General features: G+C 35.9%; 1 long non-coding RNA gene across 1 annotated transcript; it reads right to left on the bottom strand.

The window, feature by feature from the left end:
* Positions 1 to 40,688: 40,688 nt before the first annotated feature.
* Positions 40,689 to 71,151, bottom strand: LOC101690494. The gene is made up of 3 exons (XR_006606383.1): positions 70,204 to 71,151; positions 61,543 to 61,665; positions 40,689 to 41,077 (listed from the first exon to the last, which is right to left on the bottom strand). It is a non-coding gene; the product is annotated as an uncharacterized LOC101690494 (long non-coding RNA).
* Positions 71,152 to 72,089: the final 938 nt, after the last annotated feature.

Genomic DNA, 72,089 nt, shown 5'->3' with positions numbered 1-72,089 from the left:
TTCTCTTTAGGTACATTTAAAAATAATTATAATTGTAGCTCTTCCATAGAGTAGGTATCACGGGATAATATTTTAGTTGATAAAAAATCCCTATTGAAGGTTTAAGAACCAATATAATAGACAACTAAGTTGAGAATAAAGACAACAGAAGGTATTCTAATTCAGATTCTGCCATTATAAATTTTCTCTCTTCAACAAATTTTCTATTTTTCTTATTTCTTAACTCATTACTTATATATTACCCACTTCTGAAAAGTATTTAAGGTGATGCACATACAAGAGATCTAGGAAAGCGATATGAAGAAGAAAAAAAGCAATAAAAGAAAACATATGAACACATTTGATGATACTCACACCAGAAAACATAAACTGTGCAGTGACTGCTCACTCACGATGGACTTGCTAGTGAGGCATGTGTGGAGAGACCTGGAATGATTAGACCTGGGCTTTAGCACTGCAGGACTGAATTTTTGAATAGGGGGCCAACAATATTAACACAACTCTGAAGAAACAAGGTTAACTTAGTTTGGCATTTGTTCTAATTTAGAAGCAAGAAAGTCTGCAAGATTTTGTGGAAATTGTTGATGCTGTGACAGGCAATGGAAATTAATGTTGCAAGTGGTCCATATGCGCTTGAACAGAACATTATCTTATAAAGTTAGAGTATGAAGGGCAAGTTCTATTCCCACAGACAGTTGTAAGTGGCAAGAATAAGTAAAAGTTTCTGTCCTGAAAAAGTGTAAAACAGTATAATCACGAAGTGATTTATGGGATTGAAGATAACTAGGAAGGAAGGCAAAGAGGAGTGGAGCTTGGTGAGCGTACAGTATCTTAGACTAATTCAAGGCATCTAAAACCCCAAGACCAGTAACAAAATAGTTTATGGATACTTTGGGGTTATAAGAGCACTGTTTTGCGTCTTTTGCAGAGAAGTACATGTATTACAAAAAGGAATTGTTTATTTTCTTGCAGTAAAGCATCTGACATCTTTAATATTACAAGTGGTCTGAAGTCCTTGGACATAGTACTAATCAGAGAATACCTGAACGGAGATGAATGTCAAATTAAATTGTAATTTTGCTCAGAGTGATTCACACTGGACTTAGTTAACAATCACTTGATAAGACCATCTTGAGACTGTCAGAATCATGTTGTTGGGCAATGTCTGTGTGTATGTAAGCACATTCAGTTATGTGTAAAGATTTAGTTCTACTACGATGGCAGAATATCAAGTACTATAAAATATGAATTATTAAGAAAATGGATCCTATATGTGTCTTTGGGCTAATTAGAATTGAGAAAACTCAGGTTACATTAAAATAGCTTTTGAAAATTTCATTGATAGCTTTGCTCATTCTATATGTCTATCATACATCTATCTATCATCTATCTAGATATTTTCAGCTGCAAATAACAATACCTAATGAAAAGAGGCTTAAGGAAATGGGTTTACTTTTCCTTTTTTGATAAAGTTTGGAGATTAGAATTTCCTAACATGCAAAATTGGTTCAGTGGTTCTTCATCAGTAATGACGCTATAAACCAGATAATCTTATCCCCCTCAAAATTTATATGTTGAAACCTTTTTCCCAATGTGATGATACTTGGAGGTAGGGCCTTTGGATAGTGATGAGGAATTATGCTCTTATAAAAGAGACCCCACGGGCTGCCCGGGTGACTGTGAGTTAAGTCTCTGAGTCTTGATTTCAGCTCAGATCACGATCTCGGGATTATGAGATCAAGGCCTGTGTCAGGCTGTGTTCTGGGTGTGAAGCCTGCTTAAGATTCTCTGTCTCCTTCTTTTTCTGACTCTTTCCATCCCCCCTCTCTAAAAAGTAAATTAATTAAAATTAAAATAAATGGACCCCAAATGCTCCTTCACCCTATCTGCTGTGTGAGGACACAATGAGAATATGGCCATCTATGAACCAGGAAACAGATTCTCACCAGACCCTAAATTTGCCAGTGCCTTACTCTTTGAATTCCCAGTCTCCAAAACTATGAGGAATTCTCTGTTGTTTTTAAGTCACTCAATTTATGATATTTCTGTTATAGCAGCCCAAATAGACTAAGACAGATGCCGTTGATATCTTGTGGATTTTCTTGCCTTTCTCATCGTATTTGTAAGATTCTCCAAACATTGTATCCATACCTTGCATACAAATGTTCAAAATGGCATGAATTTAAGAAAAAGAACCTTAAAAGTCTGTCTCTCATCAAGAAGAGAAAAAAAAAAATTCTCCAAAGAACCACATCTCTTTTCAGGAAACTGTTCTAAAATCTGTCAACTGCCAGGCAGCCTCATGTAGAACTCTAGGCGGGGGACTAGGTCTCCATTTTCTGGAATAAAGTAATCTCAGCTAATACTTGGAGAACACCAACGTTTTCAATCAAAGATGGAGACGTTAATAAAGTGAGAGTCGTCACACTATCTGCCCCATGAAAATATGTATCTGTCTCATGAGACATTTGAAGAAAATTTTTTAAAAACTCAGTGTATAAACATAGTTTGCCGATTTGTATTTCATGAGGCACTGGTAGGAACCATACAGTTCACGATGTCAGACGTGCTCTAATCTTTCTTCTTCACTGAAGCAAAACCAGAATTCCTCAGAAAAAATGTTTATAGTTCCTTAGAAATATCTTTAGCCTCAAAAGTGTATCTACTTCCAGATGGTAGAGAAATGGACAGTCATTTTCTGGGACCCACTGATTGTTCTGGGCAAATTCCTAGAGACTCCTCCACAGTATTCACTGGCTGGGAGTTTGTATGACACCATTTCTGACTCATCAAGGGCCATCACAGTATGAATTTTACAGCATACCCTGTGGGGTGCTGACCATCCACCCAGAGATTTTTTCCACTTCATTAGTGGCTCTCTCAAACATTAGCCTCCAGACGCAATTCATCTTGAGTCTGGAGACTTCAGCTGTCATTTCCGCAGAGCCCCAAAGCTGGCATTTTTCTTTGTGTCTCAGGCAATATCTAAGATTTGAGACCTACCCGGATCATTCCTCGGCTGACTTTCCCAGCTAAACCTCTTAATTCTCTGAAATATATCCCACCATTGGAGTCTTCAGCTCTCTAACATCCAAAAGAGAAGCAGTGTGTCCCCATATGGGTCATGCCCCCCTTGCCCTGTTGCCTAGTCCTTAGAGTTCACAGAACCACCCTTGCACTAGCCCGCGCTTCTCCGCGGAGTGCCTCTGAGATGCCACATTGCAGGAGGACCTGATGTGGGCGTGTTCACTCCTTTCTCTGCTTATATCCTGGCTCTGCTGTCCCAAGGGAACAAAGAGAGCTGATGTCACTGATTTGTTTAATATAAGCTCTTGTTTGTTGAAAGGCACCATGTAGCTCACTCTGGTATTTCCTGGGGTCCTCTGAGGCAGTTCTTAGCGTCAAAACACTAGAGACTGTTTTTCCTTCCTCTGACATATTGCAAAAAATGGGCATTCTTATGCATCCTGTAACTATTGAGAATGTTCCTGCTCCCAAAGTGTTGTGCTGTCTACTTCAGGAGCACATTTTTCTCCCCCGTGTAGGACTGGGATGACTTTGCGGTTGCTATTCATCAATGTCATGGCTTTGATATTGTCCTGGTCATTTTGCCAGTGTTTCTTGACTGAGGCCAAGGTTTTTCTGAGCACCAGGTAGTTACATCTGACTGGCTTTTGCTTATCTAATTCATGCCGGTAGCAAAATTGTACATACGGATTCCTAAAACATCCCTATGTTGTTGTTGTTTTTCTTTTCTTTGAGATTTTCAGCCTGGGGAGGCCCCTGGAAACCTCTGTTTCAGAATTCTTCAGAGATATCATTCTGTCTTTGAATTACCGAACCAGAGTCAAAGCAAACAATTAAAAGCTCCTTAGGTATCTTCCTCTCCAGCAGACTCACCCTCCATCCACTTTTCTTCTATAGTTATCCTGCCAACATCAGAATTGGGAATATTTCTGTGGAAACACGTGGACTCTGAGCTTCTTTAGTACTGCTGAGGTCTATGTCATTGAATCCACTGCAGATGATTCAGACCCTACATCCTTTCCTGCTGGGTCTTATTCAATAATTTTACTGACATGGAAGATTTTTTCCCTCTTAGCTATGACAGGGATACAAAAGCTATCAGGGGGAGCCATGCCTATTGAAGTGATGTTAAGTTGTCAGACACAGGCCCAGAGCATAAGGTACTTTGTGATCATAGATCTTAATGTAGAGCCCTAGGGAATTTAATATAATGTTCTATCTCCTCCGAGCCATAGATTAACCGAAACTCATATACTTCTCTCAAGTGTTAGCTCAATATGCTCTGAAGGCACCCACAGCTTTTGCTATGTGCGACTTCAGTTACGGACTTTAGAACTTATTTCATCACCTATCATAATAGTAGTTAGCTTTAAACTTTTTAAATAAACTTACTTGTGAGATAATTTTCAATTTATAGAATACTTAGAAAGATAGTACAAAAATTCCTATATAACTTTCACTGCCTTCCCCTAATGTTAACATCTTTTGGGACCATAGTATATTTGTCAAAATTAAGAAATTAACACTAATATCGTATGTTAACTAAACTACAAACTCTATTCCAATTCTACCAGTTTTTCTACTCATGTCCTCCTCCGGTTCTCGGGTCCAGTCCAGGCTACCACATTGCATGTAGTTATGTCTTCTTTATCCTCCTCTGATCTGTGACAGTTCCTCAGACTTTTCTTGTTTTTGAAGACCTTCCAGCTTTGGCAAGTACTGGGCAGGTATTTTTAAGAATGTCCTTGGGGTGCCTGGATGGCTCAGTCAGTTAAGCGTCTACCTTTGGCTCAGGTCATGATCTCAGGGTCATGGATTGAGCCTGGCACTCTTCCTGTTCAGTGAGGAGTCTGCTTCTCCCTCCCCATCTGCCCTTCCTCCCCACTCCAGAGTGCTTTTGCACGCTCTCTCTCTCTCCTTTAAGTAAGTAAATAAAATCTTAAAAAAGTAATGTCCTTAATTTTGGGTTTGTCTGATGTTTTATCATGATTAGACTGAGGTTATGACTTTTGTAAAGAATGCCACAGAGTTGATATTTCTCATTGTATCATATTGTGGAGGATATAATAGCAACATGATCTGTCACTGATGGTATTAATTTTAATAATTTAAATTGTTTGCCACATTCTTGATTGTAAAGTTACCTTCTTTTGCATTTTCCGTACAGTGTTTTGGAAACAAGTCCACCTCATACTCAAGAGTATTAAACTCCACTTTCCAAAGGGGAGTTGTCTCCTTTCTTCTTTTTTTCTTTTTTCTTTTCTTTCCTTTCCTTATCCTTTTTTCTTTTATCTGTCTATTTTATCTGTCTATGTTATCTGTCTATGTTATCTGTCTATTTACCATTTGTCATTTGGAATTATTTTTTCCTGTTTATATCGTGCTGTCAGACACCCTAATACTTGTATGAAAATACAGTGATGCTACCATCTTTCCTTTTTCTTCAGTTTGTATTAAAAAAAAATTGGCACAAACTGTATCAGTATACACCTATATCACACAGCACAATTCAGGTACTAATTTTATGGTTGGAATGAGGATACATTTCTGGTTATTTTCCATTTGTGATTACTCTATAGTGCAGATGCACCCTGTTGTCTCCACAATCTTTGATAGGATGCCAAAAATGTCAGTGCTGATCCACTAGGTTAGGAATTAGGTAAGTGCAGTTAAAACCACAGTGAGATACTATAATGTATCCACCAGGCCTGAAGAAGTTATAAAATCTGAGCAGATGTTGGGGAAATATGGAGCAACTGGAACTCTTATATAATGCAATATATAATCAGAACAACCGCATTGGGAGAAGATTGGACAATATCTAATAGAGCAAAAGAGAAACAACCTATGATTCAACAATCCCATGCTTAGGTGTATATTCCACAGAAATGGAAGTTTATGTGTATCCAAACACATGCACAGGGTTGGGGTACCTTGGGTGGCTCAGTTGGTTAAGCATCTTACTCTTGATTTCAGCTCAGGTCATGATCTCAGTGCATTGAAATCGATCCCCTTTGCATTGGGCTTTGCACTGGGTGTGGGACCTGCTTAAGATTCTCTCTCTCTGCCTTTCCCTCTGCCCTCACTCCCCACCCACTCATGCTCCTGCACTCACCTACACTCTCTCTCCCTCAAAACAAAACGAAACAAAACAAAACAAAAAAACCCCACCAAACAAAAAATGCACAGAGCTGATGAAAGCATTGTTTGTAACACATAAAATCTGTAAATAAGACAAATGTCCATTGAGTGTTATCAACAAATCATGAGCTATTAATATTATGAAGTATACAGTAGTGAAAGTAAAAGAATTGTGTAAACAAACAAAAACCTGGAAAAATGTTAAGGACATGTTGTTAAGAGAAAGACACAATAGAATATATGTATTTTGATTCCATTTAAACAAAATCCAAACTTTGTGTGGGTACTAGCACACAATGAAAAAAGGAAAAACTAATGGGGTAAATGTTACCATGTAGGATAAGTGACTGCTGCTTAGAGGATAAAGGAGGTTATGATCAGGAAGTGTCACGTGAAGCCTTCTGAAATACTTTCTTTTTTAACCTATTTGAAAATTATAGACAAATCCACTTCATAATGATTTATATTTTATGCAGTTTTCTCTGTCGTATTTCACAATAAAAATGCTTTTAGAAAGCATTTTATAAAATATTGTGGTTAGATGCAAGCTCATTAACTAAATAATATAAATATGGACATGCGTATATTACGTGACATTCTACATTGTATCATTATAGCTTATTTTCATATTTTTTTATCTTCATTTTAGGAAATATGTAGGTATATTTATTCAGTTTTAGTCATGTATTTTAAACATTTAAAATATAGATTCAAAAGGAATGGGATGGAATAGTTTGTAATTCTTCATTATGTCAAGTTACTGGGTATAAAATATGTTTTGTTTTTCATTGTGTTCTGCTGACAGGGAGTTTAAGAATATGTAAAATTCTAGGGAAAAGAAGGAATACTTTTAAGCTGCCTAACCTGGTGTGTTAAAACCATTTATCACCAAAATTCACTGAATAGATTTGGCCCTATTAATATATTCTTAAATCAACCAGGAGGCCTGAGTTCATTGAAACATGGAATATTTCCAATTCTTCAAGAGCCTCTCTAAATTCTACACAAGTTTTCGTTATAATTTATGTTTTTTAAGCTTACACTCTGTCAACTACTGGGATTCAGAAATATCTCAGTATGTGAGAAAAAATGGTTGGGTCTCTAACCAAGACTCTGTTGGGATGAGAAACTGGTTGCTTATTGAGAAAGAATGTGCTCTGGTGAAAACATACAGTGAGTACTATGAGAAAAGTACCATAAATTAACGATCAAGAGTCCAGGTTCTAAATCAAAAGCAACTTTAAACTTGTCTCCTCCATTTCTGTTTTTCATGACTTAGAGCATGTTATTTACTATTTGGGGGCCATATTTCCCTCATATATAATATGACACATTGATAGTGTCTAAAACAATTATTAAATGAGTATTAAATAAGATAATGTATTACAAAGATTGCTAAATGTCAGGTATATAGCAAACTCTCATTAAGTTATGGCTATATCTCTAATGTTTAATTTAAGACCGACTCACATAATAGTTTCTCAGTGTTCAGAGGGTCAACCCAACGAAAAAGAATAGAGTGTGTCTGTGGCTAATTGACCACAACAATGCCTCATCCACATTTAGGTTCAAGTGTCTAAGCTATGAGGCAGAGTCCAATGGGTAGCAGGTGAGTTTTTAGTTATCAGAAGCCTTGGAAGAGACACTGAAGGACAGTATGAATGAGAGGACTTGAATATTGGAGATTATTTGGTCTTTGTCATATTTTTGCAAAAAAAAAGATACATTAATGTTAGAAATAATTGGAAACAACGTTAAGGGGACTAGAACTGTGAAGTAAGTGGCAACATGCCCTATTAGGATACATGCACTACGTACACATAAAATGTATAACACAAAAAGCAGATGGTGATATATTAGAAACTAAAGATGATAAAAAGGAAAGAAACTAAAGATGATAAAATATCTAATATCCAAACTGAGATTCCAGAAATAAAATAATACTTAGTTTGTTATTTTTTTCATAGTAAAGATGAAGGTAGTCTGTAAGAAAAATAACCTCTGTCTTAGATGGCCAGTATATGAAATGTCTTATGACCAGCATGACTCTAGACTGGCACTTAGCCCTACATCCTTTCCAAAACTACTGATCAATTCCAATATTATGAAGTTATAATAGTATGAAAATATGGGTTCTTTGGGACTTAGAGAAGTCAAATTTTTGAGAAGTCGCTAATCATGGTAGGTTTAAAATATGGAATTCTTGCTTAATAGCATCAATAATTTATAATATGGTATAGTTGTCAAGACTGGCTAGATTATGCTAGTCATAACAAATGACTCCAAAATGTGATTTATTTACAACAGTCTTCTCACTTGTACTGTATGACCAGCTACAACTCTAATTCATATTCCTTTTTCTCCAAGATCTTAGCTGAAAGCAACCTCTATGTATACACATACACATAATGACATGTACATATATACTAAAATATATATGTGTTTTTAAAATAGGTATATCTTTAAATAAAGAAAGCACCCTTTCTTTAGGTTAAATCTAATTTTTGTCAGTCTTTTTCTCTTCTTTATGTTTAAAGTAATACAGTAGAGAATTCAGCACACCAAACTACCTAGATATTAGTCAAATGATTATTATGCTGCTCTTCTACTCTTTAACCAAAATAATACTGTATTGCATGAAGATATTAATATACTGTTTTCTGCCTTCTATTACATACTTTAATCCTTTTCCTGTATCTGTGGTAATTGGATACCTTAACCTATTTACTCCAATTTTGTCATCTGCTTCAAAAGAGGAAAGCAATATACCCCTTTTTTATGGTAACCAATCTTAAGGTAGACATAATGGGAAATAATGATAACCAGTCCTTACTCTCTAACTTTATTGTAAGCAGTTCTTTAGCACAAGAATTAAATAGCAAGCCAGAAACCTGCTGAAGCAGAAAGTTTTCATGGGAACTTTTTGCACATTTCATGCTCTGTTTATTGGAATAATGTAAACAATATGTTTTTACAAAAGGGGAACATAGTTACTCGACTTATTCAATAACCATAGTAGATAGTCACAGTTTCTTTCGATCTTCATTTCTTCTTCAGGAAAACAAGAAAATGAGTCTTTAAATGTATGGTCAGTTTTAAAGGAGTTTCATGATGCTGAAGCAGAATTTGAATAAAGGCCTCTTGGAACAATGATTTAAATACTTTATTTTTCACTTGTGTACATGGGATTAGTCAGTAATGACTTTGATTGCTAACTGATTTCTACAAGAGTGTAAAATCTATGATTCAAGAGCTTTTAGGCTGTTCACTGTTTCATGGAAACACAATATTTCAGAACATGAAGAAGAAACTTCGTTGTCCACTGAAAAGCATCATAAGACTACCTTCTGGACAGGGATTCAAAGATGTAATGTTTGAGATAAGATTTTCCCTGACCTTTGGATGTAGAAAACTTTTCACAGGTGAATTCTAATTTCCCATCCTAAATTCCAGATTCCAAAACTTCCTTGCCATAGCTTCAAACTCTCAAAATCCACTATTTGAATAGTGGATATAAGAGAAGCAAAATTCAAGCTTGATGATAGTACATGAATTAACTTGATACCATTGTATAAAAATAAAACTAAAAACTCTAGCAGTTATGCAGTGCAGAAAACCCATCTGCTACCAAATTTGCTTGTAGCAAACAACAGTGGAACATTGCCAATTGATGAGTCATACTGTAAAAAATGGGAATAATCACTGAAAGTCCTTTAGAAATATTTCATAGCAAATATAAAGGCAGTAGGTGCTTCTAACAGTGCATGTAATATACTTTCTGTATTTCTGAAAATGTTAGTAGTAATACTACAAATATGATTCACTTTACTAAAACACATTTTTTTGAAACCAGTGACTTCTTAAGTTTGTAGGTAATAAACTTTAGCTTACAAGCCATTATTGAAAACAAAGATGTATCTGAAAATAATAGACTATTAAAATATAAGATAATGATTTAGTAATTTTTTCTTCCTGTCAACCCCACCCCAATACTACAAAATAAAATAGCCTGAACAATGAAAATTACTATTTTCTAACTCAATAATCTTTTCAGGACAAGGAAATATATTTTTAAGGTCTATATAAAATTGTGTGTGCAAAAGTGAGGGGACATGTTCTTTTCTTTGTAACTGCCTTCTCAATTCTTTACTAACACCCATTGTCATTGTCATAAGTTACCACAGATTGAGTGGCTTGAACAACAGAAATTTATTTGTCACAGTTCTGGAAGCTGGAAATCCAAGATCACAACAGATTTGGCCTGTCTCCTTGGCTGCCAGACGTCCTCTTTCTCACTGGGCTTTCACATTGTTTTTTCTCTGGGTACCTGTGGAGAGAAAGAAGGAAGTGTCTGGTGTTTTTTCCTCTTCTTCAGTCCTGTTGGAGTAGGGTGCTGCCCTTATGACCTGATTTAACCTTAATTACCCCCTCAGGGGCCCTACCTCTAAATACAGTTACATTGGCCTTTAGAACTTCAACATATGACTGGGGGGAACAATTTAGTCTATAACACATATTATTCAATAGGAAAAGTTCTTCAGTAGAATAAGCCTTAATGTTGATGACCCATAAAGCTTACCAATCAGCAAGAGTCAACCAACATGACACATGATTAAGTTTTGTCAGCAAATCAATTTTCAAACTTACAATAACATCGGCCTCATTTTAAAGTAAGAGTTTTTACATGATTTTTAATCTCTTTGCTAAACCAACCAACTAATCAAAAACAAGATGAAACAAAATAAGCCTCCCTCTTAAATATTAAATTTTTCAGTATGACTTGATTTTTTATCACAACAAATAAGAATAATTATAATCTGATCATGCTTTTATTCAAACATCATTGCTACCTTCAGCAATGCTTTTATTAAGACCCAGATGAGGACTGTATTTAAAGCTGTTAGAATGCCACAGGTATAAACATAAATAATTAATATGGAGAAAAACACTGATGTTAGCCATCAATTTATTTTTTTAGACTAAAAATTCAGCATAGAGGAGTGAAAGAGAATAGAATTTGAATGTAGAATAATTGAATATAAACATATCATGAACTAGGGAAAGTGTTCATAAAATAGGAAAATATTAAAATAATGTCATGACTGTGTAGTTTTGAAGTGTAAATAACAGAGCACATTATATGGAATATTATTCAGCCATAAAAAGAATGAAATTTTTCCATTTACAACAACATGGGTGGAGTTAGAGAATATAATGCTAAGTGAAATAAGTCAGTCATAGAAAGACAAATACTATATGATTTCACTCATATATGGGATTTAAGAAATAAATGAGCAAAAGGAAAAGAGAGAGAAACGAAAAATCAGATCCTGAACTATGGTGAACAAACTGATAGCTATAAGCGGGGAGGTCTGTGGGGTGATGGGTGAAATAGGAAACGGGGATTAAAGAGTACTTATCCATGGGGCGCCTGGGTGGCCCAGTGGGTTAAAGCCTCTACCTTCGGCTCGGGTTATGATCTCAGGGTCCTGGGATCGAGTCCCACATCAGGCTCCCTGCTCAGTGGGGAGCCTGCTTCCTCCTCTCTCTCTCTCTACCTGCCTGCTTGTGATCTCTGTCAAATAAATACATTGAAAAAAAAAAAGAAAGAAAAAAAAAAGAGTATACTTATCCTGATTAAAAAGTTAATAAAAATGTTTTTAAATGATAAAAACTGCATATACAAAATTAAGATAATTTTATTTTATTGTGTTAGCTTTAAAAAGATAAAAATTATGAGATGATTAAGAATTTATCTAAGACCAAAAGTTAATATAGTCTAGACTGGAGATTGCAATTAGAAAGGAAGACAGTAACCCTAAATATTTATGCATCTAATAATATGGATTCGGAATATTTAATTGAAAGCTGACATAATTCAAAAACAAATGAACAAATTCGTGATCACATATGGAGGTTTTAATTAATCTTTCTCAGGCATTGATAAAATAATCAAATATTAGCAAATATACAGAATATTTCAGACAACAGAGAGAAAAACTGCTCTTATTTCCCTATGTGGACAGTAATGTCTAGAAAGAAAAAAACCACATGCTTATCAAGTATATATTGAGCAATTACTAAAATAAAAATATCTTGGGCTATGAAGCAAGTATCAAAGAGTTTCAAAGAATGCATTCATACAAATAATTTTTTCTGACCATAGTGGAACCTAGGTCGATAGGAATTTATGAAAGATAAGAAAATCTCCAAATATCTGAAAATCGAGCATTATATTTCTAAATAACCAATTTGGCATAATAATATTATAGTGGAAATAGGAAATATTTTGAATTGTATACAAATGAAAATATGACATATCAACACTTCTGGAATACAGAATTTAGTATTGAATTAACGTATTAGAAAAACAGGCTATAACTCATTATATAAGCATTGACCTCAAGAATCTACATAAGGAACACTATACTACACTCAGAGAAAATAGAAGAAATAAAATAAAGAGCAGAATCAATAGGTTTAAAAAGAACAATGAAATTTGGCCAAACTGTGTTACTTCTTTGGAAAGATTAATGAAATCGATAAGCCATACGTGAACACTATGTCTAGCATAGTATAATCTAATCTAATCACTAAAAAATGTGAGAGAGAGACTGAGAGACAACAAATTACCCGTGATGCTAGAAATTAAAAGAAGAACCATCAATATAGATACTATGGATATTTTTCAAAAAGAAAAAAAAATAATGTATTGTCAGCACATAATACCTAATAAACCTGAAAACAGATTCAATGACCTAAAATCAATTTAACAAAACATCAAAGAGTGAATAAGAAGTTTCAGTAGCTTTGTATCTAATAAATAAACTTAATCAGTAATAAAAACTTACCTAATGGGAAAATCTCCAACTCAGTTGCCTTCCCAAGCAAATTCTTTCAAATATGGGAGTAGTAATATCAAGCTTACTCAAAAATTTCAAATAACACAAAAAGAAGAAACATTTTAAACTATGCCATAAGCCCAGCTTAATCTTGATAACATAACCCAATATTGCAAAAAGTAAAATTAAAGGACTTTCTATCATCACTGTAGATGAAAAACCCCTAAATAAAATATTAGCAAATCAGTGATGTGTAAAATGGATACTTTATAATGATCAAATTAGCTTTATTCCAATTATACAAGTTCATTTACTATTCAAAATTTAGTTAATATTAGTTACTATCATATCAGAATAAATCACATGATCTCTTTAATTTATATAGAAATATTAACAAAACTGAGATCTATTTCTGATTTTTCAAAAAAAATCTTAGCAAATATAGAAGTGTGGTAAATATTTCATTCTGATCATGGGTATTTACAAAAAATTTACAGCAAATGATATATAATAGTAAAATTTTTTTAAAGATTTTATTTATTTATTTGACAGGGAGAGAGAGAGAGTGAGAGAGGGAACACAAGCAGGGGGAGTGGTGGAGGGAGAGGCAGGCTTCTCGCTGAGCAGGGAGCCTGGTGTCTCGGGGCTCCATTCCAGGGCTTTGGGACCATGACCTAAGCTGAAGGCAGACGCTTAATGACTGAGCCACTTTCTATCAGGGATCCTATCTGGTATAATAAGTTCCCTCAATCAAAAAACGCTGTAATAATTGAAAGGAAAAAAGTCCTTGTGCTAAGATATATTTGCAAGAAGAAATAAACAAAATTTATAAACTATAAATATGTAATATACATATAAATTATATATAAATAAATTATATATGAATAAAATTGAAAAATTGATAAACTATAGAGATAATAAGTAAATTTAGCAAGATCACAGAATATATGAAATCAATATAGAGCAAGCCTTTACTTTTAAAAACAAGCCATAAATATAAATATAGCATTTAACATAAATATATAACATAAATATAAATATAACATTTAAGAAATAACAGTATCATTTTGTTAGGAATCCAGAATTTTGTGAAAAATTACAAGATGATTTTAAACTTTTATCGAAATGCTAGGATGTAAAATAGCCAAGATTACCTTAAAGAAAAATAAGTTGAAAACCTGAAGAATAAGAACTCTGGTTTTCCATAATATTACACTAAGTAAGAGGGTGTGGTAATGGCAAGAAATTTACAAGGATAGACAATGACAACAATAGAAAAGAGCCCATTTAAACTCACACACATGTGGTCACTTGGTTCAAGATAAGGCCACCAGTGTAATCTAGCGGGAAGAGGATGGCTTTTGAAAAATGACACCATGTCAGTTTACATCCTCATGTGGAAAACCCTACCTAACACTACACAAAAATTAACTCAAGATGAATCATACGCATATATGTGAAGGGTAAAACAATAAATCTCCTGGAAGAAAACACGAGACCGTCTTCATGACTACAAGGTAGAAAAATATTTCTTTAAAATAACACAAGGAGTTAATCATAAAAAGAAAAATTTATGAATTGGACTTTATTAAAATCAATAATTTCTGCTCATCAGCACACATCAATGGGAGAATAAAAGGTGAATTCCAGTCTGCAATGTACACAAAGAACTTCTAAAAATCCATAGAATATGTACCAAGATTTGAACTGAGACTTCATGAAGGAAAATATCCAAATGTCCCTAGACATGTACTCATGTGCTCAGCCTCCTTAAACAAGAAAATGCAAGTTAAATCCACAGTAAATTTATGTAACACCCACTGGAATGGCTAAAGTGAATTTTTTCAGAAGAACCGTCCCATACCCAACGTAAACAGGGAGGTAGAGCCACGGAAACTCGCTTGCATGGCTGCTCGAAGAAAATAGTGGCTTACATACTGCTGAAAGCTGTTTTGCAGTGTTCTCTGAAGCCGAACACAAGCATCTCCTATGACGCAGGAATTTCCTTCTGAGGTATCTGCCTGAGGTAAAGAGTGCTTATGAGATTTTAAAGATATGTACAGAATTTCTTTATTATTTTTTAAAACTTTAACTTTCTCCTTGGGGAATAGTTGGCCTACATGAGGTTCAGATGTACCACATAGTGATTAGATACTTGTATCCGTCGCAAAATGATGCCTCCTCGTCTTGGTAACATCTGTCACCACGTAGATTTACAGACCTTTTTTCTTATGACGGGAACTCTACTGTTCACTCTCAATAGCGACTTTCAGTCTGCAGGACAGCATCATTAACTGTTGTCACCAAGCTGTACATCCTATGACTTGCAAAGCTTGTAACTGGAAGGAAACTTCTTGGCTACCTTCACCCACTTAGCCCAGCCCCACCCCTGCCTTTGGCAAACACCGGTCTGTTCTCTGTATCTGTGAGCTTGAGGCATTTTCCTGTCAAGTCTGGACACTTTTCAAAGGGCTTCTCGACGGGGGGCAGGTAGGTCTTAGAACAAGGCCTTTCAACAGCCGTGCCTCAGTTTGCCACTGTCCACAGGAGCTGCGCATACACGACTGGTCTTCAGCTTTCGGGTCTTGTCTCTCGGGTAGAGACTTGGAAAATGGAGTCCGGGATGTAGGGTCTAAACCCTGCTCAGGCAGATTCCCAGTTTGTGGATTCCCTTCCTACTGTGAGTCACAAGGTTGGGGTGGGGTTTATGGCAAGATTGGCTTGGCCTTTCCTACCCGCTTCCCTGTGGGATCCCTCTTATTTGCCGGCTGGGCTGAGCCAGTTTTCAGAGAAAATCATCACATACAGGGCTGTAGATTCAGGGAGTCTGTGAGAGTGAAGAATTAGGATCTTCCTAGGATCCTATCTAAAGCCGGAACCTATACAGATTTGTTAAGAGTGTTTTTTCTCTAATAGACAAATATTGGAGAAACCTAATTGTTCATTTACATGTGAATGATACGCGCGTTGAGGTATACGCATGTAATCGATCTAGCAGTGGAAAGGAGCACGCGACCAAATGGGTAAATCTCCAGACCTTATAAAGAGCCCAAGAAACCGGGAACAAAAAGAGTGCATACTGTATGATTCCATTTATATGAATGTAAAATATATATACATAATATAAGGTGGCAGAAATTAAAATAGGGTCACAGAATATTGATTTACTATTAAGGTACATGGGGGAACTTACTGGGTTCCAGAAAAGTTCTTTATCTTGATGTCTGTGTTGGCTGCATTAAATATATACCTACTTAATATTTCAACAAGCGGTACATTTAACATTAGTGCACTTTGTGTGTGATAGACTTCAAAAAATTAAAAATAAAACTATTATTTTTCTGTATGTTAGCAATGAGCAACAAGAATTTAAAATTTCAAAAAATATTATTTAGAAATATCAAAATTTTAAAATGCCTAGGAACATATCTCATAAGAGAATGTATAAGACATCTGCATAGAAAACTATAATGCAATATTGTACAAGCATAAGTAGAATTTAATAAAGGGATACATTATGGCCTTGGGTTGGAAGCATTAACGTCATGGAGTTGTAAATTATTTTCAAATTAACCTATAAATGACTCAATACAATTGCAGTTCTAATCCTAGCAGGCATTTTCTGTGTGTATATTCCTGCCTGTGAGTGTGTGAGTACATGGCAATTTACTAGCTGATTCCAAAAAGGAAATATGGAGATTTAAATGGCCAAAAATAGACAAGATAGTGCTGAAGATGAATCAGAATAAGATAATTGTTTTCAAACCCTCAAATCAAATGAAGTTTAATAAATTCATTTATTTCTCACTCGGTAATAGGCAAGGAATCCCCCGGTCTGTGGTCTTTGCATCTTGTGGCTTTGTCATTCCTTGGAGCCCCAGAATCTGCCAGTACCTCTCCCTCAACTGAGAGATGGAGAAGATAGAGACAGAACCAACCTGTAATTTTTTTCTTTCTTTCTTTCTTTTTTTTTTTTTTTAATGATCCAGGCTTTTGTATTGTATACATTATTTCAGCTTACCCTGTATCAGTCAGAAATAGGTCAAGGGCCTCATCTAATTGTGAACAAGACTGGAAAAGTTATTTTATTTCAACTCTTGAATAGAAGGTGAACACACATACTAGAAATCACCAGCATTTGAATTTATAGCAATTGATGCCTTTGTAATGATAATTTTTTTTTTCTAGGAGAAATGTTGCCTCAGTTAAATCTAACATCTCTTCAGGTTTTTGTCACTACAATTTCCTAAAAATTTCAAAAGCCTGATGCTTTAAAACGGAATAGATTTGGTTTGCTGATTTATCAGTTATTATGTAAAATTTCTAAGAACATTGCTATTGCTTGAATACTAATTATGAAATTCAATTTCAGTGTGAGCGCTTTTTTTTTTTTTTTTTTTTTTTTTTTTTTGTCTACTGTTCAGGAGATCAGAAGAAAAAAGTGAGAAATTTGACAAAGTACTAATAAGACAAACTTTGTCGAAAATGAAGTAGAAGTCTCAAGAAGAGAAATGTTAATGCAAGTGAGCCAAGATTTATTCCAAGTCCTTCAGCAATTAAAATATTTTGCATATGAAAGCCTTCAGAATATTTGCTCTCCTTATTGTAAGCCTCAAATGCATCAGCTTTCATTTTCTAAACTGTTAAAAGGAAACAAACAAATGAACCAGCTCCACTGTGTTTCATACAGATGTGTCGAGATGCTTAGACGCTGTGTTCTATTTTCCCAAACCAGATGCTTAGGGATATGCCATGAGTGGCTGATTTCTTTTTTATCAAGATGTTGTTTCATACACAGCCTGTTTCTTTATGGACCATGGTATAAAGTAATGGAGAGCCATGTGTAATACACAGGAAAGATAGTCAAAGAAAAAAATTATAATAACATAAAGAGATACTTCTAATACCTTTTACTTTTCAGCAATTAAAGTAACAAAGACACAAAAAATTACAAAAAAAAAAAAAAAGAGAGAGAGAGAGAGAAATGTAATCTTAGTTAAACCAGAGCTGAGCTTATGTAGACAAGTGTTAACTGCATTTTGATGTTAAGTTCTTGGACCTTTTGAGTTATGGAGTTTTCTTTCTTGTGATTACACAATGTAGTATTTGTGTTTAATTTAATTTCCGGAAAATATTTTAAAAAAATGGATTCAGAGGAATTTTGCCTTTCAATAACCCAGTGAAAAAATATTTAACAGAACAGAGTATGAAAATACAGGCCTCGGAATTATGATAGACATTATCACAACCTATAAAGCCTAAAAGACCTCAAAACTGTATTCTGTTGTAGCCTTACTTATTTCCATGCTCATTAAATTGCACGATATTCTTAGTTACATTCAGTGATTTTTTTAAATTTTCCTCAATTAGGCAACAAATGTAATGGTTGTGTAGTGTGTATCAGGAAAAAAGATACGTGTTTGGGCATCCCCCAGCCAACTGCTAGTGGACTTCTGCTATTGCTTGCAAATGTGTCTCAACCATAGCCCGATACCATTTTCCTGTTTCACGAAGAAAAGGCATTAACAAATGAACTCTCAGTGCAACAAATGTTTATTTTCTCTTTTTATGACTGCATTGAGAAAACCTACATTAATATGTTTGTCAAGAATCTATTATCTAATTGACATTTCCCAGCAATCATTATTTAATATGATGATGAAAATAACTGAAATCTTAAATCAGTTGAAAAATTCTAGGCTTTATAGTTCTTGATTTTAAATTTCCAATGATTTTTTTTTTAACTCGAACATGATCATAGAATTTAAGAACCAACTATCCATTAATGGAGAATACAATTAAGTAAAATATAAAGCATTTGTAATTTTTTTAATAAAATAGAGATTTTAGAAAGTTAATTAGGCATATAAATTGACCCATAAGACATTGAGACTTGAAAAGAATAAGAGAGCATATATCTTGTTTTGGATATTCCTAGTACTTTTTCTACCCCATTTTTCTGAAACGCAATTTTTTTTTTTTCTTTTAGCAACTCAGAATAATTTGGTTCTTCAGGGAGTAGCCAGACATAGTTTCTTGACATCAACAAAAGTCCTGGATGTTTAACAAAGGCTGAACTAATTAGAATGCTTTCCTGCTAATAAGTATATACAGAGTTAAGGGAATAGTGTCTTTTCTTTTATCATAGAGACAGTTTGGTGGATGTGAGACACTGTAGTCCTAAGACAGGGAGACACCGAGAAGGAGTATGATGCCTGGTGCTTGAGGGCACCATAATTTTTATCTTGGTTATCACAGAAGTGAAGAAGTGTGCAGTGCTAAAGAGCAGAGTGGCTCGGTGGCGGGAAACAGTTCTCAAACCTAGATGGGAAAGAAGAGGACTTTTTGTGATCCGTTTAGGGAAGTTTTATATAAGATCCAGATTTCAGACCAATTTAAGCTATGGACAAAAAAATCCAAAGCATTAAACACAATTTACTATAATTAGTGTTGACTCATGGAGAAGAATTTTAGGAATAGGAAATAAAATTTTGATATATGAAAATGAGTTATGAGAAGTTAAATTGCTTTTAATTACAAGGGAATCTTGCTTGGTTTAGGCCTTATGACTGAATGCCAAATACTCACACATCCATTTGAGTAGATTTTCAGATGAAGGACCATTAATACTGGGAAATTTGGTTTTTGTTTTTGGAGTTTGCATTTTGTTGCTGGGGTTGTTGATTTCAAATGATTTTATTAAGGAATGTTTCAAACACACACAAAAGTAAGTAAAATAGTATAATGAGCCTCAGGTATCCATCAACTAGGTTCAGTGATTATGACGACTTTGTGTTAAACTCTTCCAACTTCCTCTTCTCAATTGTATTATTTTGAAGCAAATCTCAGAATATTCTATAATTTATCTGTAACTTGTTCAGTGTTTGTCTGAAGCAATGCCTATGAGTGATAACATTTCAGTACCAGTGAAGAAGCCTAGTACCCATATATTGATTTCTAAATACAATTTTCCATTTAAATACAAGGCAATCTAGGACACCTTGGGGAAGTCATTGATTCTGGGGTTGGGGTAGAGCCTAAAAATCCATTTTCTATAAAGTAACTGCTAAAACAAAACAAAAACAAAATAACAAGAGAAAGAAAACCCAAAAGAGTCCAAGACAATCTCCACTGGCCAAATTTAGGATATTTAAATGATAGCAATAGCTTTGCATCATGATATTAAAAAAAGAATCCGTAAAGCCACATTGGTAATATTAATAATCCATACACACATGTAAAGTAAGAGCTCTTTCTTACTGGATGCTCACTCTTTAATATAACAGGAATTTTAAGAATAGAAAATCACCCCTTTCTTATCATCCTTGCAATAATTAATTCAAGTAAGAATTATCAATGGATGCCATCACTAAATAAGCAAAAGGAGATTTATATGCATTCAAAATATCTCTTTCACATCCAGAGTTATATTAATAAAATTTCAGAACATTGGTAACAATGACAAGATTTTAATATGTATTTGAAAGACAGAGAGGGATATAATCCGCAAGGAAGTACAAAATTCGAATGATTGCTGGACACTAGGGATTGAAGAAAAGGAGGCAGCAGTATTTTCAAAGCTCTCTTAGGGATCAGTACCTTTACCAGCATCAGTTTTAATAACATCCAGGGAAATTCTAAAAGTAAAAGGTCTTCACATCAGGTGATTTTGGTGACATTACTAGGTAGTGGTTAAGAGCATGGGCTCCAGAGAGATCGCATAGGTTGAAATCCTGTCTCAACTGTTAACTAAGCTTTGTCTTAGCAATTAATAACAGCTTTGACTCAATTGTCTGGTCTATAAAACCGGATGGGGCGCCTGGGTGGCTCAGTGCGTTAACCCCCTGCCTTTGGCTCAGATCATGATCTCAGGATCCTGGGATCAACCCCTGTATTGGGCTTTCTGCTCAGCAGAGGGCCTGCTTCCCTGCCCCCCACCCCCGCCTCCCCGCCCCATCCCTCTGCCTGCCTCTCTACTTATGATCTCTCTCTCTCTCTCTCTCTGTCAAATAAATAAATAAATAAATAGTGGAGAATTTAATTAAATAGTGATACAGTAAAATGGCAACGTTTTGCAGCGATTAAAATGGCAAAATGATGATATATGCTGTTTTTTAAGAAGAGAAATTACACATAAGGAATTCTTAGGAATATGGGATGTGTTAAAATCTTTGTATAATTTATTTCTCGATTTTGTTAGGGATGATATTATTTTCTTCATGCATCATGCAAATTTCAAATTTCCTATAATTTTATATACACACAGAGGCATATAAGTTCTAAGAACTGTATCTCTCCTGCCCGTGAGTGTTTAATGGAAATACAATTATAGGCTCATCCATGAACCACTACCAAGCACACGCTTTTCAACATTTAAAAATTTCTGTGCAATTAATTTAAAGAAAGTTATATGCTAATGTATTGGATAATTATATGCTTATATGCAGTGAAGGTGTTAAAGTCATCTAAGTTTTTTGGATTAAACTAAGTTGAGAACAACCATAGTTATAAATGGTTGATTTATTATTTATATTCCATCCTGATATTTCTGTTGAACATTAGTATTAGGACTCAAAGGGAAGCTTCAATTTTGTCTTTATACTAAATGGATGTCAGATATTTACATGATATGTTTCAGGTAGAACCAAATAATTTTGATTGATCATTAACCTACATCCCTTGAAACAAACTTGTATTTTAAGTTGATAAGTTGCTTACATGAAGAGGATTACATGTCAGATACAATAGACAACCAATCTCTGTAAAGGTGCACTCCTACAAGATTAATCAATTTTGTAAATAAGTGATTCCCTCAAATTCGAAGTTATCTTTCTTTAAAAGAAATCCATTTCCATTATACGGTTCACTTTTCTAAGCACCTTTTAGGGCATGCAGGAATAAATGGTGGTGGTGCTGACATTTCTGTTGTTGTAGTTAATAGAAGTGATTTATATATTTTTTACTCTAAAAACAGTAGCTTTGTTCAAATTTGCAATAAAAAATTATCCATTAGAATTATAGTGAAGTAAAAAAAATAAAAATCTCAGAAGAGGCATATGTTTCCCTGAGACTCACAAACAGTCTTTATGTCATTATCCATTTATTAAATTGGCCTGTAAGTACACTCTCAAAGTTCAGACAAATGATCTGCTTGCAGTATTAATCCCCCTGAATATGTTTAGACCAAAGCTTTATGACCTCTATTTATTATGGCAGACAATGCTACCAGAAAATATCCACTTTTAAAATCTTATTACTGTCAAATTCTTTATCTAGACCAGTGACTTGACATTCTCGCTTAAGTGAGCATTAAAGCTTTTGCCTTTTTAACCTCATGATCCTAGAGCATAAATCATTTATAACAGATTCAATTCTCTGTGTCTTTTCAGTGTTATTGGAGTCTTATCTTTCATTCTGGTCTAGGTTTTCAATTTAATGTAGGCCACGTACAGTCTTTCTCTCTCATTTCCTTCCTTCCTTCATTCGTCCTTCCTTTCCTCTCTCTCTCATAAATATATATATACACACATATGGATATATATGTATAAAAACATATGTGCATGTGTATATATGTGTAAAATATTACAAGGTAAAGAAGATAGATATAACCATTTATAACTGTTTTTAAACAAAGAAGAGGGCATTAACCTTTGTGATAACATAAATCATGTGCAATATTTTTATTTCTTTATTATATAATTTGAATTTCAGACATTTTGGCAAGTGACTGTATACTGAGTTAGTGTTCATGATTCTTTTGTGTCATAGCACTTGTGTTATCCTGGGAAAAATGAATGAAAATCTTTATTTTGCTTTGGTGCCATAAAAAAAATTCCCTGCATTTAAGGAAATAGATACCCCTACGCTTGAGAAAATAGACAACCTTACACAAAAGAAAATGTAGAACAAGGATGAGCCATTCTATTTCTTAAATTCAGCGGCTCATTCTTCAGTGGGACTGACATCTTGTAAAAAATAGGTTTTGCCAAAGACAATGACTATATTTGGGTGACTTAAATATAATCACTAGAAAGTATGTATATTGAGAGACTCTGCATTCTATGTCTTTTTTTAATATAAAAATACCCTAAAGTGTGCTATACTAAAAGCATAAAGAAGGAAATATAATTATGCCAAACAAACCCTATTATATATTATTATCACATATTAGTCTACTTCATATTATATATTATTAAGTTCTACCCTGCTTTATTATAGCATAGTAAAAATGAATTTATTTTCTGACACTTGACTAATATGTGATACACATTGTTGAAAATAATAACCATCTCAGTTGTCCAAATAAGTCCACGTTTTTTCCTTCTCAATTTTTTCCCCATACAATCTATCAGAAGACAGAGATGTGTTGTTTCTTTATCTTACTTTTCCATCTTGTCCACTATTATCATGTTATTTCTTGTCTAGAGATGCATTTTTACAGTGTTTCTCCTGCAGACAGGCTCAAGAGCAGGACATTCATTTCACAAAAATAAGAGTTTTAGATAATGATTTTTCATGAAGTTATTATAGGATATATGTGCCCTAGTTTTATTTTAAGGTGGGGCTAGGAATACAGAAAAGAGTGGTATAGTAACTGAAATCTTCCTTTTAAACATTTCTCAAAGGATCTGTAGAAAACTCTTCTTTTCTCATAATTAGGTGTGAATGAAACTCTTCAAAGAAATGTAATGTTTCCTATGATCAAAATTTCTCAATAGTTTTGTGCTGGGTGAGAAACACTATATATTTCATCAATATTGTGGGTATTTGATATCATAACCAAATTTGAAAAATATGATTTAAAGAAGCAAATAAACTCTAAGTGCTTATCTCAGACCATTTTGATGTTGTTCATATAAGATAAATAAGATGCAATACTGTCTAATGAAGAAATTGAAATTAGTCCAGGTTTTACTTGTTAAGAGAAAGACTCTTCACTCTGTATTAATGAATTAAAAATGCATTTTTCTGGGTCAAAATTTGTCTTAATATTCTTATGTCTACAGGATGGATACATTTGTGGTTGGTTTTTTGTTTGTTTGTTTGTTTGTTTGTTTGTTTCATTAAATTCAATGTAATGCTGTTGATATATCAGTTTATTTATTACTCATTACTTAGTGAATAATTACCTATGAGGAAGACATTATTCAGGCCATCTGGCAAGTAATAACTACATCACTCTCAGGGCGCTCTTGATGCTTAAAATCATGTGGACTATACAACTGTCTGCAACAAAAAGGAAGTGAATGAGACTGGCCCTGTTGATACAATTGAAAAGGCAGAGGTTTGACCTAAAGCTGAAGTTGTCATTAAGGATATTTAACTGGTTTTTATATTCCCTTGGTTTTGAGTATTAATTTCCTTCTGTGACTTTTTGTATCTATTTTTTGTTTAAGATTTTATTTATTTATTCGACAGAGACACAGTGTGAGAGGGAGCACAAGCAGGGGAGCAGGAGAGCAGGGAGCCCGATGTGGGCTATATAAATAGATCTTAGAGATTTTTCCACATGAGCATCTATAGAAATGGAAGCTGCATTGTTTTTCATTGTAGGGTGTGCTACAAAAACATACCTTTCTTCCACGCATTATTTTGATATTTTTGTTACTACTGGAAACAGAAAAACAAACAACATTGTGTATATATTTATAAATACAAATGGAAATATATACATTGAATAAATTACTAACAGTAAAATTGCCAGATTATCCTATAAAATGTTTCATTAGGTTCTGCAGCAACATGGGGATACCACTCTCTAAATTCTCACAAGCAGGAGCATTATTAAGCTTTTAAATTTGCAACTATATAGTCAATACAAAATAGAACTTTGTTATTATTTGCACTTTGAAATTTGTTAATTAAAAAACAGAGTTGAGTATTCAAATGTTTCACGGCTTTTCTACTATTTTTTTTTTTTTCCTGCAAGCTATCTACTTATAAAATTTACCTTTTAGGGGTGCCTGGGTGGCTCAGTCGTTACTCATCTGCCTTCGCACAGGACCCTGGGATCAAGCCCTGTATCTAGCCCTGCATTGAGCTCCCTGCTCGGCAGGAAGCCTGTTTCTCCTCCTGCTCCCCTGCCTCTGTTCCCTCTCTCGCTGTCTCTCTCTGTCTGTCAAATGAATAAATATAATCTTTTTAAAAAGTTAAAAAAAATTACCTTTTAAAGTGATTCTTTGGGCGCCTGGGTGGCTCAGTGGGTTAGGCCGCTGCCTTCGGCTCAGGTCATGATCTCAGGGTCCTGGGATCGAGGCCCGCATCGGGCTCTCTGCTCAGCAGGGAGCCTGCTTCCTCCTCTCTCTCTGCCTGCCTCTCTGCCTGCTTGTGCTCTCTCTCTGTCAAATAAATAAATAAAATCTTTAAAAAAAAAAAATAAAGTGATTCTTTTTTCCAGAGAAAGTATGAGGAAAAATATATATTTCATACCCCTGCCTAATTATTTCTGTTATCCTTTATTCGAAACATAATAGATATTGAAAGAAATATCTGTATTACTTCTCCATTACCTTTTTGTTTGTCGTGGTTTTATTTTTTGATTTTTTAATTTGTATTTTTAAAAATTTTTATTTATTTAGAGAGCTAGAGAGAGAGTATGGTGTGGGGAGGGACAGGGGGAAGGGGAGGGAGAGAATCCCAAGCAGATTCTCCACACTGAGTGCACAGCTGGATGCACTGAGTGCACAGCTGGATGCACTGAGTGCACAGCTGGATGTGGGGCTTGACCCCAGAACCCCGAGATCATGGTGTGAGCTGAAATCCAGAGTCAGGTGCTCAAATGAGCGAGCCACCCAGGCACCCCATTTGCCATGTTTTTAGATTTAGTTTTAGGCTTTCAAAAACACGGAGATATAAATAAATATTTAACCAAAAATAAAGAAAATAAGAAGTAGCAATAATTTTAAAATTGCATAGCATCATGAAGACATGCTTTTGCTGTATTTTATAAATATTCATCCCAAACCCATTTGTTTTCAAGGCAATATAATTTTAGTAAGCAACTTCATGCCTGAAGAGTTAACAATTTTATTTATGACATTTTCCCCTTAGCTTTTTGATAAACAGATTTATCTGACATGCCTTGTCATGTGTGTCATGCATCCCTTATATACCATGGATATACAGACTATGGTTTGACACGGCATATCATAGACAAAGTAGTTTACTGAAAAGCGGTTATAGACAGACTAGTCAGCAGAAATTTTCCCATAAAAAATCCATATGGATAGGTAGATCATCAGAAAATAGAAGATTTAACATTTTTCAAGTAGTCACATCTACAGATCTCTCCTTAGGGCTGGACTATCCTGCTCACTTAAAAAAAAAAATTATAGTGATTTATTCATCATATAAAAACTTCTGAGTCTATAAATATAGAATAGAAATTCTGCCCAAATAATTTCATTTTTTTCTCATTCGTTATCTCCTTAAAGTAAATTGATGGACTTGGTGAACGCTTTGAGAACCGATGAACAAATAGAACAAATATAAGTCGTCCCTATGGGCATCTCTCCCAGTGAAGGACGAAGGGCATCCCTCTGTCAGTGAACAAAATCAGTTATAGTAGCTCAGCATAGGATGTGAACTCTAAAGAGAACTTTTATTAATCTGTGGAGAAAGCCAAACTACTTTGGAAACTAATTCAGAGATGAAAATCAAACCAAAACCCCACAATTTTTATAGACCACAAATATATATTAATGATATTTTTATAAATGAATGAATAATGTTTTCATCTAAAATTAGAGCTGAAAATAAAACTTTACAATATAATTTGCAATAGTTTGTTATGTGTATAACAATTCAAGTGCAGTGCTTTTTCTTCATTAATGACAGAAATTAATAATGATTTTATGTGGCTACATTGTGAACTTATTAATATAATAAGTGGATTTTCATTGGTTTGTTTTGTTTCATTCTTTATATTTTGTATTTTGTTGTACTGAGGATATGTGGGTGTATGTGTGTGTGTATTTAATATATATATCTCACTAGTATTATAAAACCCCTAATATTTTAAGACATGTTAAGTTCATTATAAATATTTGTTTTGTTTAGAGGTTTTCATTTGCTCATACTAAATATGATAATATTTAATTCATCTCAAGACAAAGAATATAAGATTGAAAACTTTAAGACTATCAGCCAAGGGCATCTATTTGATCTTTAGATCAAATTGAGGAAAGCATGGTCCTTACCCATAAGAACTTACGAAGTTGAAGAGATAAACACATACACATTTTAACTATAATCCAAGTGTAATCAGGACTAGGTAGACAGCTATAAAAATTGTCAGGTGAAACCATAAAAGATTGTGTTTAACTTTGCTTATCCAAAGTTGACAATGATTTCAAAGAGGAGGCAATGCTCGATTTAGTGTGTGCACAAAGACTTTATAGGCAAAGAGAGAAGCCATGGGATGGCAAATCCACTGATTTTATGGTTCTGCTCTCCTGTCAGTTTCCCCTGGTAGATATTTCCTCATCCTTCTCATCAGTACAGGACTACAGATACCTATCATCATTACAGCACAGCTTGCACACAAATATATGCTGAGTTGTTTATTCTGGGCTCAGTAATGGCACATCCACATGAATGGGTTCAGATTTCTTCAATTTATTATGTAAGTCTGGAGGGACGGTAAATGTACCATGTGATTATAAAGCATGCCTTATGTTACTCTGCAGCCTAACTGAAAAGTAGAAATCATGATCTAAGAAGGTATGATTTAGAGGTATAATATAAGGGAAAGATAGGAACAGATGCACATTTTGTAACCATAATTGTGCCAGCAATTTGGATATTGAAGTAGGAAAAAAGCAGAAAAAAGAAGTTAAAAATTATCAGGAAATAATCTGGTTGCTAGATGATGTAAACTGAACTGTTTTGGATAGACATTTCATACAGTTTTAAGACATTTTGTTGATTGGCATATAGTGTGCTAGGTCTAGTGCAGTAGCAGACCTGATTTCTGCAGCAAGACCAGGAATTGAATTCTTTGATACTTAACAACTATAAACTGCAAAATATTCATGTCTTCAAAACTCAGTTTTTTCCTTCCTAAAAATGGAATAATTTTTTTTTTTTAATTTAGAGATTTACTTGAAGAATTTAGTAAATGAAATATAAGTGCCCGGAATGGAGCAGCTATTCAATAAAAGTTTGTTGGAATGATAAATGAACAAAAGAGAGGGAAGAGGCAACTAGAGCTTTGAGGCTAGAGACCATTAGACCTTTATTTCTGATTATTTGTTTTGCCCATTTATTAACCGCAATTAATGGCTTATTACACATCTCCTCCCATTGACTAAATAAACATGTACAGAACAGCCATATGGTCAGTTCCAGAAATGCTGGTAGTCTGTACCTCATTATTCATTTTGCTGTGCTTTATACTAAAGATGCCTTTTCTTTGGGATATGTCTTCATTTTTGGCTCATATGTTCTTAGATCAAAAAGTCTTTGGAGGCAACTGTTTAGATTTTGTCTTTATGCCTCCTTTGACTTCGCTTCTGCTTCTGACAGACTTGGCAATGGGAATTCATCCCTAAGATGTGGGTAGGAATTTCTGCATTTTCGCAAATTGATCTTTTCTTCACATATGGCCAAAGCAGTTGAGTTTGAGATTAAGGGGGAGCCATTTCTGAACCTTTTCCTTGTAGAGCCGGATTGAACTGGATTAGGTTTTAAGCCTTTCATCTACTTCTCGCATTAAATTCTATCAAAAGAAGCTATTAGTGAGGGACTAGAATTTACAATAGCATTATTTTATTAGCTTTGATATACAATCAAGGTCATGTGTAGGAAAGAGAGGATAAGTCAGCACTGGGGAATGAGGAGAGAAAGGATAGGATATCTAAACGTTTACTTCCATTATTAAGGATAGTCTTTGAAAAAGATGGCATTATATTATATAGTAACTACTTTCCAAATGCAACTGTTATTTCTGATAAAAGAAATTTCTTATAAAAGAACAAAAAAGGTATTTTTGGACTATGACAAATAGGCTAAAATTAATTATGACCTATACCAATCACATTTACATATATATGTATCACACACACACACACACACACACACACACACACACACATATAATCACACTATAGCATCCATATTTTAAGAAGATTTGACTAAGGGGCGCCTAGGTGGCTCAGTGGATTAAGCCTCTGCCTTCGGCTCAGGTCATGATCTCAGGGCTCTGGGATCGAGCCCCGCATCGGGCTCTCTGCTCAGCACGGAGCCTGCTTCCCTTCCTCTCTCTCTGCCTGCCTCTGCCTACTTGGGATCTCTGTCTGTCAAATAAATAAATAAAATCTTTAAAAAAAATAAGAAATAAAAATAAAAATAAAAAAAAGAAGACTTGACTAAGCATGATGATTATACATGCCTTTTTTTTTCTTCCCCTGTGTCATGTTTGATAGCAGTTTTATCTAAAGTGTCTCCCTCACTTTCAGTTTTTGGGAGATACACTTCAAATGTTTATCTCGACTCCCTTCAAAGAATGCTTCAATACATGTTTATTCTAGGTCGAATTCTTTTAATTTAGAGTTAGGATACTCAGCATCTAATTTTAATGGAAATTTCCCTCAAACCTACCAGTGCTTCTCATTTATTCACTATAAAAAATGATGTAATACTTAATGTATCCAATCATGTAGTTTTGTTCCTTTATAAATCAAACATGCAAACACAATGAATAAATAAGCAGTCAGTTGGTAGATTCATGGCAATGAAAGGGGTGTAGAACATTTGTTCAGCTTGACAGGTACAAACATTTCTCTACTGATGATTTATATAAATGTCCAAGGTGTATTCATTTTACTGAGAGAAAAAAATTGCAGAAACCATAAAGTGCAAGGGAAAGTGTGTGTTATTGGAAGGTCTGATATTATATATAAGTTATAACATGAATATTTCAGAGTGACTTTGATAGTCCTACAACTGTAGTTTCTCAAAAAGAGAACCCAGGATAGTCTCTGTGATTATTTAAAACAAATCCAACCCAAGGTTGCAATATATTATTTTTATAGTTTTCTGGTGCTAGAGAGTTTAAGTAGAAATATTTCTAAGCCTATCAAATTTCTAAAACCACAATATAAAGCTTACAAAGATCTATGATATGGGAGGAATACATATGCAATCAGGTATCCTTGATCAAATTTAGGGAGAAAGAAAATTATACTTCCAGTACAAAGATCCCTGAGAGGAAATATCTCAATTTCTTCAATAAAAATGCTGAAAGCACTGGAGACAAAAATATCTCCTAACTATCAAATGTGTTCCTGCTATAATTTGTATTGTTAATAGAATGTTTGGTTTCTATAAAACTGGGAACAAAAAGATTCCTTTTTAACATAAAAACAAAGAAAAGTACACTTTTGCATATATTAGCTAGGAAAGTGCAACCTGAGACAAAGGTTTAGACATATTATAGCAGGACATAGATTCGAGGAAGAGGAAGGAGAGTGAAACAAGAAAGGAGAGAAAGGTAATACCAAGAGGTTGTATTCAGTTGGCCACGTTGAGGACAACTGGTGCTGAGTTCCTGTAGGTCATTATGAGGGGTCTCATGAGACATAACAGAATTGTCTGCTCTAGAGAGCAATAGATGGAGGTTTTTATTTATTGGCTGCAACCCCTGAAGAGTCCACTGTTACCCCAAAGATCTTAAATCTCCAATACTTCGGATTGCTCATACCTCCTCCCTTTTAGTGTCACCTAGGAGACACCGTGGCTGTGGTGGTCTGGAGGCTTTGTGGAGTGGTTTGGAGGAGTGGTGTGTGTGTGTGGCTGTGGTGGTTTGGAGTTGTGAGGTTACGGTGACATTTTCTTCATACTGCCTTTCCCCAGATGCTCTTGGCCTTCCTCCTCTGGTCATGGGACAGGGAGAAAGCACAGAGAAAGATAATGTCTACTCATTTAATTGAGACAGATTAAATCCCTTCTTGGTTAACCCACATCTATGGGCTCGATGTGGGCAAAAAATGTCTCGTTCTTGTACAAATCCCTAGAAATTGACTTTCTCTTGTGCTACCCAGCAGTGCTTTCCTCTGACCCGTACCTCTCAGCCTGCACACAACAGCTTTGTACAGCTTCACACACCCACAGGAACGTTGTTTGAAGAAGGTGGAAGTTCCTGATCTCATCTCCTTTCTTCACTCAGTTCTTTCTCAGACTCATCGTTTTTATCACGTCCAGGCCGCACGAAGTGCTGGGATCCGTGGTCACCATCCTGCCCTTTTTCTATGTGGAAGTTTTCAATTGCGTGTCTTGCCAAGATTTAAAGAGTTAGTAAAATGGATGCTGCAGTAGGCTACCCAGCTCACCCTCAGAAATGAAGAGCTTATTCCTTCCTATAGTTGCTGGGGATGTTGCTGGAAAATGGCCGTCAGTTCTCAGCCTTCTTAGGAATCTCCTGATTAAATGCTCTTCCCAAAGTTGTGCCTCCTCCACGTGCAGTAACTTCACACTGTGCAGGTGTAACAGTGTGACCTTTCAACTTAGGTCAGCTCTGAAGGTCCATCAGACTTAAAAGCTTTCTGTATGGTTGATTGGGTCCTTCGTTGCAATTGCCTTGCACCGCAACTCAACTTCTCCCTCTACCCATTCTTAATTCCTTGCCCTTACTTCCGCACGCGTTGGTCTCAGTAGTGCTTCCTAATAAACATCCTTTTATTGTACAAAACTCGACCTGAGGACAATGGCAACAATTCCTCCACTCTTGAGGGTAGGGACAATCATCTCTCCAGAATGTCATACTACTCTGAAGAGTCACCCTTCTTTCTGGCATGGAAGGGGAGCGATGCTGGTGAATTTAGTGCCAGTTTTGTAGCTTTTAAGTCTCATGGAGTGGAGGTTGTCATCTTTAGTATCTCTCTGAACACAGAATTGAGGAATAATTTTCCCTTTTTTATCCTCAGAAAAATCCATTGTGTTAGTCCCAGTTACTGGACAATAGAAAAACGCTCAACATCTGGTTACCTTTTCATTTTTTTCCTCTTCTTCTTTATGAGGGCACCAGATCTTCGGTACAAGGTTGTTTATTTTTCTCCCTCAAGACAACAAATAAATATTGACTTTCATTATAATTATGAAACTACAATGGCCAATTAAATTGAGCATAAGTAATCTAATGCATGATTTGTGCACATGTTCAACACATATTAACATTTAAGTTTATGTATTTAATAAGTCATTAGCAACACAAGTATATGTCTTAACTTTTATTAAGCTTAAAAACCCGTTTCTATTTTTCTTCAATAAGCAAACAAAAACAAACTATTTCTTAAGTGACCATTCAGATTTTCATTATAACATGTCACTACTCCTTTGCTTGTATGTTCGATATTATACTGCTTTGTCTTCATTTACCCTTCAGTTACTGAGGTGAAAATTCTGACCTAGAGCATACTAATTACTTGGCTTATTAGCTTCACATTATATCAGTAATGGGGTGATAGCCAGCATAATTACTATGACTTGAAAAATTATGCTTTGCTTTAGTATCATGAACTCTGAGATGTTCTCTATTTTTTACAACTCTTCTAAGGTTGTTAAGCAGAATTTTTACATGCTTAACTTTTAAGAAAAAGAGATTTCAGAATATTTTCCTTTTGAAACACCTTTTTAATATTCAAATAAACTCTGTATAGAATAACAAAAGTAATACAGTTGGAATTTCAATAACATCTTTTATCTTTTAAACTCTAAGCTTATTTTGTGTGGATTTTCTCATTTAATAGATTTTTTATTAAATTGTGTGAAATTTTAGGTTGTTTGTAGTCAATTTATATTAGAAAATAATTTCCAGTTCTTGGATATGTAATACAATATGAAAGTGATCTACTTGGAACATTCAACAATTGATTTCTAGAACTGATTCACCATGTGGCTAGTTTATGTCCATCAACAAACCACATGTGCCTTTCCTAAATCTTCATGCTTACTTATCTGACGGGGATGAGATATAGGGCAGAAGTAACCATTCCTGTCTTGCTAGAAACAGCAAGTCATTTCTCTATTTTTTAGAGATGATGGAATCATATAGGCAGAAATTCATTGAAAACAAGTAGGTTGCTATACTATGTAAGACTCTTAGAATGTTTATTAGCATTTTAAAGAAAATGTTGAGAAAAAACCAGGGATTTTATTTTTCTTAGGTGCTATGCCTGCAGTTCACTAGGGATAGTTATAATTTTGTTCATTATAACAGGGTTTCATGCATTCTTGCAGTGACTCATGTAAGCTACTCATGCATCCATTTATTTTATTCTGTTTAATATAATTAATATAGTGGATGACAATAAATCTTCAAGCTGCAACAGAATTGATCAAATGAAGGATAAGGGAGGGGCATAAATTTTAGTTGGGTAAAAGAAGCAAATATTCCATGTATAAAAATAAGTGAAACTGCCAAGATTAATTAATGGATTAATTAAGTGAATACTCACTACATGTCCATTTTGTGCAAGACATTTTTTTAAGTGTTGGAGAGACAGCAAAAAAACAAAGCAAAATAAGGTCCTGTCCACATGGAGATTCAATTACAATTTGGGAGTAGGAAAAAACTATGTAAAATGAATGTGAATATAGACTCCTGAACATATCCATAGAAATATGGGAAAAGGAAAGGGATGCTGAGAAGAGAAATTGCTATTATAAAATGGGATCATTAAGGTAGGACTTACTCAGAACCAATCACTGCTTAACAAATCATGTCAAAACAACAGTTGTTAGGGTTCATGAGAGTTTGGGCCACGAGCTAAATCTGTGGGTCTGAACCATAGTTAGTTGATCTTGGCTAGACTCATTCATGCCTCACATGGCGGGTTGTCTCCCTCACATATCTGGATATTTTCAGGCTATCGACAAAAATGTCTTGACCATGTATATATGTATCTATCATCTCAAAGGCTAACTCAAAATTGTTCATTTGGCCACTTGGCAGAGGTTCAAAGGTGTGAGTAAACGCATGTGAGGACTTGTGCAGTGCAGGCTTGAAACCGACACAGCCATTCCCATGACATCTGTGGGTCAAAGCAAGCCACAAGGACAGTTCCGTTGTAATGGGTGAGGAAACAGATTCTTCCACTCAATGAAGGGACTGCAAAAGACTATCATTCAGTGGCGTGTGTCAAGTCAGGGAAAAGCTCACCACCATTTTCTTTCCATCTATCGCTGTGAGATTAAGCAAAATCTGGAAGGGTTAAGAAACTAAGCAGATCTTAGATTTGGGGCTAATAAGTTAAAAAAAAACCACATAATTAATATGTCACTACTTTCTGAAGGATATTCTATATATTCCTCAAGTCAAAACTGGAAAAAATGCTATAAATACAGGTCAACATATAGGCAACATATTTAACAATATCAAAGTGAAATGGAAAATAAGGCTTTTAGGGCATTTTTCTGTACTCACTCATTCAATTAAAATTACCCATTGTGTCCCTACGAGAATTCTGCCATGCAGCAGGAAAGTAGAGTGTTCTCATGCGGTAGAGAATTTTATTTACCTAATCCTCACTGTGGGTCCAGACTTGCTTTCTTCATCTAATGGTCCATGTGGGTCACCATTGCCTCCTTTTCAGAAGCTTGTGTGATTTTATTTATTTAAAAATTTTTTTAAAGATGTATTTATTTATTTGAGAGAGAGAGAGAGAGGGAGACAGTGGGAGCCAGGAGAGGAACATAGGGAGAAAGAGAGAGTCTCCAGAAGACTGCCCACCGTGTGGAGCCTGAGTGACGTGGGCCCCATCCCATGACTCACGGGATCATGACTTGAGCCGAAATGACAAGCCAGGCACGTAACGGACTGAGCCACTCAGGCACCCCAAGAAGCTTGTACGGTTTTTAATATAAAGACACAAAAAACCAAAAACCCCCCAAATAAAAATATCCTAAATGTCATGCTAGGAGAAATATAATACAAGTAAGCACAGGCAATATCCATGGAGGAAAGTCAAGAAAAATATCTGGAAGAAATTTTTGAGCTAAGACCTGAGGATGAGTAAAGGTTGGCCAAACAGATATGTGGGGACAGGATGCGCTGTGCCCTAGGAGCTGCAAATCACCTAATGTGACCAGAGGTCTTGAAGACACAGACAGTGTGGCAGGAATGTTAATAGTCTCACATCTGTGTGTTTGTCTTTAAGTGAATGTTGCCCATTTAAAGGCCATCAGTGATTTTAAGCCTTAAGCTTTAGTAAATATGACCATATCAATTTTTTTTTTCCTTTGGCATGTCATTATGCCTTGTGTTAGCTTTAGCAATCACTGGCTACAGAGAAATTAGCAAATAATAGGCTTGGGGGAACAAACAAATGGCTGCCATGGAAACCTTGGTAAACAGGTCGTGGGAGCCTCACTGTGTTTGCTGCAGCAGTAGACCATAAGCCATGTGCTTTTTCCTGGAATTTCAGATGAGAGAGAAACAAGGGGAAAAACCCTAAGAGAGATATGTGGATCCAGTGAAACAATATGAAATGGAAGATACTTAATAACAATATTTCCTGTTTTCACTGATATGTTCAGCCAGTTCTGCAAGCTACATCTTTAAAGGTCAAAAATAGCTGAGTTCCACATAAGCTATGGAAGGATAAGAATATTCTGGAATTAAAATGTTAGTTCAACACAAGACTAGTTGTGCTAGATTAGCAGTAAAATTCTTTTCCTGTTAGTGTTTTAAAGTTATTTTGGTCAATTAGAGTAATCTTAACCATATGGTAATAAGTTGGCTCTGGATTTGTTACTTTCAGAAGCCATCATCATTAGTTTTTATGTCAGAGCTTCATGCATAGAGGAGTGGTTAATTTTTAAAAAGAAATAAAGGCCTATATTCTTTTTAAAAGTGTATTCCATTTTCACGAACTTTGGTAGAAAAATGAAACAATGAAATTCTTAAATTACTGCAAATCCAAAAGGAGAGAAAGACATTACACAGCCCTTTGCCTTTAATATTCGGTCTCTGGGTATTACATTTATTCAGAAAAATCAAAGAAGAACTAAAGCTTCTTAGGGAGAAAATGCTGCACTCTTAAATATCAGAAGTAATCATTAGCTAGAGAAAGGGAGAATTTTCCTTCTCAAAGAGAGTTAGATCTTAAAAGACAAAATAGAGAACTATTTAGGAGAAAATGAGATCTTGAGGGCATGGTAGATGAGTGGAAAAAAAAAAAAATGGATATGCAACCTGAGCTGTGTTCTTTAAAGTGGGCTTAGGAAAAAGGACAATGTTAGACTGTTGCTAGATCAGGGCTACTATCTGCGCCTAACACATAAAATGAGACAAAATATCAGAGAGCAGAATCCAGTGACTAGGCTGGAAGGAACCAAGTTTCAAGTTGTCTTCAAGTTGGGGAGAGGTCTTTGTCAAAGAACAATTAGGTAACACTAATGTCTAGTTAGTCAGGAGAACTAATGTGCAAGAACTATGTGGTCATCAGACTGTAGATGTGAATTTCAGCCAAAGGAGAGGATGCGTCTGAGTGAGAAGGGCAGCGTTTACACATTGATTCCAAAATTGGGGGGTAGTTTACCTTTTTGAACCACAGATCTAAATGTTTCATTTAGAGTCCTTTGATAACTCATGACAATGTATGCGAGATGGGTACTACTATTATGCAATCTGGCAGAGAAACTTAGTGTTTCCCAGGTTCCCATTGCTAAAAAATGTCAGACCTGAAAGTTAAATTAAGCCAATTAAGCATTAGAGCATATACTCCTAATTCATGTTCTAGAGAAAGTCCCTGAGCAGAAGTTTGCCGAGCACTACTGTTTAAGGGTCTGGGAGTGGAAAGGACAGGTGGGGACTTTTGGTAGATGTTGAAGACCTCACACTAAAATCCATTCATGCAAATGCAAAAGGCAAGTATTATATGCTCAAAATACATAGTCTTCTGATAATGGAATTTAGCAAGGATCTTGAGATTAAATTCTTAGGTTTAAGTAAAGCATTGTATAAATATCATGGATCTTGTGTTAACTTCTCTACATTTTTCTCTATCCAGGTTTTTCCCGTGATAAACCAGTAAGATTTCATTATGTAATAAGATTCAACACAAGACTAAGACAGCTCATTAAGGTAGTTCTGGGTGTTTTGGAGACGAAATAAAAAGGTGGTTATATTGGGGGCCCCTAGACGGCTCATCGGTTAAACACCCAACTCTTGATTTCAGCTGAGGTCATGCTCTCAGGGTCATGAATCAAGCCCCGTGTTGTGTTGTGCTCTGCTCTGGGTATGGAGCCTGTTTAAGATTTTCTGTCTCTCTTTCCCTCTACCCCTCTCTCTAAAAAATATATATATATTTTAAAAGGTGGTTATGTTGGAATTTTATTATGAAAATGAAGTCTCATATCCTATATTCTTATTGAAAGGGACATCTCATCTCTTCACATGGGTGGGATTCCAGAACATTTTTTTCAGGAAAGGAACCTACAAAACAATGAAGATTAAAATGAGTACCAACATTTCACCATAAAGAGATGATTTTAACCGAATATTTGTAAAGGTGATAGCACAATTAAACCTACCATGGTTTGTCCATTTCTAAGCAACATAGTCTTTTGCTTGTGAGTGCTGTATGAACTTGCACTGCATTTGTTTTAGAAGTGACCTGAAACCTAATGCCAAACAAACACCCCCCCCAACACTTGTAATATGCATTCTAACCTATCATGCCTGTCAAAGTAGTTGGCAGGTGCTATATAAATATTCAGATACATAGAATCTATGAATATTTATGTGCTATAGTTGCATTTATTTTTACATACCTTATAAATAAATAGGCAAAGAGCTGCAAAAGAGAACAATTTAGTCATGTCAGGTGGTCTATAAATAAATTCATCGATGTGTGTGATATGTATTCCAAATTAATTTAAACCAGAATACTGAACATTTTTATGATAAATTACATAACTAAAGCATTTAAAAAAATCTGAGTCTAAAGAGTTAACTTGGTTATCCTAACAGAAATGACTATTTTAAAATTTATCTCCATGGATTAAGAGACTATTGCTTTCATCTGTGAAAATAATTAGAAAAAACAAGTGTTCTGTTTTTATTTCTTTTTGTGCATGAAATTAAGCAGTATCTAGGCAGGCAACCAAATAAATGGAGATCCTCTGGAAGGAATTCTGTGGGAATAATATTTATGTGCAAAGAAATGTGAATCATCACTCCTGAGGTCTCTTTCTACATAAATTGACAGAATGATACATTATCAGCTCATTGGGGTAGAAGATGATGATGGTGCCATTTCACTAATGGGACCACTGTGTGGGATAATGGGCATTGCTCAAAAACTGACATACTTTTAATAAGAAAATATTTAACTTCATTGTTGTCAGGGTCTTGGCAGTCATTTTAGTATGGATTTAAGGACTTGGGGTTTCTAATTTACAAGAAGACAAAGATCAATCTGATTTCAGTAAATTGGGAGCTTTTGTTTTCCTTATGAGATCAAAGTATCAAATGGTAAACCAGCAACATCAGTCCTCAGTTCTGACTCAAACGTGCGTATTTCATTGAAGACTCATGTAGGCCATAAGAAAGTCATCTAAACTTTCTTCTGCACTAAGTAATTCAATCCTTATATGCTTCCAGATGCATCGGAGTTCAAATGACCCACATCATATACTGTGGATAGGGCTTATGAAGAGGGAATGAAGGACAATCTTGACAAATCTCAACATTAAAATATACATCATTCTTCCAGAGAAGTTCCTTCCCATAACTTCCTTGGTGTCCTCTGTGTCTTTTAACAGCTAATCTGGAAACTCTACTGGATTTTATTAGATATCCCAGCAAGTGTTTCCTCCCTCTGTGTTAAGCATTAAGCTTTCAAATTGTACCCAAAATAATATAGGTTTTATTTGATTTTCATATGGAACAGTAGTTATAGTTATGGACATTTATTAGAAAATGATATTCTGGCAGAAATTTCTAACAGTGCCGAAACAATTTCTAATTTCTGATGTTTTAAGAGAATAGCTCCTGATTGTGGTGAAATCACGCTAACACTAGAGACTTTGGATACAATTTTCATCACCTGTAACTTGCCTAAATTAAATGTAATTTGGGGGAATTTCAACTTTTATTTCCCCAGAAAAATAGTCTACAAACTTCAATAGATTTTTCAGAGGGCATATAGACCACAAAAAATTCAGAAACACTCATTAAGATATTCATAACTACATGAACATATTTGGAAAACTAATTTAAAGCTTTTTGGTGTAATTTTTATACTCAAGCCAACATATTTTTATTGTCTAGTTTGCTGCACATAGTTTAGAGTTTGATCAATGGGAATTTCTTTCAGATTAATCCAGGAAATAGACTTTCTACCGCAACAAGTAGAACGCCTGCCCAGAACATTGTAACTTGATGATCACACAATTCATAAGCGAAAATTTTAAAAATTTTTAAATTTTTATGAATTACACAATTCATAAGAGAAAATGTTTTAAAAAGCTATCTTTATCATTATCATTGCTTAACTCCTACTGTAGAAAATCATTTTATAAAAGGTGATGAAGTGTCCTGGTTGAGAACTTGATGTATTGTATCCCCTACCTAGTGCTTCTAAAGGAAACATTGCTTCTAGAGGAAACAATTCTGAGTATGAAATAACGAACTTGAAATTGAACTTTCTGAAGAGTCAGTCTGTTCACTGGAAACTGTTTATTTCCCATGACTTAAATGGTGTTCTTATGGACAATAAAACACACAATGTGAATGGTTTTCCTGAAATGTTTGAGAGGGTCACTGAAACTGTGTAAGAGATAAATGCATTAACTTAAGAAAATGCTTCGTAGTCCTTGAGAAATCTGCAACTTTTAAAAAGTACACATGCCACTTTAGATCTTAGAGTTATAGAGGCTTTTGTTTGGTAGATCATAACAGAAGTTTACTGCACGGAATATTTACTTTCATTTTTAGAAATAGGAAGGTGAGGACAAGCTTTGAAGGATGCATGAGGCATTAAACCGTGTCCTACTCAGTCAGGCTTATCAAGTCAAATCAATTTTAGTTAATATTCTTTGCTCAAAATGTTATATATTTATAAATATAAAGTTGCTCAAAGTGCCCATTATGTATTAATTATGGAATATACTCCAAACTGTATTTGAATTTTGAAAAATGACTTATTCATAGAGGGAAACTTTGGGATTTATCAAGGTGATCTGTACAAGGTGATTACTGTATCAAGGTGATTAGTACAGTAATCTCTTACCTGTGTTCTTGGGATTCTTATAGCATATACTAAGATGTCTTGTGCAGAAATAATATTCCCAGATAAACAAAGTTTTCAGAAAAGCTTGGATAAATAAAATTAGATGGATTTTTCAGAGCCTTTAAAATTATTTTATATATTATATATAATACATGTTAGATGTATAATGTACCATAAACACACATGTATTATGATATACAGTGTTGTATATATATTCAAGCAGGGACTTCTAACAATGCAGAAACAATTTCCAATTCTTGATGTTTTCAAAGAAGAGTCCTTAAATTTTGGTGAACACCGTAGTAGCATTTGAAGTCTTGAACACACCTTCTCCGGACCTATGAGCCTCCTAAATTAAGTGTATTTTTTTTCTTTTAATTTCAATATTTTTTTTTTTCTGGAGAAATGATCCACAAAATTCAACTTTTTTTTTTTTTTTGTGACTTATTTATTTGAGAGAGTGAGAAAGACAGCGAGCAGGGGGAGGAATGGCTGATGGAAGGAGCAGACTTCCCGCTGAGAGAGAGCCCAGTGGAGACTCAATCCCAAATCCTTGAGATCATGACCTGAGCCAAACCCTGTTGCTTAACTGACTGAACCACCCAGTTGCCCTGAAATTCAACTTTCTAATTAAGGTACTTCCTTTCACAGAGCACTTGCTATTAGCATTTATTAGGACCAGATACCCTTTAGATCTTCTTTGGGAACTCTCACTTGCACACGCAGGTCTTTTTGACAATTGTGTTGTTGGTGTTGGATGCAGGAAGTGATCACTTAGAAGCATGAGGATGGACATCAAAAAGCTGCTGAACCCAGGATCTCCTCATAACCTACCTGCAGAGAGAGTTGTAAAACAATTAAGAAAATTAATAAGATTTGATTTGATTTAGAAGCCCAGCTAAAAAGGAATTTCCAAGTTACAATTATTTCATGAGACAATCAATACTAGTGAAAATCTTTAGTCAAAGGACTAGACCAGGAGAAATATCTTTTGGTAACACAGCACTGTTATGTTAGAAATCAATAAGCAAAAGTTATCTGAGTGGTCAGTTGGACCCATCAGAGAATTAAGGAAACTTGTCTAGGGAAGAGACAATGAGAAAAGAGTGTATAAATATGTCTTTATCATCTTTTGAAGAAATAGAGCATGATAAGTTATATTTAAAGGTAAGGTGACAATCTCTTTGTGACCCAGTCATTATTTTTGATTAAAATCCAATTATTATTAAGTTTTTATTGTTTAAGTATTAAGCAATAAAGGTGGCATACTTAAAGGTGTACACAACATTAGCCCAAGTGTATTTTTTTTTTTAAGATTTTATTTATTTATTTGACAGAAATCACAAGCAGGCAGAGAGACAGGCAGAGAGAGAGGAGGAAGCAGGCTCCCTGCTGAGCAGAGAGCCCGATGCGGGGCTCGATCCCAGGACCCTGGGATCATGACCTGAGCCGAAGGCAGCGGCTTAACCCACTGAGCCACCCAGGCGCCCCAGCCCAAGTGTATTTTAAATAGATAGCTACCTGTACACATTAATACATGATATCCTGCCTCACTTTCACAAGTGGAAAAGAGATGTATAAGATTAATGAGGGGTGGAAAATTATGTACGTACATGCCACTTTGTTAAGAGTCTTAATGGTAGTCTGGAAATTAAAGCTTAGTTATTAATTACTCCAAAATAACCTCTTTTACTAAGCAGTTTAACACCTAGAAAGTAATTCTGAGATTTCCTTATTAATCTGATCTCCACTAAGACCATGTACTAAGCTACTATTCAATTTTTGGTTTTGATAGGTTGCATTGCCATTTCAGATTTGGGATAAAATTCAGATTGAGCACAACACCCAACAATAGTAAAAGTCATTGAAATTTTAATGTTGACTTGAGAATTTGAGGTGGTAGCTTATCTCTATATATCCAGGATCCTTGAACCAAATCCAGGCAATGAAAGTACTTCAGAATGTTCTTAGGGAACATAAAAGCACCAATTCAAAGGGAATAAGACTGATAAAGATGACTTATGATTCAAGTTAATGGAAAAAAAAGACCTATTTTTTAAGAGTAGTGAAATCCATTCTTGAATTCATACAGTTCTCTGTAAAAATAAATAAAATCACTTTAAGTGTCAGATCTATGTAGTCAGGTTTCCATGAGTCTAAAATTTGATACAAAGTTTTCTGGCAAAAACATAGAGATTATAATACAGCAAGCACTTTCCAATATCTATATTTACATTTGATAAGGTGCCATGGGTACACTTTAATCTTTTATTTTTATTTCTTTTTATTTTAATTCCCGTATTGCAGCCATATAGTGTTGAATTAGTTTCAGGTGTTCAATATAGTGATTTGACAATTCTATACATTACTCTGCTCATCATGGAAAGTACTCTTAGTCCCCTTACTTTGATCCTTTTTTAAATTTCAGATTTCATAGCATACTGGATAATAAAATGTATGCTAAAAGTTTAAAAGTTTGTATTTGTAAAATACTTAGAAATTACTTGGGACAATTTGTAAAAGGCATAGATAAAATTATTTTTTAAAATATATTGTCTAAACTCTACTATTTTTTGCTTTCTCAGACATCCAATTGGTACATTTCTCATTCCTAGTATAAAGTTAATTATTATACCAAACTGGACCTAAAGTAAATGCCAAGTTACAATAGGTAAATATTCCTATATTGAAATTTCAGTTTAACTTTATTAATATCATAAGCAGATTACAGGGAAACCATAAGATATAGTCAATGAAGAAGCTGAAAATAAGAGAAATTGTGTTGCCCTTTGAGTTAACTCATAAAATAATCTGTGATAAAATCTTTCAAAATCTTCTTAAAAGAGAAAGAATAACTGAAGGGGAAGAAAAGTCTATGTTGATAATGTGAATAATGTATTATTCACAAATATGCACTCACAGGCAATAAACAATTGAAAAAAATCATAGAAGACATTTTGACAGTGCTTCTTTGACTTGCTATAAGTTGTAAGAAACAAAGTCATTTAAATAGTATGGAGAAAATGATTTTGCTTGAAGGGCTTCCCTGTAAGGACAAATTTTTACTTTGTTTCTCTTTGTAGAATACTTCATGCTTCTCACTGTATAAACTAACACAGCCTCGACTCTTTATCTTCTTTGCTAACATTGCGTGACCGTTTCCTTATAATTTCAAATTCACCATTCCGAAGGAATGACATTATTCCTACTCCCATTCCAAACCCTGAAAGAGAAAACCGATTAACTCGTCATTTTAAACCAGGATACACACTGTGGTCAGAGATGACTGGTCAGCCTGGAGATCAGTTATTTGGGGTCAGGGGCTCACTTTCGGTCTAAAATCATGGAGGCTTGGGGCGCCACAGTGATGCTGTCAGTTACGCTCTTGATTTCGGCTCAGATCATGATCTAAGGGTCCTGAGATCGAGCCCCAAGTCAGGCTCTGCCCTCAGCATGGAGTCCACTTAACACTTCCTCCCAGGGCACCTGGGGAGCCCAGCTGGTTGTGTCTGCTGCGCTTTCGGCTCAGGTCATGATATCAAGCTCCTGGGCTCCAGGCCACCTTCAGCTCCCTGCTCAGCGGGGAGTCTGCTTCTCCCGCTCCCTCTGCCCCTCCCCTCTCTGCTCGTGCTCTCTCCCCTTCAAATAAATAAATAAATAAATAAATAAAATCTTAAAAAAAAAAAAAAGGCTCGCTCTCCCTCTGCGCTGACACATCGTCCCCCTCCCACTGTCTCTCACTCTCTCAAATAAATAAATTAAAATAAATAAATAGATGATAGATAGGTAGATAGACAGACTCATCTTTAAACGAATGGGGGGGTGAGTGGCAAGTGCAGAAGCATAACCACTTTGCAACAGGAGTTATAGTCAAGGCAGATATCCCTAAGACTTTTGAGGGCATCACAGACAAAGATCAACAATCCCAGTTTAGTTTCTCTTCAGGCCCTGTAGAGAGAAGAGATCCAAGATCATGTCTGTTCGGTCTGAAACTCATTTTAAGCCCGAAGACACCTCCAGATTTAAAGTGAGGGTGTGGAAAAGAATTTACCATGCTAATGGACATCAGAAGAAAGCAGGAGGCTTAAGTGGGTAGAATAAGAATAAATGAAACAAGATGGGATTGGGAGGGAGACAAACCATAAGTGACTCTTAATCTCACAAAACAAACTGAGGGTTGCCCGGGGGAGGGAGTTTGGGAGAAGGGGGTGGGATTATGGACATTGGGGAGGGTATGTGATTTGGTGAGTGCTGTGAAGTGTGTAAACCTGGTGATTCACAGACCTGTACCCCTGGGGATAAAAATATATGTTTATAAAAAATAAAAAATTAAAAAAAAATAGAGTGGCAAGTTTTTTTAGTGTATCCTGCTTTTTAAGAGATAAAGATATTTGTTTATAGGATGCTTTTGGCCAACATAACCTATAGGTTGAGTCCTGGTATGTCCAGTTGCAAGTTCACTCAAAAACAAGAAAGGTTCTGTTTTTATGAGTATCTTTTGGCATTAGGAATTTTTAGCACCAGAAAAAGATGGAAGCTTCCATTGTTTTCCTTTGGTGAAGACTACTTTAATGACAAGTAATATCTGTAGCCCTAAATAGAAGGAAATGATATATACAAGAGACTTATTTCCGCTGAAAAAATTAAAATAATTATAAGGACTGTTCTATCGCTAGCAAGAAGAACATGGTCATAAACAGGAAGCAAAGATACTCATTGAGTGTTTAGTCCTCTGAAAAAAGTTTAAAAAGTCTTGAGAATTACTGCCTCATCAATTTCTTTAAGCATTAAAGTTAGTAGGAAACATTTGTCATGAATATAAATTTGATGATCATTATTGTAAAGAAACTTTTTAATTGCAATGAACGGGAAAATCATACTCTAAAAATTAATTTTTATCATTGTAAATATATGATAGATACTTTGGATAGTATTACAAAATTGAATATTCTGTATTTTAGTTCAGTTGGAACATAGGCAAAAATGCTATATTTATAAAGTGAAAATGGCTAAATGCTTTCTTATTAGATCATTTGTGTTAGAGAAAATGACTTCAATATTCCAGTATATTCCAGTATATATTAGAAAATTCCAATAAATACTCTAGTAAAGTATGAATATTCTCTTCATACTTTAAAAATAATAGGGATTAATGACTGGGATGATTCTACTACGACAGAGTGTTTGGAAGATTACACATAATAATCCAGAGTTCAATAAATGTTAGCAATAATTTATTAGTAGTAAACCAGTTTTGCTTTGTCATTAATCATTGTGTTATCTAGGATCAGTCATTTTATCTTTTAGGCCCTCATTTTCTTCATCCAGAAAATATGAAGAGGGTTTGGAGTAGGTGATCTCCTATGTTCCTTTAAGCTGTAATAATTAAATAATTCTATTTTATGGTGTACCAAAGGTGGATGACTTCCAGAATCTTGAGGCTTGGTTTAAATGGTATTGTACTTGTTATGTAAATACACTGGCTATTCTTTGTAGAGGTACTATTTAAGTGTATCTTTTTCTTCCCTAGAAATGTAATTGGCTGTCATTAATTAATTTTGATAAAGAGCTTTGAAGATGAAAAGTGTCATATAAGTGGTGATTCATCAAGCATGAGGAGTACAAGTTCAACACTGCTGTAATATAGAGTTAGACTTTGAAGATAAGATTAAATTATGAGTTTTAATGACACCAAAGAAAAGCACGGATTTCTTCTATGAAGGAAAACGCTGCATAAAATTAAACTTATGTGATAAATGTTTGAACATTTTATTAAATACTTTTATAATGAAAAAAAATTTTTAAATTTACCTCTTTTTTTGGTGAGAACATTTAAGTCCTATTCTCAGCAAATTTCAATTATAAAACACAGAATTATCAACCGTAGTCATTATGTCATACATTTGATCTTTATACCTTATTCATCTTGTCGCTTAAAGTGTGTACCATTTTGCCAAGCTCTCCCCTTATCTCCCAGTTCCTGGCAACAACTTTTCTATTCTCTGTTTCTATGTGTTTAACTTTTATTTTTAGATTCCACATAAGAATGACACTGTGCAGTGTTTTCCTTCATCTGGCTTATTTCACTGAACAGAATGCCCTCGAGAGCAAACTGTGTTGTCAAATGACACGTTTTTCTTCTTTCTCATGGCTGGGTAATATTCTATTATCTATGTGTGTGTGTGTGTGTGTGTGTGTGTGTGTGTGTGTGTATCACATCTTCTTTATCCATTCATCCGTTTATAGACACTTAGGTTGTCTCCGTCTCATGGCTATTGTGAATAAAGGTGCTGTGAACACGGGAATACAGAGCTCTCTTTTAGATTCCGTTTTCATTTCCTTTGCATATTAACCCAGAAATGGGATTGCTATATTATATGGTAGTTTAGTTTTTAATATTTTGAGGAACCTCCATACTGTTAACTATTGTTATTAGTAGTAGTTATTTCTAAAACCTTAACTATCACTTCTTGCCTTCTAAAATAAACAATAATATGGGGCAACTGGGTGACTCCATTGTTTAAGTGTCCAACTCGTGGTTTCAGCTCAGGTCATGATCTCAGAGTTGTGAGATCAAGCCCCGTGTCAGACTCTACACTGGGCATAAAGCCTGCTTAAGATTCTCTTTTTCTCTCCCTCTACCTCTCCACCCTCTAAAAAAGATTTTAAAACAGAAGAAGAAGAAGAAGAAGAAGAAGAAGAAGAAGAAGAAGAAGAAGAAGAAGAAGAAGAAGAAGAATTAATATAGAAGCATAAGAGATCCTACTAAGCAGAAATCTTCAAGATAAGTAGTGGATCCTTCAGGATTGTTTCATTTCATGTAATTCATACACTGTGCAGATGCTTCTTTGTAAAAGTGATAATCAAATGCGTAAGTGTGGTAATATTCTAAGTGACCTGCTCAATTGAATGTAATACATAGTTATTGAGACCTTGGTATGTGTAAATCACTCCTCTAAGTAGTTGAGGTATGAAAAGAATGTTCCAAGGTTGTTGTAAGTAGGGATAAAGAATGAGCTAGCCTACGGAGAGTTCAAGTTGTGATAGTTTCCAGTTTTTACTGTCACAAAGAATCCGTATAGATCTGTGCTTAAGAACAAGACTGGGAAAGGATTGAAGATCAGTCCTCAGCTGGCCTAGCTGAGTATTCAGATGACTGAAATCACAGCCGGGACCCCCCTCGACCTAAAAGCGAGAATGGTCCAGCTGAGCTGGGTCAATCCCCAGTGTTGTGACAGATAATAAGTTGCTGCTGTTTAGGGTTGTTTATTATGAAACAAAGATTGCCATCAACCAGTCATTTTTTGTTTGTTTGTTTGCAGCAGATAATAAGCACTAACCAATAATCATAATCATATTAATAACAATAGCAGTAAAAATGGTATTTATATGTTGCTAAATACATTTTCAGTGAATTTTAACCAAATTTTCAGGAGCAAAACTTTTCTTAGAATATTCATTTTAGCAGATAATCATGAATTTAATTTTGCCAAGAAGTTCTGTTTCTGTTTCCTATACATTTCTATTCATTTGTGGAATAGATTAAGAGAATCTCATTTGGAGGTTTTCTACCTAATTTACTGTTTCTCACACACTGCTACAACCTGGGTAGTTACTGGACATGTAAACTTGCAAATGGATTTCTGCTCTAGACTGTCAGCTTCTTTGCTGATCAATTAGTCCCATACCATTTCTACAAGATGTTCAGCCAGTGTGCCTGTGACTGTGTGCTTTCCTCTGGGACCTTCTGGTGATGCAGCTGGCGGGGGGGGGGGGTCCCCACTGAAGTGACCTTTTGTTTTCCAAATCGATCATGAATATCAGGGGAGAGTAACAACCAGAAGTAGGAAGAAACTCATTTTTACTAAGTGTAGCTGTAAGAATCTGAAAAGTATAATTGGAGTCCGTGGACTGTCTGGAGGAATTTTTTAATAAAAATGGCTTTTTTAAATCTGAGACCTTTTTTATGTTCTCTAAAATAATAATGACCAATTTTGTAGAGCTCTGTTTCTTTTTTCTGTCTTTCTTTGTGTCTTTGTTCACCAATACACACACATAATCTCATACCACTTACTTAATTGACGTAACATACTTTTAAAAACAAAATTATAAAAGAGAAAACTTCTTGAAACAATTAGACTGATTGTAATAGAGAATACTTTAACTATGTGCAGGCTCATATTTGTGACAGCAACTGATTATTGTTTCGTCATATGCTTGTGGGATGTTTAAAAACTAACAGTCTAATTCGAAACATTAATTTGACAAATAATGAAAATTTCTGACATTTCAAGTTGCACATCTAACATAGCTGAGTGAACTTTGGATGTATTTATTTCTTCTGTGAAGTTCTGAGAATGAATTTATTTCAAACGGTTCTGTTTCTCTTTCTTAGCTAATAATCAGTATTTTATGTTGGATTATTATGGAATGTGAGCTAGTCTTGACATTTAATATGAAAATTAAATAACGTGCTTAGTTTTGCATCTCTTCTAATGATATATAAGGTCTTTCAGGTAACTTCTAAAGACATGCATTCTGACTAATGTGTCAAATAAGTGTAACAAGAGTCTCTTTGGTAAAATAAAAAGTTACAAATATAGACACACTTGAAAAAGACTTAATGAGCATGACTGCTGCCTCCTCCCTTACTCCGGCTCTCTCCCTCCCTTTCCCACTTCCTCTGCCTTTTCTTCCTTCTCTCCTTCTCGCTCTATGATGAAGAGTGCAAGTTTTTCCAAGTAATTTGTTTTGTTTCCTACTAAGTAACTAGCTAGTACCCATAGTGCACTAGTAAAGTTTCTTTTTTCTTCTTCCATTAACACTGTTAGACATTTATGGCAAGCTTATTTTCTGCCATGCACTTTAATTTTATCTTCCCAGAATGTGGACAAGAAAATCAATTTCTCTTAGAATACCAGTGTTCTTATTGTCATGCTTTACCTTCCTCCTTCTAGTATCAAGAAGGGCTTAGGGGAACTCATTATAATGAGAGGAATGAATAGAAGAGTGGGGGGAAAAGGATCTTAAATCAGAATTTCTGGGGTTAAATATTTCATTTTATTTTTTTCTTGTCCCAACTCTTTAGGACCCTGGACAGAACTGGCAACCTCCCACTATTCACATCATATCTGTGGGTGAAGTTGATATGTGTATAAGGCAAAAATGTAATAATATGTGAGAAAAGAAAAACTTTTTTTTAGAATCACAAACTACATTCCTTTAGAACTTTTCATTCTGTTCAAGAGTAAAAACCAATCTTATTGCCTGTAGGAAAGATATTGGTCAAGTGAAGAATCATTTTAGTTTGGGTATTAAAAATGTGGCCCCTGTCCAATTCAAAGCTTATTCCTTGAAATCTCTCCTTTGCCCCTTCATGAAGGGTAGTGATAAATGTTGACTTCATTGTGGGCGGGATCATGGGTCTCGTCTGCCTCTGTGCACAAGTAAGACATGGAGACGGGACCTCTTCCCCAGTTCCTTACCTCTAGCAAGTCCCCTGCTCTGTTTGTGCCATTGGGTGGCCACTCGAGCCCAAGCCAGCCTTCCTGAGCTAAGGCTCCTCATGGGCAGCCTTAGTCTGCTCACCTTGTGGAGGGCCACTACTCAAGACTGTCCTCCCTCAACCCCTAAAGCACCAAGCACTTCTGTAGATACCGCAGGCACCAAATGTCTGGTGAGAATGAAAGCTAGCTTCTGTGTTCAGAAACTCTCCCCTAACTCGTAGGCAATCTTTCACAGCCCAGTTACACAAGGAGAAGATGGAACAAGCATGTCCTTCTAATTCTTTCCTCATCTCTACTCTACACCGTCTCATTCTCCTGGTCTCTTTGGTATCTAGTGTCTCAACCGGAAGTTAGAAGATATGAGGGCAGATGATCTAGAATTCCCTGAGCCTTGCACATAGCCTCAAAACTTCATTTTCTATGTTGTTAGATCTCCAGTGAATCTCGTGATTTATCATCTCAAGCGTTTAGCCTCATTGGTTTATAGTTGTGGCGTAGGTACAGGTAAGGCAAGAGTGGTGGGACCCACGGAACCCCGAAGCAAAAATCTCTGTTCTTTTCCTTCTAGATCTCGAGTTATTGCTGCAAGTAAACATTTTGTATCTCACCTCTTTACAAAAAAATATTCTACTGTGGTAATAAATATGCTGTGGTGACACACCTGAAAGCAAAACATGTCACAGATATTTCAATTCTAGACCCCCTATAATTACTAGAGCAAGGTGCACCGTGTTCGGTATTCTTTTAGACGACTATTTATTGTACTATTCAAAAAAATGTGGTTTCCATAGCAACCTTGTCTGCAGATAGTTTCAGAATAGCTTTTTACAGCTTTCAAATCATGAATATATTTTATCCACTTGGGGAAAAAAAGGGAACAGAACAGGCTTTACAATTAATTTATATTCAATATCAGAAAGAACTGTTTCTCCCCAAGAGACCTTTCACGTACACAAAATATCATTAACAATAATGGTCTCGGTTTATAGAAGGTGGGGGAGGGGGGTCTTCCCACTTCTCCCAAAAGGTGGTAGTTACTCTCGGAATTAGAATTTCTTTGTCCATTCCTTAAAAAGCACACTGTATCTAATTGAAGTGTATGTCAAAAGAGATCGTGATGCCTCAAGTAAGTAATCCCAGAGTATGCTTATATATGTGAGCGTGTCTGGGAGATTTACACTGTGTTTTAATTTTCCTTTTGTTTAATGAGCACTTATTACACATCTTGTAGTAACAGTCAGTGTGTGGGCCCTGGCGGTGAAAGATGAAGATAACAGTATTACTGCCCTCTAATAAAAAATTCTGGGAGTGGAGTAGACAGTTAATAAAAGGTAAAATATCAAGAATGCTAATAGGACAGGACCGTGAATAGGAGCAGAGAGTAGAAACATCATCCAACCTGAGTGCACAGGGAAGGCTTCTCGGAGGGGACAATGCCGTAGTTGAGCACTTAAATAGGATTAAGACTATTTCATCAGTAAGAAAGAGGATGCAAGATGTTTTAAGTTGAGGGGAAAAATATGAGACAATATATGGTATATGGGGAAACCAATGCAGAAAGGAATGCTCTCATCATGAGCTGTCAACAAATTAGCAGATGGGGGACAGGGAAGGTTTTGAAATACTACAGACATAAATATTAATGTGTAATAATTGAATATATATAAATACCTTTATAGTGTTCATTTTGGTGGGGATATTTTTGTTTTTGTTTTTATTTTTTGCTACTGCTACGGGTAACACAAATTTGGCTGTGTACTTTTAGAAAATGCTGAAGGAAATTCTTTTAAGCTGAATGAACCCTTTTTATAAGAATCCTCAAATAAGCACAAAAATATTGATTGTAAAAGTTGAATTTTTTACGTGTAACATCGTAAGAAAGTAGAAACACTACTCTAGTAGCAGGGCGGTGCACAGACTTCCGAGGTGAACTCCTGCTGTCCTTCCCCTTCTGTATATGCCCGACTGTTCCAGAGAGGGAAAGTGCGGGCCCTGCTGTCAGTGTGCGGCCTCTCCTGATGCACTAAGATAAGCCAAAAGGCAAACATTTATGCTGAGAAGTTATATATAACATTTGTTCCTTGAGGTTATACTACCAAAAAGCTAAAATACAAAGTGCAGAATACAAAAATAAATAATCAAATAATAGATAAATAAGATCTTGCCAAATAGCTGTAACCAGAGCTGTGACCTGAGGCACAACTGCCTGCCATCACTTAGTCACTGCTCGGGTCCCTTAGAGTTACCAAGCGTGGAATTTGCCACCAGGGCACACTCCCTGATGACTCAAGTCCCCACCAGTTTTCTTCATTTGAACTCTAGTATAAGACATTTATTTAACGGATATTTATTTGGCTTTTATTGAATGGATTTGGGAATATTCCTTGCTGCTTTTAAGTATCACGAGCTTCATTTGTGAATGAGAAAAGTGAAACAGATGACTCATTAATTACAAAAAGGAAAAGGGAAGATCTAAAGTCCTTATAATTCTCAGTAATTCGAATGTCTTTCCGGTGTATTCCGTCTCTTGAAGCCATTCGCATTGTGTGCCCTAATTCATTTTTTCCTGGAGAAACATTCTGGGCTTTCAGTCACCTCCATGACAACTGTGTCTCTTAGTACTTGAGGACATCAAGACCCATCCGTGGTTTCACTTTTTTTTTTTTTTTAACTTTTTAATTAGTTCATTGATTCTTTGAACCGTCTCCTTAGAACTTAGAAATTTCTGCTTCTCCAGTTTAACCTTTCTTTTGCCAATTACTCGCTACAGCCTTTATTGGAGTGTCAGTCTTCAGGGACCTCAAGCAGTTGAGCAACGTTCATTACTGGGAACATTACTGGGAACAACAAATGTTTTCATCAAATCCCACTCCCGGTAACTACCTTTGGAAGATCTTAGTAGTTAGGAAACAGAACAGCGAACAAAGAGAAGAAAAATACTCTAGATCAAGAATTCAAAATTACCCCTTTGGAAAGTCTCTGTGTCAAATAATGTCTCTGACTGTTCTGCAATGCAGGAGCTTACAGATGTGGAGGACATTTTACAAATGTGTAGGACACATTTTACAAATGTGTAGGACATAAATAATCCTCAAAATATTGCTGGTGATATTGAGTAGAATCCACTTTTTTTTTCTTTTGCTATTTTTTAAATTAATGTGGAAACTGCAGTTCGGAGAGATTAAATAACTTGTCCTATCTTGTATATCTAATACGTGGCCAAGCAAAGATTCAAGTAAGGATAATGTAGACTCTAAATCTTAAATGCATACTTTTTGCTATTTTCTGCAGCTGCATTAACACAGTGAAGAAATTTTGCTCAACTAGTTTTGGTGGCTTTCTCTTTCTCCTTATGAGATTTTACTTTAATGAGTGCCCATATTTTTACTACAAGAATTCAGACAAACAGCATTTTTCATGGAAGATTCATGCCTTAGGCTCTGAAATGATCTGAGGCCACATTATTCTCCTTCAGGGTTTGATGTGAGAGCCATTCCCATGATGACACACTTTGATGTACACTAAATTTATTCTGTTTTTAATGCTGTTTTCTGATTTCTTCTAACATTGCCACCAGTTCTGTTTTAATTAATTGTGTTTGGAAGTATTCTCGGGGCATCTCTAGGAAAGTGCTTCCTCAGAACTAAGTCACATTATTTTCTAGGTCATCAGTTATGAGGAATCAGAAGATATGTATCCTGATCCCTGGGTTGTCCCTAATTAGTGTGTGATCTCAACCTTGAAAAAAAAAAAGTCCCTTAACCTCTCTAAAACTTTCTGGCTTCCAGTGTTTTATAGTGACTGGACAAAACAAACAAGCAAACAAATAAACAAACAAACAACTTATTTGAGTCCTTTCCCAACTCTAGTATTATATAATTCTATTATATTTTCCTTACCCTCAGCCTCCCCTATGATGTCCCCAAGACATCATAGTCTTGGTCTAAGCTCCGATCCACTATTGTAAGGATTTGCCCCTAGAGAGCTCAGTCTTCTTCCCTCTCTAGCCTCCTGCATGCTTTCACAGCCACCAGGCCAAAACCCGTTTCTCAAACTTGTTTAAAAAGATAGAGCCCTGGGGCACCTGGGTGGCTCAGTGGGTTAAAGCCTCTGCCTTCGGCTCAGGTCATGATCCCAGAGTCTAAGGATCGAGTCCCACATCGGGGTCTCTGCTCAGCTCAGCGGGGAGCCTGCTTCCTCCTCTCGCTCTCTCTGCCTGCCTCTCTGCCTACTTGTGATCTCTGTCCGTCAAATAAATAAATAAAATCATTAAAAAAAAAAAAAAAGATAGAACACTACGGGCAATCCTGATGCTGACTCACCCTACCCCAGCAGAGTGGTGTGCACTGTAGGGGTCAAACAACTCACACTGGATGATTTAGATTTTCTTGACAAGAAGGATTTGGGGTTGGGCTTCAGAGAAGAACAGCATAAATATTTTAGAGGTTTGGGATAGCATCACACCCTCTTTCACCTACTCTTGAAGACAAGTCACACTCGTCTTCTTGCAGTTTTTAAAACACGCCTGTGCACTTGTAAATGCTTCAGCCAGTAAGGCATTTCCTTAGAGAACACAAACGGCTCACTCTTTTCAGAGGCGTTCCTTCCCATCTCACTACTGAACTACCGTCACACTATTACTTCTCGTTCGATAAAACCCCATCCTGGTTCTATACGCTCTTTTTCTTCATAGAACTGATAAGCATATTTTTATAGTGTATGTCTCCCTTCTTGATAATTTTAGCTTCTTAAAAGGGGATGCTGCCGTCTTTGTGGCCTGCCCGCATCTCTTCTTCATCCTGGTAAATAACAACTCTGTTAAAAGCTCCTCAAGTGCCCGTTGCCCCAGCATCCTGACTGATGTGCCTGGCATTTCAGTTCCTTCCAGCGTAGAGGCCTTTGAATGCTTCTCATCCACTAGTAGAGGAAATGATCACAACTGCTCAAACACCGAGTCTAAGATTTCTGGCAAGCGCGCCCATATGGAAAAGAAGCAACGCTGATTAAAAACGACATTCTTATCTTCTAGATGAACCTTCTTCAGAATCTACTGCCACACACATGCCTCCGATTTTTGCTGATGTAATTAATGACTTCTTGCAGTTTTTGGAATGGAAACCTTTGGCTTCAAATTTGAACACAGTGTCTTGCCTCTGAAAGGTCTCACCTCACAACTGTGGTTTCCTATATAATGAGAAGGGGGTTGAATCTGCGACCGAAACAAGATAAGGAGAAAAAGATATCCATCTACTAGCTAGAGAAATGCACAGATTTATTAAATTTAACAGCCTATACAGCAGCTAAAACATTAATCGTTAGACTGTCCACATTGCTAGGTAATAAAAGATAGATCTTTTCTTTTCTTCTCACTCTGGGAGACAGTACCCAAGGCAGGAGGTCAGCAGAATTGTGCTTTAAAAATCTCATAAACTAGGGGTGTTGTGACTGGTCTAATATGCATTCAATAGAATAAATTTTCTCAATCTCTCTATCAGTATTTGTATTTCTATCTCTCTCTCTTTCTCTGAATTTAGAGAAATAGAACTAAGTGAGCCAAGATTAAAAAGTCATAAATCTATCTAGCAAGTTTGCCAGTATCTATTAACAGGAAAAGGATGCTCCGAGCCGCAGTCTTCCACTACGCGGTTGGGAATAGGAGAATGGAATTGGGGATGGGTAATTACTATCATTTTAATCATTTTATAGTTTTCATCATATTCAGTACAGCAGTCTCTTCCCTTATTCTCTTGCAAGGCTTTGTGATAAAAGGTGCTTATTTTTTTTTCATATCCTGCCAAGGTCCAATTACAAATGACTTTCAAAAACTAAATACAAATCAACAAAATTACCTAAAAATTATTCTGCTATATACGTTATCAATTTAGATGTTGACTATGTACTAAGCTTGCTATCCTATCTAAATAATACATCCATTTAGCATTTTCTCACTCAGCTGATAAAAATTAAACAGAAAAATAATAGAAAAATAATACTAAATTTAATATTTTTTTGTGGCTAATAGGCTCATCTTCACCAGTAGAATACTTAAAAAATTCAGATTAAGACACACCAAAAAATCTCTAAAAATACAGATAATTTGCAAATATTTTACAGGATTATGGAAATAGTACAGCAGAATCTTAGAGATGGTATCAGACATAGTGTAAGTCCCAGCTTGGCCATTACTTACTCTGTGACTCTGGGAAAATTATTTAACTTCTTTAGTGCATAATTTTATCATCTGTGAAATGTAGAGGGTTACCAGTAGTATCTATCCCATAGGATTTCAATGAAGATTACATGAGAATATACACATAAAATATATATCATAAGACCAAGGCGGTACAAGTATAAACACTAGTTATTTCTATTATTGCTATTTTTGTTATTATTTAGGTTATATGCAGAATATTGAAAATGTTTATATGATAGATGAAGGGAGTCATAGATTTTCTAGATGCTAAATTGAAGAGAGGGTAGCTGGTGGGGGAAATGAGGCCAGTTGTTTTATAGAAACTTTTTCCCCAAAAAATGACTGAAAGATAGTATAAAGGGTAATTACTAGCTGTTATGGGGCTTCAGTTGTTTTTGTTTGTTCTCATTGTGTTTGTTTTTTGATTTTTCCTTTCTTCAAAGACAGATGAGCTTAAATGAAAGAAAACTTAGAGAGGCTGTGCAAAATCAATAAATCAATGGAACAATGCACAACTTCACCGTGCGTGCTGCAGAAGGCAACATTATACAAGTTAAATGGTTGGCCTTAGAAATGAACAGAGATAACTTTTTTATCATAACAGGAAAGAGGAGAAGAGTATATGGTTGCCCATGAAGTGAGTTCATAAGCTTAAAAAAATATATGGTTCTGTCTTGTCTGTGAAGTAGTAGTAGTAGTAGTGGTAGGAGTTTGTATAGACTCTTAAAGTAGTAATCACTGAACCAAACGGAATGTGCATTTCTAATTCACTGTAGACATATAGGCAAAATTATTTTCAGGAGAAAAATACTAATTCATACCCTTTAGTAGTGTATCAGTGAGCTTAGCCACTCCTGTACTGCACAGACAGCATTCAGTAATCATCAATTTATTCAGTAAGAATTATGTATTATGCCAAATAGTATTTTAAGCAGTAGGATGAAAGATACACATGTATTTTCTGCCCTGAAGGAGTGTAATAATACAACGGGGAACAAAAGATAATAGACAGGCCCTATAATAAGTGATTTCTATCATTCTATCCATCTAAATATACTATGGGAAAATATAGATAGAAGATGATAGATAAAAAGTATAGATATCTGTCTATATCTATCTCTCTATAAATCAAAGATGCAGAGATAAAAGACATAGATTTCTATGTATGGATGGATAACCATACATAGAAGATAGTAGAACAGGATGTTTTGGTATAGAATATAGGATCTACTTTAAGTACGGTAGTTATGGAAAATTTCTTCATTTTTTTATCTTTAAAATCCATAGGAAATAAATGATTTCTACTCAGCTGACACGAACTCCCTCTTCCCATTCTTTACTGTTGTCATGTGGTAAGAGACACATACAGGTCGTTTGTTTTTGTTTTTGTTCTTGTTTTCCCTGACTGTAACTACACACTTAGTATAACTATATTGTGTTGATTTATTAAAAGATTAAAAAGAGGAGATTAATAACCTCCCATTTCTTCAAATTTGTATTTAAACTCTAGACGGTTAATATTTAGCATACTGCTGGTTTCAGGACTAGAATGTAGTGATTCATCCCTTACATGATGATGAATCATGTCCTGGTGAACACACGTGCCCTCCTTAACACTGACCCGTAGAGCCCATCCCCTGTCCACCTCCGTCCATCAATCTTCAGTTTCTTCTCCATAGTTAAGAGTACTTGTGGTTTGCTCCTCCCTCTTTCTTTTTTTCCTTCTCTCATATTTGCCTGTTTTGTTTCTTAAACTCCACATATAAGCTAAATCCTATGGTATTTGTCTTTCTCTGTCTGACTTATTTCACTTACAAAATAGACTCTAGCTCTATCTATGTCATTTCAAATGGCAAGATTTCATTCTTTTGATGGTTCGGTAATATTCCATTGTATATATACACCGCATTTTCTTTATCTATTCATCAGTCATCATGTTTTATTTTTAGAAAAATACTAGAACTGGTGTAAAGAAAAATGACAGAGGATTAGAGAGAGAAAATATAGGAGAACATTTTAGGAAGATCTTACACTGAGAATAGAAATGATGGACAGAAATAAAATTTGGGAACTGGAAGAGAAGATGAGCTGGGGAAATATTTAGGAGGTAGAAATTGTTACTTTTACTTCATTTAACTTTTTGTACCTGATATCTGTTAACACTGTCCACAAGCAACTGCTCAGATGTTGGCAGAACGTGCGGAGTGAAAGTTATCTCGGGGATGTGCACTGTTACTACCACACCAGTCCGAAGAGAGTCTGTCTCATTGCCAGCATCAAATTTATTTCTGCTACAAATCAAGTTTCACTTCTATTAAATGGGCCAAGAACCGGTAGCTAGAGCTCAGAATTCTTGTTCTCCTTAAGAATGCCTCTATTGAAAATTTATGCAAAGCCTTAGAAATAACTGATGGATTTAAAACTTTCTAAAAGAGTTCCATTTAAAAAGTTTATGGCTAGTTCTGAAATTATCTTTGCACACATATCTTTGTGATTTGAGTTCTGAATTTCTAAATTAATAAAGCTCAAATATTCTGAAAATAATTTTTGGGTTTAGTTGAGGTCATAAATCTTATTTTATGCTATATCTTTTCTATATTCCCATTAATTTCTAATTTTATTCTGAATTAGTCTTTAAGGATACATGTTCACTAATAAATATTCTGTAAATATTTAGCTAAATTAAAAGTTTAAAATAATATAATAGAGTTTTCTCTAGAATTAGTGAATTCTAAATTATTTATGAAGCTTCTTTGTTTTTTTTGATTTTATAATATCAATAAAATAAAATAAAATTTTAAAGTAATTGTTATTCAAGCACTTGTAAGTTTAAAGTTAATGCCCCCAAATTAAAAGTCTCTTATAAATAGGACACAAATCAACTTCTCAATTAGCATATATTTAAAACACTTTTTTCTGATATACAATAAAATACATTCATTATGTAAAATTTGGGAAGTGGAAACTTAGTTGAGAATATAAAAAAACGTGCATACGTCTATATACAACTTCCTGTTTTAACATATTTTCTTTTAAGCAGCAAAAAGTTTTCGTAATGTGGCTGGGGCAGATGGTTGTTGGGTCAAGTTTGGATTAAAGCAGAACAAACAGGGACACCTGAGTGGCTCAGTCAGTTAAGTGCCTGCCTTCTGCTCGGGTCGTGATCCCAGGGTCCTGGGATGGAGCCCCAGGTTGGGCTCCCTGCTCTGTGGGGATCCTGCTTCCTCCTCTGACTGCTGCTTACCCTATTTGTGCTCTCTCTCTCTGTCAAATAAATAAATAAAATCTTTAAAAAAACAAGGGGGGGACAGAACAAACCCAAGTAGAGACACAGTACAAGCTCCAAAAGCAGACGTTGTATAGAGGCACACCAATCTGACTTTCAAGTCTTGAAAGGGTACCTGTTGGGTGCTTGTTGGCTCCTGCTGAAACATCCAAGGCAATAAAATCTTCCAAGAACCCTCAGATGAGGTCTACAACCAAGACGTTAGTTTTAACCAATACATTGACTTCTTTTTAATCCACATGCTGGGAGATACTAATGAATATTTAATTTCCATATAAATACTATTTAATGTAACTAAGAATGGAATAAACTGGGAAAAGAAAAGATGCCCAAACACTTTAGCACAGTTAACTGATAAAGTTAGATTTGATTCATTCAGAAATCACGCAGAAATCTAAATGACGATTTAGCCCCACAGCCCTCTGAAATTAAAATAATTATAATAACAATAACAATAACAATATAATAACTACTGAATTTATACTCCCCTACTGTGAAACCTCAGTGTCTACAGAGTTGCACCCTGGCGCTGTTGGTACGGAAAGCAGTTACTATTTTAAGTGACTTCATTTAAAATTCAGTTATTTTTCCTTCATTGAGAACACCCCTTACTTTTTACTTTCTTTTCTCAAAGATATATTTATTTGACAGAGAAAGAAGGGGTAGAAGCAGGGGGAGCAGCAGGGGGAGGGGGAGAAACAGCCTCCCTGGGCTCGATCCCAGGGGATCATGACCTGAGCTAAAGGCAGACACACTGAACAGACTGCGCCACCCAGGTGCCCCTCGAACATACCTTTATTAGAAACAACAGAAATTTATTTCTTCTGTCAAAGACATATAAATTATTTTTTTCTTTAATACTTTACTGTCCCAAATTTCAATTTTCTGCTCAGTTTTTGTTGTTGTTGTTGTTTTTAGAGCTTCTGGAACATGTTTGAAGAAATAGTTCTAGGTATGTAGCTAGCAAAGCTAGCAAGAAAGAAGTCACGTTATCCTCTTGTACTTGTTAAAACAATGCTGAAAAAAGAAATGCAGGATTGGCCTTTTTCTGCTTATTAGCTCTATTGTGTCTTAATTTACTTCCTTTATAAGTCAGTTTGTAACTATTTGAGTGTGGCGTGACTCCGTTGTGTATGACCATGGTTCAAAAATAATTTGTCTTTTTGAATAATTGTGTTGCAGTACATTTAATGATCAAGCACATCTATATGTCAGAAGATGACTATTTTAAAAATGTCATCATGAACAATGGAGGCCACATTCTGTTTATTGACATATAGTACTGAAAAGTCTCTTTGAATGTTTCACATATTGGTGAGTAAATACAAGCTAACAAAAGTATATAGTATTTAACATGCAATAAAATCCATGAAATTACTAGAATCAGATAAAAGAGTGTCAAATGATTTGTTTTAAATATAGAATGGAAGATTATTTTATTACAAAGAAAATACAGCAGTGCAATTTATCTTGTATATCCTTTAAGTTGTTGAAGCATCAGAGGAGTAAAACTTAAAAATCACTGTTAAACCGCTTCTTCAGTTCAGTTTGCTAACGGCAGAGGAAAATCCTGTGGGCTTAAGTAAAAAGGATCGGGAAAGCATTTTTCCCTCTGAGATCTCTGAGTGGATGGTCACTGTGATTCATCTTCTAAATAAATTCACATATTCATACAAAAACGTAGGACTTGCTGCAAATTGTCATCATTATGAATCCTGTTTATAATGAAATTAGGTGACATAGAGCTCTTGAGCCTCTGTTAGTTGCATGTGCTGGGAAAGATGCAAGAGATAAATGACAAGGACCTGACAAGCAGGAGGGACGCTGCTGCTTCCCGCTGCGTTCATCACCTGCGTTACCTACGTGTCTAACAAGCGTATTAAGTACCGTCCCCACCCGATTTGTTTCATGTGCTTTGAAAATGGGTGTGATTTCCATTTCTAGGTGATTACAACTTTCATGATTAGGTTTATTTAGAAGGCTTGACAGAGATTGGAAAGAAAAAAAATTAGTTTCAGATGAAATTACTTTTGTAGGAGCCACAGTACCAAAGTATCAGTGGTATATATATATATATTTAGTTTTTCCTACAGAGTAATGTTATTCTTTCATTGTATTCCCAACGTCTTTGAGACCTACACAGTATCATTATCCGAGTTATTTATAAACTCTTCTCTAAAACCTCTAAATCTCTCTCTCTCCATATATATAATCCATATATATATATATAGGAATATGTAGGAATACATAGGAATACATATGTATATAATAAAACAGGAATATAAAGAATGAAAAATACATATTAAAAACTTACATTGAAAAACTCCTGGAAGTCATCAGGCGCGGATCAGAAGTTAATGTCGGACTCTGGAGTAGATATTCACAATTCACAGTTCATGCTTACAGTTCTTTATAGCAGTCCTCTGCACACAGAAACCTACAGAGTTGTTATGAGTTCTAAAAAAGATTCTTTTACATCTGACAACAAAGAAATATGGTGCCGTGGTCAAATAAGTGTATTCAAACTGAAGTTACAAATACCTTGCGGGCACCTGGGTGGCTCAGTTGGTTAAGCGTCTGCCTTCAGCTCAAGTCATGACCCAGGGTCCTGGGATGGAGCCCCACTGCAGGCTCCCTGCTCAGTGGGGGCTCAGTGGGGGCTCAGTGGGGAGTCTGCTTTTTCCTCCCCGGCCAACTCATGCTCTCTCTCACTCAGTCTCTCTGTCAAATAAATGAATAAGATCTTTGCTTGGGTTGGGGGGGTACCTAGAAGGGAATTCCTGATGAGATAGATGTAGATGAACCAATGGAGATTATTATTCTGGAATACGGAAGTACTTCAAATAATATGAGTCTCTTTTTGCTCTCCTGGTACCACAGATTCTGACAGTTAGTTCTTTGGAAGAATTAAATTAAAAAAAGAAAAAAGAAAGTAAAAATTAAAGAAGATTTCAATATCAAAAGTACAACTGAAACAAATCCTATTCAATGGGCAAAAATTAAGACAGCGTGAAAAGGCCACTGAGGAAAGCATTGACTTTAAATTATAGGCATGCTTTTGGGCACCTGGGTGGCTCAGTGGGTTAAGCCTCTCTGCCTTCAGCTCAAGTCATGATCTCAGGGTCCTGGGATCAAGCCCCGCATCGGGCTCTCTGCTTGGTGGGGAGCCTGCTTCCTCCTCTCTCTCTGCCTGCCTCTCTGCCTACTTGTGATCTCTGTCTGTCAAATAAATAAATAAAAATATTTTTACAAATAAATAAATAAATAAATTGTAGGCATGCTTTTAAAACAGATTTAAATATAAAGTGCTTCACAATAGAATTTCCCTGATGGATAGACATTTTCACATTGCCTTCTTGCAATTGAAATTTCCTTTATTATTATTTATTATTAATTTTATTTGAAATCTGAAATTTTAAAATATCTATCAAAATAAAAGCCCCCTTTCCTATTTTTTTTTTTTTTCTCAACCAAAAAGAAGAACAAAAGGTGGATCGGGAAAGGAAGAAAATTGTCTTTTTCTTGATTCTAGATTTTTATGAAACAATAAGTAAAAGCATATTTTTCAACAAAATTTATTTTGTAAGAATGCTGTTTCATGGTTCAAAGATAGAAAGCTACAAGAAATAGCAAAGGAAGGACATTGGAGGCCAGAATATCAAGTTTTCCTACTATTTGTTTCATGAGTTTTGGCATTTCTAACATGCCAAACAGATCCCTGTTTGCTAAAACTTCACAAGCTAAAACCTGAATCAGGATTTAAACATGAAAAACATAGGAGATGAATTCAGCAATAAAAGATTACCACGGCATGGAGTTCAGAGAATTATTGCAGATGTTTCCAAGAAAATATGTTAGGTAACGATCTCATAATAACTTTAATGCATTGTCAATTATAATCAAATTACCCCAAACCTTATTAAACAAAGAAGAATAAAATGGACTCATGGAGAGTGAATATATCATTCAGAAATCTAAGTAGCTTATTCCTTAAGGGAATATTCAAGATACTTGGAATCATTTCTACCAATATGGAAAAACTCATGCGACTCATGTCATTTTTATTTAAAAAAATATGAATATATAATCTAATGAAGATAGTAAACGTGAGTTTTTAGATTACTTTCACTAATATTGAAAATAATTAGTAAGTAACTTGTTGTGAATTGATAGTAAGTATACATGCAAAAAGATATTTACAAATCTGATTTTTTTTCCTTTTAATATTTTCTTTTTAAAAATATGCCTGGAGCAATGCAATGATAGATACTTTTTTTTGTGAGAATTTGAGTAAAATCTTCAGCCAGGCATTCTGAAGAGAACAATGTTCTTATAATTTTTAACATTACTGTCAATCATCATCACTGGGTTCCTAGAAGTTGCAAATATGCATTTATTTCCTCAAATATGTATCTTCTAAAAGATGTGTTATAAATACATATAGCGCTCGGAAAGAATTATTACCTTGGTAAGAAGCAGCAAGCGACAAGGACGGACGAGTAAGTTGTTGGCATAGTCCTCGTAAGCGCCGCCTTGGAAGGACTGGCAGAGACCCAGGCCTGTAACCCTCTGCTCTTTGCATTCACTTTCACTGGAAAGTAATAGTTGTGAAAACTGAGCAGAATCTTAAGACTATTTAGAGCAAACTCCAAGAAATGAAGCCCTACGAAATTGGCACTGCCGCATGTACCTCTAAAGATCTTTCGTCTCTGAGAGACATTCTGCAAAATACAGAAGAAACCAGACTCTGACAGAAGGTAGGCCAAGTGACAGCCAAGACAGGGAAAATATTTTCAGAGAGCAAATGGAAAAGATACTCGTTGGATGAGAAGAAAAAAGAAATGAAGAATATGAACAAAGAGCGTGAAAGTGGAACGTATTTAATAGGACAAAGAACTGGTTGAAGGACAAAAGAAAAAAAAAACCATGGAGAATAATGAAAAGTGTGAATTAGATATAAGAATAGGTGACAATTATGTGAAATATAATGGAAATTGCATACTAGAAATAACAATGGGTGACAATTATTCATTTATTTTGTGTTGTTTTGATGAACACTGTTTTCCAATTATGCTCAGGTAGATACAGATCCAAGGAAACATTTTCAGTGTAACATGCTTTTGTTTTTATCTTGATAAACTGAAAGACATTATTTTTTTTTTACTTTTGAGAATAATGATTGCCAGCACTTGCTAACACCGCTAATATGTTTCATATGTAATAGCTCAAATATTAATATATGTATTCCTCACAACCATCCTATGACGTGGATATCAGTATAATTCATAGCTTACTGGTGAGAAAACTAAGATCTTTTTTTTTTTTTTTTAAGATTTTACTTATTTATTTGATAGCGAGAAAGATCACAAGTAGGCAGAGAGGCAGACAGAGAGAGAAAGAGGGGGAAGCAGGCTCCTTGGTGGGCAGAGAGCCTGATGCGGGGCTCGAGCCCAGGATCCTGGGATCATGACCTGAGCCGAAGGCAGAGGCTTTAACCCACTGAGCCACCCGGGCATCCCGAGGAAACTAACATCTTAACAGGCTAACAAAGTATGCCAAGTATGACACAACTTGTAAACATCTACATAAGAGTATTCTGTGGTAATCTGGCTTCAGAGACAATGTTCTTAACACATATTTCATAATAACCCTAAAATAACGAGCTGCCTTTAAAGAAATGGTAGTTATTACATACCTTTAATTTTCTTGTCACTTTTAAATAGTTAACCAGTTTTTCACCAAGTTTAAAATTACCAACTGTCTCCCTAAATATATATTTTACCTTTATAAATGTTACATGGCTAAACTTAGAGACAGAAATGTAATACTTTTTACTAAGAAGCGAATGCAAAGCCTAAGGATTAAACAGTGCTAAATAGTAACGTGACGTGAGTTGTAACAAATGAATTTTAAATGGGCATTTCAGATTATTTTCTTAGGGAAGTTCATTGTTAATAATAATTTTTGTTAGCAAAACTAGATCCTTTTAAAATATTTATAAAGAATTACAAATTAAATGTCATTCACACCAGCAAGTGCTGGATTTTGTTTATTTAAATTTCCACCCATTCTGACTAGATTCTAGAGAGGAAAGAAACAGAGTTATTTTTATTTTTTGGTAACTATTTTCTGAAAAAAAAAATCATCATTATAACAAGATCTTTCAAAAATTGCTCAGCCTGTGTGGTATGTTTAAACTGTTTTCTTTAAAAAGGAGAACTTTTGAGATATTATCATGTGATGTCATTTATAAAAATCGTATTTTATATATTTTATAAATTATATCTTTTTGATATAATTTTCAAAGATTTATTTATTTGAGAGAGAGAGAAAGAGAGCGCATGCATGGGTTGGGGGGAGGGGAGGCGGTAGAGGGAGAGAGAATCATCAGGCAGACTCCCTGTCAAGTGTGGAGCCCGACACAGGGCTTGACCCCATGACCCGGAGATCACAACCTGAGTTGAAACCAGGAGTCATTTGCTCATCCAACTGAGCCACCCAGGCAACTCTCCTTTTGATGAAATTTTATTTTAATTTTTAAAAAGATTTATTTATTTATTAGAGAGAGAGAGAAAGAAAGGTGATGTGCACAAAAGTGGGGAGAGGGCGAAAGGGAGAGGCTCTTCAAGCAGACCACCCTCTGAGCGCGTGACCAGGAGATCACCACCGGAGTCAGGTGCTCAAGCCACAGAGCCACCCAGGTGCCCCAGGTAGTTTAAAACTTAGAGAAAAATTTTCAAGAATAGCATAAGGAATCCCACAGACTCTTTATCCAGATTCATGGACTGCTTAAGTTTTGTCTCATTTGCTTTAGTATTTTGCACACACACAGATATGCACACACATACACATATTTGTGTATATGTACATAGTGTCTAGAGGCATATATGGCACATACGTATAAAACATATATTTTACAAACTTTTTAGAGAGATGTGGAAATATTATGTCCCTTTACCGTTAAAATTTTTGATTTACACTTCCTAAGTAAAATAGCATTCTTTCGTCTATCTACAGTATAGCTATCAAAATCAGATAATTTCACAATGATATAGCACTACGATCTAACCCAAAATCCATATGTGAATTCCATGAAGTTTTTTAGCTCAATATACAAACCAGAATCCCACTTTCATTGAGTTGTTATAACTCTTTAGTCTTCCCTGGTAAGAAACAATCTCTCAACCTTTCTTTGTATTTCTTTAAATGACATTTTTGAGGCGAACAGGTCAGGTATTTTATAGAACAATTTTGGGTTATTCTGCGGTTTCTTCAAGATAGAAGTAGGTCATGTATTTTTGGCAAGAATATCACTGAAGGGCTAGTGTCCTCAGTGAATCTTCTCAGGAGGGGTGTGATGTAGGTTTGTTGCAACAGTGATGATGTTAGATTAGATCATTCAGATGGTCTAAGTATCCCCCAGTTTTTACCATTGTAAAGTTATTGTTTCCTTTTTCAATAGTAAATATTTTCTTGGGAGATACTTTGAGACTATTGCATATCTTCTGTTACTTATCAAACTTGTACTTACTAACTTTAACATCTTACTTTCTTTTTATAGTTCATTAATCCTTCTATGTTTTGTCCTAAGGAAGGATATTGTTTTCTTGCCTACTTACAACCCTATTAAAAATGGATCTTTGTTTTATTTAATGAGCTGTAATCCAGTAGTATTATTTATTTTAATGCTCATACTGCCCAAGATTTGGCTAGTGCGTGCCACTTTATTTGCCTTCAGTGTTCATTTCACATTATCTCATGATTCTGTCAGCATTTCCTAATTTCCTGGTGCAACAAAATGCACCAGGGTCATCTTGTACTTTTCTCGCCTCAACTCTCTAATCACCTGTGAGCTCTGGTTACTTTAGTTGTGAATGGTTTCTAGAAAGAAAGACCTTGCTACTAGATGTGTTCAGTGTAGCTGGTATTTTCTTGTTTGTAAATGTTATCTATGGAAAGAGATGAAATTAAATGTATCTGAAGATAAAAGATATATATATACATATATATATGTATATATATATCTCACAAAGAGAAACAGAGTCAGTTATCATTATTTACAGCAGTTAAATTCTATAAAGTGGCTGCAAAACCTGCATTAGTGACTATTAAGTCATTGTTCTTGGAAGAAATAGAATGTTAAGTTCCTACAAGCCTCTGGTTATAACTTTTTCATCAACCAATCAATACATAAATTTGTTTAATGTATGTTTCTCTTTATTTACTATATATTTCTTGAAAATAGTTAATATTATGTTTCTTTGTTTATAATAACATACTACCAAGAAGGGGTTAACATTTTCTTGACCCTGGGTGACATGAACGTAACTTTCTTTGGCTCTCAACCTTACAACAGTGCTATTCACGGAGTTATCTTATTGTTGTCAGCTCATGAATCCACAGTTTTAGCTGCTTTTCTGTTTTTTGCCCATAGCTTCATCACTTAGTACAGACACTACCCTAGCACTTTCCAGATTGATCTCACATACAGATTGACCAACTTCCTCTTCCTTTTTCTGAATGTACACTAGGGTGACTTAATAACATCAAGCCCACAGCCAGCAGCACTATAACCTCTATCTGAACAAAGCTCATCTAACACATGTGTTTTCTCCATAATGTACGTTACAGCCTTGTTGTTTCTAGGTACACTAGTTGGCTGCTAACACTACATGAGGAGGCCATTTTAAGTGCAAAATCATCAAGAAAAAGCACATGAATGTGAAAAAAACATGGCACTAAGTCCACAATGAAAAGAACACGTGTAATGTATGAGAGCTAAAACTAGAAGGCCATGTTCTCTTGTTTGCCCTCTGCTGGGAATGTAAGCCTCAGACAACTCCAGTTTTTTACTACTCTGCATGTCCTCAAATGACTGTGGAAACAGTGTGATTCTTGATTTTTGGGCTGCAAATATGTTTAGCAAGTAGGCCAATTGGCAAGTATGGAGTCTATTGATGATGAGAATCAGCTCTGCATTGTAAAATATAAAACACGATATAAGCATATATGAAATATATAGGATATATACACATAAATATTTGATGGGTAGATATATAAGATGAAAAATAAGTTATTTGGAAAATATATATGTAAAATAAAATATATATTTTATAAAAATATATATATATATAATATTCGGAGGGATGCACACAGACACACATATTTCTTTTTTAAATTTCTCCCTCCCTCATTCTGAATTTGCACATATGTAGATAGGTAGACACATGGAGCAACAGAGGCACATGTAGATACAGGTATCAGTATCTTTTGTATATCTATTCATTTTCTCAAATGTAAAATATACAGAAAGCAACTTTAATATTGTTACCAAGTAACATTGCACCAAGCAAACCTACATACTGGTATTAACATCCATCTGCAGTCCTTTGCTACATACACTTGTAAAAATTTAAATGTACAAACTTGGACATTTATGGTGAATATTTCAAATACTTGGAAAACTAAACATTTACTAATTCTTAAAGGTTTGGATAAACACTCTGCTTCATATTATAAAACATCCTAATAGTCTTCTACATCTAAACACGTTTGAAATAAAAAGAAATAAAAATAAAATCAAGCTAACTTTGAAAGTAATTCCAAAAATAGACCTAGTCTTTTAAAATTGGTGTTGAAATGATTAAGTAGGACAATTAAGCTAGCTAATGCAAGTGTTAACACTAACAGACTTTAGAAGTTCAAACATCACAAAGAGGAAAAAAAAATCTTGACACTAATAGTGTCCTTATCTTTAAAAGCAAAATTTAGGTTCCTTCTTTTCTTTTTTTTAAAGAACACTTATTTCATTCTGAAGTAAAATGTAATATTTAACCATTAAGGAAAATTGAGAAAACGTGTTAAAAATAATAACCTCTTTCCAGTCAGAGATATTCATTGCTAACACGTAATCTTGCAGTGTACTGGTAAAAAACATGAACTTTTAAGCCATAACTGGATTCATGTTTTCAACACGGCTATTTTCTAACAATATGATGTTAGGATTATTATCTAATCTCTATAAACCATGGTTTTATAACAAAACATTTCATTATCTCAATTTCGTATGTATCTAAATTAAAAGAGTGTTTTTCAATATACCCTGTGGAACATCCTTCTCAGCATTACTCAGTAAAAAGCAGCTTAATATATAAAAACCTGATTTTACTGTATATATATATATATATATATATATGCATACATATATAGTATTATATTCAGCATTTTTGTTCATTGTTATGTGTTAAACATTTCCCTTAGCCATAGGAAATATTTGAAACGTGATTTTTAGTGACTTCCTAATATTGCCATATATTTATGTTATAATTTATTCAATTTCTGTCTTTATTGGAATTTGTTTTTAAATATTATAGTGATTTAATATACTACCCAGTATATTTATTCCTCATCCCACAAATATCTAACCAGGGGCCATGTGTACTAAGCTTAGTGCTAAGTGTAAAATGTATGTGAAAGGGACAAAGTTCCCGCCTTGTGAATCGTAGGGTCCACCAGAGCAGATCCACAGCAAACAGAGACAAAGGTGAAACTACCAATGGACAGGCTATATGAAAATGAATGGGCCTCTAAGTAGCCTTTCTCTTTCTCTTTCCATCTTTTCCTTCATCTATCCATTGATCTACGTGACAGGAAGGAGCTAGGAAAATACATCCCAAAGATCCAAGCTGTAACGTAATACTGAATTTTTAGAAGGTGCCAACCGTGCAGGAGACCAAGGAAAGAGCGTTCCTAGCCAAGGTAACGATAGATGTGAGTATTTCATTATAAGAAAGAGTTTGGGATATTTAAGGAACCCAAAGAGGGCCTCATATACATCTGAAGCGTCCTGAAGAGTAACAGTGCAGAGCTACCCAGGGGCCAGGCTGATGTAAAAGACAGACAGGCTAAAGACGCACTAAGCAAAGTTTTGATCAAAGCTCAGTTTGAGTCTCTGTATCTACGCTGGTGTCCATACCTTGCTAATGCTTGGGTCGGAGTCCTCTGATTTGTGATGACACGTCAACAGCGCAGGTTAGTATCTGGACAGCACCGCACTTGGGTCGGTGTTCTCCCGTCTCCCAGGTCCGGTCGCCCCGGGCTGGGGGTGTGCGGCTGCTGCAGGCTGCTTCCCCCGCGCAGGAGGAGCCAGATGGAGGGGTCCGGCTCTGCACACTGCATCCGCGCGGCGGCCCGCGCGCCCTTCACCGGAACGCTTCCTGGGGGCAAGGCGGGTCTCTGGCCCCGGAGGCCCGCAAGGCCTGCGCTCTCCACCTTCACCTGCTGTCTTCCCGTCGGGGGTCCCAGGGCTGCCCCGCGGTGCTTCCGTCCCGGCTGGCCCCGGCCCTTGTCCGATAACACCCCCCGCCGACCTTACACTCCGGGGACACTTGCCCCGGCCCCCCGCTCCTCCTGCCGTTAGAGCAGCGAGGCCCTTGCCTGCTTCTAGATGGCTCCAGCCAGGATTCAGCCCCGGGCCACGGTGGGTCTAAATCCAGGAAACGAACCGTGTTTTCTTCCTGGGCTTTAGACAAAATGCGAACACAATTCTCTTGCTGCTGTACCTCAGTCAAGTGCACACCTTGGTCCCCGGAATGAACCGAGTCGGGTCCGCCCGGCCACCCGTGACGCGCTTCTCCGCTTTCGCCTCCACCTCCGACGGCTCAGCCTCTCAGACGCCGCCGCCCACGCCGCCGGGGTCGCGCCGACCCCCTGCCCCACCGCGCGCAAGCAGGAGCCTCCCCTCGGGTCCGTTTCTTGCATTGGCGCCGGACTGACTTCGCACCATTCAAGGCCCCGCGTCCCCCCTGCGCGGAGAGCCGTCGGCGCCACCGCGCCGCGCCGTGGGGGGCTCTCGTCGGGGCAGCCTCAGCCCCGTCGTCGGGCCGCACGACCGGTCTCGGCTCCTGCGGGCCTCCCGCCCCTGCTCGGGCTCGCGCCGAACCGCCGACGCTCACCCGCGGGAGGTCAACGGCCCACGTTTGTGCGATGAACAAGGGACAGAGTTGCGCGAAGGTCCAGCCCAGCGGGCGCGGAGAGCAGCGGGGTGCGAACTGGCCGCTCTGAGTCTGTCGTCGAGCCCCTCTCTGGCCTGCGCTGCCCCGGCGGGCCTCGATTCACCAGGAACTGGGTTCGGTTTCCACTGTGGTGACGATAACACTACATGACACACTCCACAGATCTTTTTTGTTCACCCTTAAATACATGCATGCATGCACACATACATACATACATACGTGCATACATACATACATGCATGCATGCATACGTACATACATACATACATACGTACATGCATACAAACAAACAAAGAACAAGCCGTGCACCAGCTCGAGCCCCCGGTGTCCCGTCCGACTTCAGGGACGTGAGCGAAGCGAGGAGCGGCGCGCGGAAGGTCCGCCGAGGGCGGGCTTGGGTGGCTGCGCGTCCAGCGTCCGGCGTTTCTACCGGGGCTGGCAGGAGAGTCTCGGTTTGAGAAGCTCCCGGGGTCTCCGGGGCAGCCAGTCTGTCCTCTTAGACTGTCCAGGAGGAGGTTGGCTCGCACCACCTGGGAAGCAAACCTCGATGCTCATCGATTGCTCCACTTCTGTCCCCCTGAGAGTCCCTTTGCAGCCGAGCCTGTCCCGGGGCCAGGCCAGGAGCGAGGCGCCTGCTCTGGACCAAACGCGGTGTGCTCGGGAGGGACCGCACCGGCCTTGCGCCCTCCGGGAAGGCTAGAGATACTTATTTACCTCTTCGGGCTTAAAACTGCCTCTGACTTGTTAGACCTATTGCTCTGTAGCAATTTCATTTTACTTAAGGTATTATTTAAATTCAAGTTAGTGAACACAGAGTGTAGTATTGGTTTCAGGAGCAGAGTTTAGT

The sequence above is a fragment of the Mustela putorius genome, unplaced genomic scaffold, assembly GCF_011764305.1.
Source record: "Mustela putorius furo isolate JIRA1106 unplaced genomic scaffold, ASM1176430v1.1 tig00000275_pilon_pilon_pilon, whole genome shotgun sequence".
Taxonomy (NCBI): Eukaryota; Metazoa; Chordata; class Mammalia; order Carnivora; family Mustelidae; genus Mustela; species Mustela putorius.
The sequence above is the reverse complement of the archived record's forward strand: the minus strand, read 5'-3'. Positions and strand labels throughout refer to the sequence as shown.